Source organism: Gouania willdenowi, chromosome 21 (genome assembly GCF_900634775.1).
Source record: "Gouania willdenowi chromosome 21, fGouWil2.1, whole genome shotgun sequence".
NCBI classification, from domain to species: domain Eukaryota; kingdom Metazoa; phylum Chordata; class Actinopteri; order Blenniiformes; family Gobiesocidae; genus Gouania; species Gouania willdenowi.
In genome coordinates this window covers 11,219,101-11,291,189 of record NC_041064.1, presented here as the reverse complement: position 1 = coordinate 11,291,189, position 72,089 = coordinate 11,219,101, and the positions used below count along the sequence as shown (strand labels likewise).

Here is a 72,089-nt window from a genome sequence, read left to right as displayed (position 1 = left end):
GCGTACCCCTAGGGGTACATGATGGCACTACAGGGGGTACTTGGGGGAAAATTTACAAATTAAGTGTCAGCCTTGGACCCACCCCAGGCGTGAGATGACTGGAAATGTTAAAAACTATAGAAAAAAAATGAATTCAGGCACCACTAAATCATTGTTTTTCAACCTTAGGGGTCGGGACCACATGTGGGGTCGCCTGAAATTTCTGAAAAATTAAAAGAGATTTTTGAAACATTTTAATTTTAATTTTTAAAAACACACAATCTGAAACGACTGTATTTCTATACTTTCACTTTGTGAAATATAAATCTAGTTCAACTAAATTGCAGTAAAAATAAATATCTGAGCTCAAAACTAATTCTAAAAAAAAACCTATTTTGGGGTCACCAGAAATTATTTACAAAATGAGATTATATTAATGTTATCACTCATTCATTCCATCATTGTGCTCTATTGATAGTTTTAAATAGTTTTCTAAGCAAAATGTTGTAGTCAGACAAAGGGGGTACGTGGATTCAGAAATAAGAGAATGGGGGTACTTGAACCAAAAAAGTTTGAAAACCACTACTCAAAGGGACAGCACGTGTGAGTGAGTTCTGTTGTGTGGCTTTTTAGGGCAAGGTTTGGGTTAGGACGCACTCAGTGATCATCTATCTGTGCTTTTTATGCTGTTCTGAGAAGTAAAACAATCATTTTAAAACAAAATAAGCCAAAAAATATATATACATATAGATATTGGCCGTATTGTCATTTTCCATATCGCCAAAAAAGAAAACTCGATATATCTCAAATCTTGATATATCGCTCAGCCCTATAGACAGGAGGTGGAAGAAAGACTGGGTTAATAAAGATGACCTCAGATTTGACAGAAAAATGTAAAAAAAAGAAAGAAAAAGAGAGGTTTACTAAACATTTTCTATTTTTTTTTAATCTTTAAGGCCCTCCTCTCACATTATTAAAGTAGAACATTTTCTTCAAGAACACATTCCAATCTTTAAAAAACATCAGAAGGTGGTCATGTGTTGAGATCCTCAAATCTTGGTTATTCCTGAAATGTTTCAGAATACCATCTTTTACCCTTAACTGCTTTATTCCTGCAAAGCCAGGCCTATGCATGACATTTAAAAGGTAAGTAAGGCCATTTGGAGAACGCTAATTCTGTCTTATGTTCCTACTTACAAGATCTGAAGCAGCTCTCTGCACCATAAAATGCTTATAAAATATTAAAAGCCCCTGCATTAGATGTGCCGTGACTATGTGCAAAATAGCACTGAGTAAGAGGTACTGGGAGGACTCCTGTTGTGAGGGTTGGAGAGAGTGTGGCATGATGGAAGGAAGCAGATTTTGTTGGATTTACCTGTGATCACATCCCTGCAGTGCTCTCCGCAGACCCTCTTTCTCCCCCGTCTGAGGGGTCTGCCCTCTGCAGTAGGTGCACCACTTCAGTGTAATTGGCTATGGCAGCCACATACCTGGCAGCAGTGAGGGCGATGGCGAGGTTCATTCGAGCATCGTCGTGTTGTCCTGCAGCAGGGGGACAGGACCAGAGCAGGGGGATGTGAGTCACCCCGAGCCTGTGACTGGTGGTATGGAAGTGTGTCGGAACCGATATGTCACATCTGTCCCTGTCACTTTGCATCAGTGCGATGGCTGCTCTGGCCACACAAGGAGCACACTTAAAGCCACAGTGGCCCTTTGGCCTGAGTGTGGGGGGCCCGACCGCCCCCCTCCTCTCTCCTTTCCTGCACCGGGAAGGGTAAGCGCTCATCAGGAATAGGAAGAAAAGATGGGACTAAAAGCTCAGACTCATCAAAAGCATTTAACATTCCAGGAAAGGAGGAATGGTAAACTCAATGTATTTATGCACAGAACATTATGCGTTATACATTTTTCCGCAAAAATTCACCTTAGGGATTAACAAAGTATAATCAATCAATCAAATACTTATCATAAACTTAAAAAGGAAGAGACCAAATCTTGCACAATTGGATCTAAAATAAAAGGTTTGTCAAAATGTACAATTGTTTTTTGTTTTTTTTGTTTTTTTTTTAAAAAATAAAATAACACCAATAAAAATATATTATGATCTAAGTATAGCTACATTTATTAACTCTAAAACTAAGAAAATAACCTCCATTAAATACTGTTTGGGTGTCGTGCATCACGTTTAATCTGATTGGTCGACTAAGATGTGATGCATCTGATTGATGTCTGCTCATTTCATTTTTTGTAGTTCCACAATGTCTGTTGATCATTTTAAAACCAAAAAAACATAATTGACTCAGTAACAATTAGGTGTAAAAATGTAACAAATTACTCTACTTCTTTTAAAACGCATTTAGGTACAAACAAAAATGCTGATTTAGAAAAATACTCAAATACACATAAAAGCAACTCAATTTCAGTAATGTATGTACTTGTAAACACCTCTGCAAAAATTAACCCCAAATCATTTCCAGCGCCTTAATGTCATTGTGAACAAACCCCGACAGCTACTGATCTTCTTTTCTCGTTGAAGATCTCGTGACAGAATCCTTTAACGAAGAGAGAAATCTAGTATCAAGATTTATGGATTAATCCCTCTTCAGCTCTAAAATACCAGAGATCTATATTCAGAGTCACAAGGTCACAAGTTTTGTAATTTAAATGAAAGGGGTCTAAAAGGTGACAAATGAACAAAGCCCGGTTTCATTAGGAAGTGATTCTTATGTACATCTTTGAAGATTTATTGCCGGACAATCCCTCGGCTCAAAAGTAAAGAGAGAATTGAGATGATTAATCACTTTTAATGTTGGGTGTCTCGAGTGACTTTCTTTCTATTTGTTATTGCCCATGAAAGTTTCCCGTCCTCGTCGTTGGCCGGGGAAAATGTTGCTACTTTGCAGGAATGAGCCGGGGTCTTTTGTGCCCTGATTTATTTTACGTTTGAGCGACTTGAGGCTAGCGAGCTGGTGGGCTCTCCTTAATGCTACGGCATGCTTGAAGACATTCGTTCACTCTGGAAAAGAAATAAATAAACAGAGGGGGAAAGAAGTATAAACTCACACACACACACACACACACACACACACACACACACACACACAGACGCGCACACACAATAAGAAAACAACAGATTTAAAGGCCACTTTTTAAAATGAATTACATACAAGACTATGCACCCTGCCATGATGTATTAGGAAGACCATGAAATCCACTTTTTCATCTCTGTAGGGTGAATGTGACCATTACAGTATGTGGTTAGCTAACTTATGCCACCGCTGGACACAAATACCCACACACACGGACACACACACATAGGCAGGGTCCGATTCCTAATGATTGCTGAGCCTCGTAATGACCTTTGAACCCGTGATTCACAGATCTCTGTTGTGAGCCTGTCACATATTGGCACCGGGCAAAGAAACACAAGAATTAATACTACATTAAATGTCAGGAATTCAGGGATTAGTCAGATTGAGGTACGGGGGGGGGGGGTTAGGAATGAACTGTAAAACAAGGCGACTCTGAAAACCTGACACGCCGATGATGATAACAATAACGATGATGATAATTATCATTAGCAATTAAAAAGCAAAATGGCCGAATGACATGGCAGAGCTAAATGAGCATCAAAGCTCCCCGAGGACAGAAGCTAACCCTCCCCTCTCCTCCCTCGCATCCCGCCCCTCACACCAGCACTCGTTCCAGCCTCCCGGAGGTACAAAACTCAGTGGAGTGAGAGGAACTGTGAGGCTGGACAAAATGCTGCAAAATGACAGGGACAATAATGACAATGAATTTCATGTCTTCCAGTCATAGTGCCAGAGATGCTCGGCTGGGCTGACTTGTCCAATTAAATTGCTACAGGTACAGCAGGAGATAGAGTTATTATCCATGATTCTTTTGTCATTTACTCCTCAAGCACAAAGAAGAAGGGCACAGCAGAACTGCATATAAACACATACAAAGATCAAGAGTCTAGATTATATTATAAAACTTAAAATTAAGCATGTAATTGAAAAAGTATTGTTATTTTGGAGTTGTTATTATTTGAAATGAATTCATCAGGTCAGTTTTCATTTAATGTTTGCAGCCTGAAAACCACGTTCCGTGATGAATATGTTGACAAATATTACATTTGCCAAGGCTAAAAGAACGTCAGCCGTAAAGCCATGAAGGCTTGGAAAAATCCCGAGGAGATGAACCCGAGCAGTCAAAGCCCGATCCCCAGTAAAGAAGGTCAGGACAGAAAATGTCACTGCCATAATGTACCCAGTTATGTGTGGGTAAAATGGTGGAAAAGACTGCTTGAGGAGAAACTAAACACATGTAAATGGTTCCAATGTTTAGCATTGTTCCGTTTTGCTACTATTGACATTATGATGCTGTTTTTCATCATGTCGCAGCTACTGACGTGCTTTAATTTCCAATTTTGACTTCGCTTTTTAAGTTAAAACAACAAATCCTATTGGTATGATGGTGAACAATTATAAATAGCTCTTATAAATACCCCCATCTCCTACTTACTTCTGCTAAATGAATAAGGTTGACAGATCACTGCTCAGATAGTGGCCGTATCCCTCAGTAGTGCATTGCCTTTTTGCAGTACATGGGAATCCGCATATTCTCAAATGCTAAATGAAGTCTGACAGATAGCCTAGAGAAATAAAGTTGGGAGTTTGAAGCTACAAGGAAGACCTTGAGTGAATGGGACATGCTATGTACACCCTGGCTAACAATCAACATATGCTTTGTTTTTTTTTCCAATGCCAACACGAGGCACAAATAGCCTGGAGAAAGATGGATTCTGGGACCGGTTGGAACGCAATGCCTACCAGCTATTTTGTGTTTTAAAGAAAAGCTTCGGTTTTGTTCACGCTTACATAAACAGCAATTATTACACAGCTGTGTAGATAAAAAAAAAAAACAACACACAACATATCTTGTTTTTCAGAATCCAGGATTAACAAGCAGATGAATAAAGTATTTGATGACTATGATCATTTTATCCAAGCGTGTGTCGCCACTCTACCCATTACATTAAAAAGTTAGTTATGACACAGTAGCGTTGCTTCGATTACACATTTTGTCATTTGCTACACAAGCAATACCACGTCCTCTCAAAGTTTTGATTAAAACCCTGCATTTGTCAGACTTGATGTTCATATCGAGCAAAGAAAAGTTTATCAACCACACGGAGGAGACCACCAAAGACATTTGCTGTTCTACAATTGCCACTCAGATTGCTGCTATCTGAGTCTCAAGCTGTGATAAGTGCAATCATTTTTTAACATTGCTCAAAGTGATGCGTACACCTTTGAGGTGCATAGTAATATGTGATGTTTACAGGGAAAATTTCATGATTTTGAAGCTCTTAGTGTCATTAAGAGAAACTGCTCATAATTTGTCTTTCACAATGGTGGAAGTGAGGAGAGTCACACACACACACACACACACGCACGTGCACACACACACACACACACACACACACACACACACACACACACACACACACAGTGTACTTGAAGGTTTGGGAGCTGTGGATGACTTGTTGCCACACTCGTTCATTTCCTGTGTTACTGTCAGCAGCTTTTCCTTTGTTGCAGTAAAAAGGTCTCCTTTCTTGAAAGTCTTGAACTCTGATTTGACTGATGTTAGCTGGGATACCTACGGCTTTGTGTGAGCGAAGGAGGGGTTCCGGCACAATGACAGGCAGCGTGATGAGTTAAGGCGCTGCCATGGCCTGGCAAGGAGGGAGAAATCAGAAAATCTCCTATCCCCCCCCCCCCCTCTCAGTAATGAACCACACCTGTACACTGCTTTAAATACCAGAGAGAAGCTTTAAATGTCAGGTGCAATTAAAGCTTATGATTCAAGGCTGCACCAATCAAATCAAGGCCTCCGAGTTCACCCAAGACTTGGGAGAGCAAAGGCAAGGATGGTGCAGAGATAACATGGGCCACTCTTCCTATACCTTCCACTTCAATGAGCTTCCAAGCCCAAAGGTGATTGTAAAGTTTACTACCAGCCAGCTGAACTTCTCTCTCTTTCCAACTTCACAAATTTTATCAAGGGAAAACTTTATGGCTTTTTCTTTTCCTGGTATATGGAGTGAGAAATGATCACAGAATGAAGGAGAAGAAAAAATAAATCTCAGTTTTATTTTCTCACCTGAAGGAAAATGGTGAAAATATGCAATAACTCTACCAATTCAAGTGAATTTGGAATATATACGATATGGCCAACAAATAATTTGTATTGTGATGCAAAAGATTTTGGCTGTATTTTCAATATTCACATCATTTACACTGATGTCCACCCCATATAGCATTACGTGCGACCAGTACAAGTCAAAACCTTGTCTGTAGTGGTAGCATTTCAGAGCATGGAGGAGGCCGCAAGACGTTTAATGTTAACCTAACCACCATGTTTTTACTGCAGTCTGTGCCTTCTCCTCGCTCTCTTTTCTGTTTCAGGTGTCTTGATGCTGGAGCTGGAGGTTCCTGATCGATGGTTTGCGGCTCAACTAGTCTGGGACACTTGGATGGACTATCCTTCTATCCTATTCTGTTTGCTCCTCTGTTCACTAACCCCATCCAGTGGAAGCAGATGTCTGTCTGCCACCTCTGAACCTGGTTCTGCTGGAGATTTCTTCCTATAAAAAAAAGGGAGTTTTTTTCTTCCCACTGTCGCTAAATGCTTGTTCATGTGGATCTTGTTTGGTTAAGCGCTTTGAGATAACTTTGTTGTAATATGCGTTATATAAACAAAGTTAAATTGAATTGAATGTAAAAAAAACAAAATATGAGTTTGTTTTCCAGAAATAAGGTCCAAAATAATGTGTCTCACCATTCACAGGTTTGATTTACCTCATTTAAAATCAACATTGGTTTTTTAAAGCTATACCCTTGATAATGTTTTTATTCAATAAAATCATAGCGTGGGCCTCATGGATCAATTAGTCAAACATTATTTACTCCAAAAAGAAAGGAAAAAGGTCCAAATTGCCACTTGAAAGTTTATTTTTATCTCCATCGTAAACACTCCATTGCATTGTGGGATGTGAAGTCCCGTAAACAATTAATAGAAGTCTTTTTACTTCATTCTTTCTGTGATTTCTTGATTTTTTTCCCCCCCGCCAGGACAGTGATTCACTTGATGCCATTTTTGTTCTAGTTTGTTCCTAGTATACCTTATGATATCAAAATGAAGTAGTTTCCATGACTCCACATCCCATAATGGAATATGAGAAAATTTCAACAAAGAATATTTAGGGTGGAGATGAAAACAGACATTTCAAAGGCAATTTCGACCTTTATCCTTTGTTTTTGGAGTAAAAGATGTTCGATTCATTGATCTATGATGCATACACTATGGTTTTATCTAATAAAAAAATATCAGGGTGAGCAGCTTTAAGTGAATTTGATTTGTTGCTTTTTTATTCAATAAAGAAACCAAATGTTGAATATCCCACAACAAGTTTAAAGTTCTCAAACACTGTTGCTTTGGTGCATGTTTCACTGAGTTTGCAGCTTGTGTGTCCTACAACCGCACTAATTGGTCTCCTCCGCAGCTCACCTCCCGCGTCCTCATATGTTCGTGGACAGGAAAATAAGGCTCCCAAGGAAAAACACAAGCTGAGAATAATGAGATATCTTAAAAATATGGGAAATGTAACAAATGCTGGTGACATTTCAGCTTGAACCCAGTGACTCTTCTTTTAACGACTGAGAACAAAGGAGGACACTGAAGCTTCATTCAACCGATTACCGAGAAATAATTCCATGAATTAATTTATGGTATAGAAACATGGCGAGGTCGGAAAAGTAGTAGGAATTCTACAAAACTACTTCAGAAAATTCCAGGCAGGCAGTCATTCAAGGCAAACATGTCACGGCTTTCCGTGAATGAAAAATGAACACATGGGGTAAATAAAGCAATATGACCAGAGGGACCAGGAATTCTGCAGATAAGTGTCAGCTGCAGAGAAAAAATGAAGCATTTACCTGTTTGTAATCCAATTTCATGATGGCTTTCTGTAGATATCGGACTCCTCTGTGAATGAGCTCGGTGCTCCGGCTGCTGGTGCCTGATGAGAAATTGTCTTTCTGCATGGGGGCAGTTTTGAGATCTTACAAGAGGAGCCAAGGAAACACATCAACATTGGGATACTTATTGTCCCAAATCTTTAGAAGCTATTCACATATGCACAACTTTCTACTGTAATATTCATGACGAGCACAATATTGCTAGGCCATACATATTCCATTGGTTAAAGACAACAATCATTTCTGCCAGGCTGACAGCAGGAAAGAGAGCAGAATGTTTTGAAACCACCTTTGAATGAACTAAACTTAGGAGGAAAAGAGTGAAGAAAACATCCCTTCTCTCCTGGAGATTATTAGAAAATTACATTTTGAGTAATTATTACTTTAAACAGAGAAATCGCTCATTATTTCCCGATTTGAAGCCTGTTTATGGTCTCAAATGGTGTGTAATCATCCTGTTCCCAATGAAAAATGGCAAATAACTAAAGATTAGAAGAAATGGTTTAAGAATGCTGTGACACAACCAGTGGACAATCAAAAGAGAAAATAATTGGAATATTCTATTTGGTTTGTATTTTAAGAACACGTGGATGCGTTTCTGACTGGATGGGAACAAATCATGTCTCCTTCACTTTTTAGGGACCGGCATAAAGACAAAGGGGCTGGTCAAGAGGGAAGTCCTTCCTGTTCAAACAAAGTGCTGCTCATAAAGTCAGCAAAATGATGGTCCATTGTTCTACGAATCTGTGATAACCACATTTATTTATTTATATGAATAATATCCATCGTTATTCAGGAAGTTTATCATTATTTGGGCCATAGTATATAGTCATCTAAAAGATGTAAATCTTTTTTTTTTTTTTTTTTTTTAAATCAGAAAAAAAAAATGGGTTAAAAGTGACCAAAATGGTGGAAAACTTGGTGAAATGGGATTTTAAAAACCACAGAAATTGGTTAAAAGCTGCAAATTACAGTAAAAAACAGACAGACAAAGCAGTAAAAATGGTCTAAAGTCAGTGACAATTAGTAGGAGCAATTAGTTTAAACTGGAAAATAATGGGCATGACAAATCATGAATGTGGTTAAATTGGCAAAAATGAGCATGAAATAAGGTGAAAAGAGGTTAAAAGTGACAATTATTGGTCAACGTATGTGACATTAGGTGTGAAAAGGGGTTATAAGAGCCGAAAATGTCTTGAAAGTGGAAAGAATTTGATGGAGAAGTAGCAGAAATGTGAGTGAAGTAGCAAAAATGCATTAAAAGGAGCAAAAATATGGCAAGAAAAACTGATGAAAATAGGTTACAACATGGCTTGTAGTTTGGTAAAGGTGCAGAAAAAGTGTAAAAATGCAAAAATGGGCTGAAATTGTTCAAAAAATATTCTCAGTTTCTTGAAGGCATCTGGCGACCCCCTCCCAGTGTCCCGCGACCCCAAATGGGGTGTTGACCCCAAGGTTGAGAACCCATGTTGTATAATATCGATGACATTGAATCATCTTATATTAAAGCCCTTAAAACAGATTCAACCAAAACTGATGAGGAGGTTATATGCTACAGCAGGATGACAACAACCCACTGTGGTTGCCAATGGAAACTGAAAGCAAGACTTTTTCATCAAAACTGCCCCAAAATGTGATGCCACTGGTTATAAAAGTTCATTAATTGAAGCTGCTCAACTCAAACTAAAAGACTAATAGGAGTGAAGAAGGCAGTGAATGTTCCAACCTACAATCATTTAGCAGTAGGTAGAAAAGCACACCTGCAGAAAAGTTATTCTGGTCCAGCGACTGATCATAAATCTTCTCTAAATGATGCTCATACATGACAAAGTTTTGGTGGGGATCCATATTTTAAAAGTAACAATGTGACACAATTTTGATAACATGTTTATCACCCAGTGCCACCGTGTGACTTGTTGATGTGTTTTTAACTCAGACAAATGAACTTGATCAAGTGTTTTCCACACGTACCTGAGACCTTTACTCATGGATTCCCACTGCCAGGTGAAATCCTTGTGGCTGCTTTCCATTTACAGCAGGAAGTCAAAGGATTCTGGGACGCTTTAGTCAACGTTCATGACTCGTGGTGGTACATGGACGGAAGGATATCCTGTTGCTTGAGTCCCAGTTAAGTCTCTTGAAGAAATATCCACCCATCCATTCTCAGACCCGTTTGTCCCTTGAAGAAATTTAATAAAGTTAATTAATAGCATAAACTAGAGCCTAGGTTTCCAAAGTGGGGTACAAAAATTGTCATGGGGCTATGTGAAGACATTGGAAACTAAAATATAAATAGAGCAGCAGTCAGGAGCCTCCACGCATTGCCACAAATGACGCATTGGCCTTTAAGACTGGCCTCTAGTGGTGACAGAGAAACAATCTCCTTAAAAAAAGCCCAAATATGGCGAGAACTACATTGCTTTGAGCTAGCAAAACGTGATTGATGCCCTTTGCCACCATGTATGAAATGTGTGAAAGTGGATTTTCAGCTTTGACAAACAAGGAAGCAAAATTCAAAAAATAAAAAATGCACGGAGAACGATTAAAGACTCAGACTCTCTCAAATTCATTCAAAACATTGCAGTTATGTGCATCATCTGAATCTCAAGATCCGTGTATCATTCGTTCAATCGTTTTTCATTATGTAACAAAAACATGAAAAACGAAAAAAAAAAAAAAAAAAAACTCATTATTTGGTATTTGTTTCCAAAACCAAAATGAAAAAACAGAAAACGCCTTGTTTTTCAAATTCAAGCTCTTTGCGCCCCCCATTTTTCTCACTGAAAATGCCAGTAGGCTAATTATTTAAATAAATCAGATAATTCTGAATAAGATGTTTTCTTGTGTGCTTACATATTATTATTTATTTTATTTTTTTTAATTATATGTTATTCCTCAACAAAATATTGTTCGTCATTCTCATTATTCTCTTTGCACGTTGCACGTTCTTACACTAAAGCTGGACTCATCGTCAATGTGTCGATAAATGACCTGGCTTGAACAGCTCTGACTTTTAAGAAAATAAAATGTTTTGTTTTTCATCCAAAAATGATCAATTGTGGATTATTTGTTTGGACATGTGACTGAGTTCTTCTTACCCGATTGGCAGCCATTTATTCAAGATCATTTTAAATCAATTGTTTTCTCATAACAAGTCAAATCTGTTGCATCTTGGTTAGACTGCACTGAAAACTCCATCTTTAACCTGGCGTTGACTCCTGTATGACCTTCATAAAGATATCTGACCTTCAATAACTCACACCTATGGATACCATTTTCACCTGTTTACCAACTTTTCACATGCAATATTCCATCCTGTGTAAACCAGTCGTTCATTTCACTGTCAAATGACTCCAGGGGACAGTAGACATTAATAAATGTGTTTCATTATTATGCATATGTATTTCTATTTCTCATGATGGATTCATGGGAAAAAAAAAAAAAAAAAAAAAAACAAGTCATGTTTGTTTTTGTTTTTTTCTATCTGAAACCATCAAGCAATAAAAAAATAATAATACATCACACGCTTATTTATATTCCACTGTGCAAATAATAATTCAAAATCCTGTCTTTCCTGATTAATCACAAAATCTGCATGTGGCATACCGTCAGGATCTACTGACACATGTTAACAAGCAAACTGACTAATTACAAAGCTTGTCTAAATAAAGATAACAATGGTTCAAAGTAAGACAAATGACTCATAACTGACTTTCACTGTGGGAAAGTTTTCTAGATTCACTTTTAATTGGCCTTGAAAAAAAAATTGCAATTGATCTTAGATTCTGTATTTATGGATAAAAAAAAAAACTGTTTTTCTTCACATGTCCACAATATATTCATTTTTTTAAATTTTTTTTTTAATGTGGACTGATACTGTTCAGTGAATCTGACATTTATATATTCTTTCAATTTCAATATCTGCTCCTCCATCACGTTACTCTCGCTGTGAGTAGTGTTGTCAAATTAAGAATAAAAAACCTGTAAAAGTTGTGGTTTCACTTTGCTAATACATATTATTTAAGAGTCACATAATAATCCTAGAAAATACAAATGTGTCAATGTGGAAAAAATATGTTCCTTGTTCAAACTGACTTATGCTATAAATTTTACTACGTTACATTACCCATTAATCATCTCAAGTGATCAGAATCAATAAAAAATGAGTTGTTTAAAGAGTCAAAGAATTTAATAAAGACTGATAAAAACCTCTTTGCACAGGGGTTTGATTTTACGCAATAAGCAGTTTTACCTGAGGGGGAGCACTGGTGATTTTACCCCTACCAACAGTGCTTTACGTGGGCCGCTATGCAACGGTACGCAGAACTAACAGTATGTTGGGAGTTTTTTCCAGCATACGCTGCATACCGGGACTTTTTCTTGCCCACATTCCTCAAACTTCCTTATTATTCAAGTAAGTGAGTAAATGTTATTTATAAAGTGCTTTTCACAGATAAAGTCACAAAGTGCTGTACAAGCAAAGGTGAAACTAAAACAACAGCAGCAACATCACAAAGGGATAATAAAACACAAGAGAATTTAAAGTAGGAACATCATAAAAAAGATAATACAAATTAAAATCAATTTAATCAAAAGCCTTTCTGAAGCTTTTTAAAGGGCCAATGTTAAGGTAAATGAACTTTTCTGTGTTTTAAACATGATAAAAGTGTTATTTGGGTTTCATACACATGCCCAAAGTGTCTTTTTCATTGATTCCCTCAATCGTTACTGCAGGGTGAGCCCAAACACCTCGCTCCAATTTGATGACGTGTTCCCACTTTGATGACAAATTTCACGCGGCACTGAGCTGGCGAAGCCACGCCTCCAGGAAGCTCTCTGCCGTGATTGACATGTAAACAGACACACCCACAAAGGTGAGCATTTTAGCGTCCTTCGCGCAGTGCAATGTATGTATTTTCTACAGTCTATGTATGTACCGGTGAACGCCCCGCCCCCACGCCCTGTCTCGTGTTTATAAAGCAGCAGATGTGGATTGCGCATTTCATCGCAATTTTCTTCAAAAGTGGGGGTGCCCATACATTTTAATCAACTGTATGTTCATAGAAGCCTTTAAAGTGTGAATGATCATTATACCATGATCAGGTTCAATGATCTAGATAACTGCCAATATCTGGCAAAGAGGGGATTTGGCTCTTAGCAGAGGTTTGCGCTCTTTGATCTTATTTTTTCATGTGCAGACTTTGTAAACGATTGTGAAAAGCACTTTTGCTTCATCAGGTCTGCATCCTCTCAGAAGAGTTTGGATGTTTCAGTTCAAATTGAGCCAATGAGAAGAAAAATCCTCCTCTTCAGCTGCTTAGAGGAGAAAGCCTCACAGCTTAGGCAAAGCTTTATCCAATTCCCCCTTTATCCGTTCTCGGACACTTTTGTAGGGCCGAAATGGATACGCAGTAAATTCCAATACAAAAAGAAATGTGTGACAGTGTGCAGGCAGGCAGTGTGAACCCACACTGAAACCAAGACTTTGTGCGTACAAACTGTAAAAAAAAAAAAAAACAGCTTGGTTGGAAAAGAAATTGAGTGAGACAATAAACACAAGATCAACCAACAAAGCAAAAACAGTTCAGCTTTTAAAATGACCATGATTTCTAATATAAAATAAATCTACAGACATTTTGAAAGCAATTTTGAGCATTTGTTTTAAGAAACAGTCATTTTTCTACAAAAAAAGAGCAGTTTTTTCTTATGTAGATATAAAAAAAAAAAAAAAAAACAATTTATGTCTAAACAGCTCATGCTTTTAGAAGATTATACCCGTGCCTATTCCTGCTGGATCAGGGGTGTCAAACTCATTTTAGTTCAGGGGTCAAATACGCAGCAGTTTGATCTCAAGAGGGCCACAGATCTTATGTGGGAAAACAAGTAATTTCAACATTCATATAGGTCATAGATTACGCTTCTACGTCTACATAAAATACAAAATATGTAAGAAACCATCAATATCCAAACAATAAGTGACAGATGTCAGTCCCAACAGGGTCTTCACTTTAAATTTCTATTTAAGTAAGTGAAATATTATGTCATAATTTGAGGAAAGATGAAGGATTTTGTAAGAATTTTTCATTTTTTTCAACTGTCAACATTAGAAATGACTGAAAACGTGAGATATAAGCACCGGGAAAAATTTAAGCACCTGCAAAATAGTCATTTATAATAATAATCCATCCTTCCATCTTCATACCCGCTTATTCCCGTTTATCAGGGTCGCGGGGGTCTGCCGGTGCCAATATCTGGCTCTCATAGGGCGCTGGGAGGGGTACACCCTGGACAGGGCGCCAGTCCATCACAGGGCGTAATTTATAATAATAATAATTTACACAATTATTCATGTTTTCTCAGTTATTTTAACTTTCTTCGGCGGGCCAAATTGGATGCTCCGATAGGCCGAATTTTGCCCCTGGGCCATGAGTTTAACACTTGCTATATAATGACACAGAGTAGTATTTTTTTTACTTAGTATAGGAATGTTTAAGTTCAAAATAATCAAAGTCCTCAAGCCACATGAGTCTAACAGGACAGAGGTTAGAGTAAAAACCAAAAGTACTCTAAGTGTGTCATCGTAATGGTGATAAGCTTTAAATATTTTCTAATACATTGAACTCCTGTAGACATTGCTCTCCATGTTAAGGAATAATAATCATTCACTAAATAATGCTAAAACCTCTTTAAAATCACTGCCTGGGCCAAAGTAATAATTGCTTTTTTAGAAGCTTAAATGCTAATGGTACTGACACAGTTACCAGGAGCACATAAGGTCCACATTTATAACTATTACAAGGAGATTCACTTTCCGCTGCTTCCACCGAGTCCGCTCAACCTCTTACAATTCAGATATATTATTAATCAAAGAAATTGACAAAGAAACTAATGGTTTGTCTGATTTTCACTGGGGCACAATCCAACCAGCAATTGATTGTAAAACCAGGGACACCTGCAGCTTCGGAATACATTTCCACTTTCAGGAAGATGGAAAGAAAAAAAACAGCACCACAAGGAAATATTGCCCCACCACATGAATATGCAGAGACTTGATACCAGCAGTGTCATTACTAATGTTGCTGCCAATTACAGAGCATGTCATGACACTGTGATTCATGAATATTCATCGCTGACTGATATAGACAGCCGCAGTATGCAGAGGCCTCTATTCCCATTTCACTGTCTCATTGTGAATGGTGAACGGATACCTTCATCATGCCATGGAGGCGCCTTCCAGCTGCAAGACAAGCTGTTCCATAAGGCATTGCTAGTTAACAGTGTGTTATATAAAGGTGTATAAAAGTGATGAAGTGCTCCCTGGCTCTAAAGAGCAGGCATTAAAGCATATTAAGTAGACATTTAAGCTTGTGAGGAAAGGATCTAGGAATGGAAAGAAGACACAGAGCCTTCAGAAGCCAAAGGGATGCCTTCAGGGTCGGGCTGTTCAATTTCCAGAAAGTTTGATGATACCTGTCGATGCTCAGACATGAGGAAGTTTGTGAAAGTCGACCCTTTTCTGCGTTCAAGATCAGAGCCTGTGAAAAAGAGGAACTTTGTTTTGGAATTGAATGTAATTTAAGTTTTAATTGAAGCTTGTGTATGAGTAACGTTCTGAAACTGTAATGAATGTTGATCATCAGTCCTGCACAAGCTTCACTGCTCTTTGGTTTTTTTTTTTAAATGCTAACTCAATGCATGGCATAAATCCTTAAGAGAAATTAGCCAATATTTGACCAAAGCACCATTATTTATGTTTAACTTTTTACTATCTCCTATAAATGATCTATTAATGTAAGTAGAGATACAGTAAGTCACATTTACTGTATAGTTTAAAAGGGGGAAACATTTCTGATCATAAGTCTTCACCTATTGTAACCAAACTGCTAAATATAAATCAATATTTGTGTATTGTGTATTTTTATGATAAGATTTAATTCACGAAAGCAACTTTTCAGCACTTCATTTCTGGTATTTTGTGAATTATTTGTGCAAAATACATTATTTCTAATAGTTTCTTAAATAAACACAATTACAATAATAATCATTGAGTTTTGACAGCTGACATTCTCTGTGAAATCCATGAGGTTTTGTATTTAGAATTATTTTGTATTAATTTAGCAAAAGACACAATAGCGTGTTGCAATATGTCAACATAATTTAGGTTGTGAAGTTAGTTTAATTCAATTTAAGAAAAGATAACAAAGAACGATTCAGATGTAAATGTGTCCCTTCATCTACTTCATCCCTGGAGGCGCTACTGTAGTTATGATTGTGTGTGCAACCTCCCGTCAAAGTGCAAATTGTTACTAATGTACTTTCTTTTGAAGATCATTTAGTCACATACAGCATTTTGCTCTAGATAATTTAACTCTGTTTCTCTTTGAAGATGAATTTACATGATCATTTATTTATTTATTTATTTTTGCAATAGGAGATGTCATATTAAGCTCTGTTGAAGGAGGAAACTTCTACTTTTCTCAGTATCTGAGGCATGCAGAACCCTGTGAACATGAAGAGTAACTTCTTATTCACCTACAATGAGCAAATGAAAAACATTTTCAGCACAACAATATATCATTTTGCTCCGTCACTGCATGAAGATTGGCCTCAGTCTATCAGTGTAGAGCAGTGGTTCCCAACCAGGGGTGCGTGTACTTAAACACATCTCAGGGGAGACACAAACACATTTGTCAATTCAATTTGTAAAATTATAGGACGTAAATTGTGGCTCAACTCTTTAAAATACATCAAAAGGTGAAAGTCAACGTTTAAAATGGCAAAAACACTAGAAATAAATGAGGAAAAGCCGTTACATCTGTGGTTAGTGCTGAGCCAGACGAGTCAGTTTACACAAATAAACAATACATGAGTTAAGGCAGGAAAGGTAAGGAGTAGATTGGACAAAAAAGGTTGGGAAACACAAAGAATGTAACAACATTTGGTGACATTAAATTTCACAAAATAAAAACAAAAATGGCAGTATAAAATTCAAAGTTTCATGAAAAAAAAAAAAAAACAAGTAAAAAAGTTGTAAAAAGCTGCAGTGGAGCGATGATATTTGACCCTCCTGCTTCCCGTAGTTGATCAGACGCTGCAGTGTTCACAAGATACCAGACAACGTAAATGCTCCGTCGACTCATAAGTTGGTTGTTTGTATTTATTGATGCACTGAATAGTTTACATGGTCTCCATGATCATACATGGGTTTACATGAGAAACTCCTGCTGTGTTGCAACTTTCCAAAACCTGGAAATTCTTTTTTTCCCTTCTTCTTCACTTTGTCTGCACATGCTGTCAAAGATCAACACTACAAGAAGTGCAATCGATGGAATTCCTAAATCGACATTAGATTGATCAGCTGACTCTGCTAGAAGAGTCACCAGGATCCCCACAAACCCTCTACAACAGGGGCTCCCACTCCAGAGCCCTTATCCTGCATGTTTTAGATCAGCGGTTCTTAAACTTAACCCTTTTCTCCCATTTCTGAAATCCAAGTTTTGTCTGACAAGATTTTGCTCAGAATACTTGGAAAAACCACGACAGAACATAATGATGAATGAGTGAGTGATAACACACATTTTAACAAAACTAAGTTTGTAAACAAGTGGAATTAAACAGTAATTTTTTGTGCCTCCTGAGTCCTGAATAGACTGATTTCTATCATTTTGTATCATTTACGGTCATCTCCCGCCTGGTGTGGGACCAAGATTGACCTTTGTTCTAATTAAGATCATTTCCATCATCTTTATTATTATTATCATTTTAAACTAAAAATAAACATGACAAAACCCCATTTTTTATATTTCTCTCTCTCTCTCTCTCTCTCTCTCTCTCTCTCAAGTACCCCCTGTAGTGCCATTATGTGCCCCTAGGGGTACACGTACCCCCATTTGAGAAACTCTGTTTTAGATGATGATCAAACACCTGATTCTATTGACTATAATCACGCTAACATGCACAAACTGGTGTGGTGAACCAGGATCTGAAACATGCAGGACAGGGACTCTCCGGGACCAGACTTTACAGGATAAACTGGAATTAATACAATGCATAGACATCTGGTTGATTGATCAATTGATTGATTGATTCCACCCCCCTGCCATTCAGACACAAGCATATACATATCTATCGATGGATCATCACTCTACAAAAATGCCATTAGCAGCGTTTTTCCTCCAATGTTTTAAAGAAATGTCTCAGCAAACAACTTCTGAATAATTTTATACCAATCTCCTTACATTCTAATGACTGTCAATTAATTGTGCATAGAAATGGGAAGTTAATTATTCCTCGCTGAAATGGCCAATTAAACTGCTAATCGTGTTTTCATTCTCTTCCTAAATGGTAACTGGATTGCAGTACAAAGATGACCTGTCATTGTGGGGTTTTTTTGTCAACAAGTGGGACTCGGTTGTTATGCAAGGGGGTAAAAATAAACAAACCTACCTGGAATTCTGCATAAAATCAGTTATATTATTGTGCAGAAGCTAACAGAGTAAATAGTGTGTTCCATCATCTTTAAATTGAGGATAAATGCTATAGGACAGACATGGGCAACCGGCGGCCAGAGGGCCACATGGTCTAATTGTATGCAACCCTCAAAGTAAACGTACAAAATGACAGAAAAATACACAAAACAAAAGTAAGAATACATTAAAAAATACAAAAAATTACAACACTGCAGGAAAATACAGTAAAAAACACCCAAAATACTCCCAAAACACACAAAACTACAACAAAAATTAACGACACGACAACAGTAATACAAAAAATTACTCCAAATAACATGGTACGGCGACAAAAATACAGAAAATGTCTCAAAAAATAGACAAAATTACAAAAAATAACAACAAAAGTACACAGAAAGACAAGGAAAACACAAAAATGATTCTGCAAACCCACAATATACTAACAAACAAGCAAAACAACAGAAACACACAAAAATTACTCCAAAAAATGCTAAATGACAACATAAGTACACAATACCACTCCAAACATACATTTTACAGGAAAAATACACAAAAGAATAACAGAATTTCACAAAATGGAATCATTACAAGCACAACAACAAACATATAGAAAGACAGAGAAACACGCAAAATTACGATAAAAACTCTTTCTTCTTTCCTGTCTTAATGCTCAGAGTGGTTATCTATCCATCTATCTATCCATCTATCTATCCATCTATCTATCCATCTATCTATCCATCTATCCATCTATGAAATCTCTGTCTGTGGCTTAAATATATCTTAAGTTTAGGGACAGACAGAGCTGAGACTTTCAACATGGCTGCTGCTTGGTTCAAGGGTGTGCAACGTCAGATTTGTTTGGACTGCAATGATACCGTTAATTATTTCTTAAATGCCGCTTTGCAGAACAGCTGAATGTTAAGAAAGGGTTGATAATACCACAGGTTCTCTTGAATAAAGCAAGTTTCTTTGCTGCTGCTGATGTCATAGGTTCTCTCAGAGTCCCAAGCCTGGATAAAGGAGGAGGGTTGGATGTTTTAGCTAGCAATTCCACCCAAAATAACAGTCTTTTAATTAAATTTGAAATTCCAATATTTAACAAAAGAATATACACGCATACCTGGAAATCACCATCAAATAAGTTGTTATTGTGCAGAAGCTTACAGAATAAAAAGTGTCTTCTAGCAACATTAAATCGAGGATGAACGCTATAGAACAGACACGGGCAACTGGCGGCCCGGGGACCATGTGCGGCCCCCAAAGAAAACATACAAAATACATTGAATATACAAAGAATTACAACATTGCATGAAAATACAGTAAACGGCACAAAAAACACAGAAGATACTTCAAAAACACACAAAACTACAAAAAAAAAAATAACAAAACGAACAGTGACTCACAAAATGACTCCAAATAACACAAAACGATGACAAAAAAAGACAAAATTACAGAAAATGACAATAAAAGAACAAAAAAGACAAGGGAAACACAAAAAATGACTCTGCAAACACACAGTACTAACCAACAAGCAAAATAACAACAGAAATACACAGTATGACTCCAAAACACATACATTTTAGAGGAAAAATACACAAATTTACTGTAAAACTCTTTGTCATTTCCTGTGTTAACGCTCAGAGAGGTCATTATTCTAAATGCTGACATGAATGTTGATAATGTGGCCCTTCCATCAAACAAAAACACATTTTTGAGGGCCCCGCTGTGAGAGAAGTTGCACCTCTGCTATAGAAGGTGAGAACATTTTGCTTTTTGTTTCAGCCCATCCACAGTGCAGTGCTGGGAATATGAAAATGACTGGGTTTGATCCCACAGCCTTAATGGGGTTAGGTTATTTAGGAGGTTAATTAAAAGAGAAACAGGGCCTGGGTGATGTATTTGGCTGGTGAACAATAGCGTCCTCTAGAGGTGATGATGATGATGATGATGAGGGTGAGGGTGCAAACACAGCTTATATGGACTGATGGCTGCTGCTGCTGCTGCTGTATGTTTCCAATAATAAAGCATCAGTCCATCAGCCTCTAACATATGATGAGGTGTGTGTGTGTGTATGTGTTTCCCATGCACACACACACGTACACACGCGCCTTCTCCTCGCCCTCTCTGCCCAAGGCGCTGTGCACGAGGAGTGATTCAGGCCCGAGTCGATTGGCTAGTGCTACAAGGTGTTAGTGTAAGATTACACTCAGATCAGTTATTCTATCGCTGCACAACAATAAAGCCACCAGATTATTTTGGCCACTGCGTCAGGTTGAGGGTTTTTCTGCGTCACTCTCCATTCTGTGCGTTCCTATCACGTTTTCCTCCCTCGGGACTAAAGAGGGTCCCCTGTGACCAGGGTCCACTAATTACACACACACACACACACACACACACACACACACACACACACACGCACACACACACACACACACACACACACACACACACACACACACACACACACACACACACACAACTATGAATAGTTCAGCCCACCCGGCATGGTCCCACCCCCATCTGAGGTCTAAATCGGGACCACCATTGAAACCCTGAGTGAAGATAACAAAGAATAATATTGACCCTCGCTTCATTAGGTCCATTAAATACACGTGCAGTGATTATGTCATAACTGTGCCAGAAAAAAATAAAAAAAATAAAAAATAAAAATAAAAATCCAACAACCCATTTTTGTGTAGAGAAATCACAAGACCACACGAAAAGTCCAACCTTTACACCAGTGTTTCCCAAATGGGGGTACGTGTACACCTAGGGGTACCCGATGGCACTACATGGGGTACTTGAAAGAGCCAAAGTGGAAAATTAACAAAATATTGTGATTTATAATGTTTTTTTTTTTTTTTTGTAGTTAAAATGATCATCATAATAATGATGATGGAAATGATCTTGATTAAGAAAATGAACAAGGTTCAGTATAGAAATAATTTCATTCAGTAAGGCACTAAATACTGTCTCATTCACTTATTCACAAAATGAGATTATTTAAAATTTGTGTTATCACTCATTCTTTCTATTTTTTTTTTGCTTTATAATTGTTGTTTTCCATAAAATTCTGAGCAAAATGTTGAAGTCAGACAATTGGTGGATACTTGGATTCAGAAATAAGAGTCAAAAAAGTTTGAGAATCACTGCTTTACACAACCTAAAGTAACTTTTTGATTCAGATATTTGTAACCATGCATCGTATGGCCAAAAAAAAATATATATATATATATTTTTTTTTTTTAAAAATCAGCTTGCATAAATGACGTCACGTATATTTGCAAATCACAAAATGTGCCCGAATTTTAAGCTATATACTCTCCAGAACATCACTGTGTGAAGTACACACACACACACACACACACACACACACACACACGCACACACACACACACACACCAAAAGAAGAATCTGGGCTTGAGAAAGCACCCGGAGCTGATTGGCCGACGTCTGTGACGCGGCTGATGACGTAGCAAGGAGAAACACGTGGGCCACGGTACCCAGCGCTCACATAAACAAAGCCACATTGGACAGAGTGGATAGTCGGAGTCTGTGACAGTGCGCGGAGTCACACAGTGCGTCTGTCTGTCTGTCTGTCTGTCTATCTGCCACCACACCGCCGTTCATATGCTTTGGAGCTTTTACTACATTTGATGATTAACACCTACATGCTTATCGGATGGAGTGAAACACACCAGCCTGATGTGAAAGAGGTAAGATTTGCACATTTTTGCAGTTTTTCCCCCAGTATTTATTCTCTGACCCTTGCACTGACTTATTATCATTTAACCACAGGATACCTACTTAATGATAATTATTCTATCCTGGCATTAGAAAAAACAAAACAAATCCTGACTATTATGATCAGTGGATATGATTTCTAATGTAAAGGCAATTTCAATCTATTTTTTTTTTTTTTTTATTAATGTTTGCTTCTGATGTGATCGCATGCTGCACTTAAAAAAATAAATAAATAAATAAAAATCAGTAAAACTGCAGTATCTGCATTAATAAATTACAATACAGCTTGGAGACCTTGTTTTATAACCCAAGCATGAAAAATGACAGTTTGTGCGCTTTTGTGCAAATTTGTGCTGACTCAAATAAGGTGATGTTCTGCAATTGTTGTTCATCGTCTATCCTACTGTTAAGAAAAAAACAAAACATATTTTTCTGTTATTATATTAGGGTAAAATCCAGAAAAGAGTCGCTTTCTTCAACCCTGACACCTGCAGATCTCCTTAAAATTACCCATTTCAAGTGTCCTCGGACAGCTGTCAGAAGACTTGAGGTATCGAAAATCATCTAAAAGATTCTGTAAATGAAAAGTGTACAATGATGATTTCTGGTTTATACTAATATGTGTTAACTTTATTGTTTTCCTGCAGCCATGCCCTGCGTCCAGGCTCAATATGGATCATCACCTCAAGGAGCCAGTCCTGCGTCCCAGAGCTACAGCTACCACACCGCAGGAGAATACAGCTGCGACTTCCTAACACCCGAGTTCGTTAAGTTTAGCATGGACTTGACCAACACTGAAATCACAGCAACTACTTCCCTCCCGAGTTTCAGCACATTCATGGACAACTATAGCACCAGTTACGAGGTCAAACCGCCCTGTCTCTACCAGTTGCCCCACAGTGGAGAGCAGTCTTCTATCAAAGTGGAGGACGTGCAGATGCACAGCTACCACCAGCAGGGTCACCTGCCTCCTCAGTCGGATGAAATGATGGCTCACTCAGGGCCTATGTACTTCAAACCCTCGTCCCCACACGCTCCCAGCACTCCCAACTTCCAGGTGCAGCCTAACCACATGTGGGAGGACCCGGGTTCGCTCCACAGCTTCCACCAGAACTATGTCGCGGCCACTTCTCACATGATGGACCAGCGTAAAAACCCAGTGTCGAGGCTGTCGCTGTTCTCCTTCAAGCAGTCCCCGCCCGGGACGCCCGTGTCCAGCTGTCAGATGCGCTTCGACGGGCCGCTGCACGTCTCCATGAACCACGACAGCCGCGGCCTGGACGCGCAGAGCTTCGCGGTGCCGAGCGCCATCAGGAAGCAGGCCGGCCTGGCCTTCCCTCACTCCCTGCAGCTGAGCCACGGACACCAGCTGGTGGACAGCCAAATGCCATCGCCCCCGTCCCGAGGATCCCCGTCAAACGAAGGCTTGTGTGCAGTGTGTGGGGACAACGCAGCCTGCCAGCACTACGGAGTGAGGACCTGCGAGGGCTGCAAAGGATTCTTCAAGGTGGGGTGATTTTTTGACAGCAAACCCTGAACGACTTTTTATTTATTTATTTTTCTCCTGTTCTTTTTAACAGAATTCCATGACTTGTTGAGGGTTAAAATATGCACTAAACATGTATTCCCTCACAAAGCATGTCTTCACTTAAAAGCAACATGGATAAACTTTTTTACGAGCAGTTAATGAACTCAAATAAACTCTTAAAATACATGCATTGTGCAACATTTTAAATTAGAAATACATTTGTATCAATATTAATTAGCTTTTATATGTTTTTAATACACACATACATATACACACACATTGTGTTATTTATTTTGGCTAGATAAATTATAGGGCTGTCTTTTGGGGGGGTTTTTGTGTTGCCTTGTGTTTATCTTTTTTATTGCACTTTTTGTATTGAGTTGTCATGACACTACATTTCCCCACTAAGGGATGAATAAAGATACTCTACTTTATCATTTTTTTATTTTTATTTTTTTTGCTCTTTTCCACCAGCGCACCGTTCAGAAAAATGCAAAATACGTGTGTTTAGCAAATAAAAACTGCCCTGTCGACAAACGCCGGAGAAATCGTTGCCAGTTTTGCCGTTTCCAGAAGTGCATTGTGGTCGGAATGGTGAGAGAAGGTATATACACATATATATGTTTTAATATTCACTCTTGATTCTGCAAACACACGCACCATATCCAGTCTGCATGCGTGCGCACTGCTAAACTTTTCCTTTTTTTGCTTTCTCCATCACAGTGGTCCGAACAGATAACCTAAAGGGTCGAAGAGGACGCCTTCCATCCAAACCCAAAAGTCCCCAGGAGCCCTCCCCCCCTTCGCCCCCTGTGAGCCTGATCAGCGCACTGGTCAGGGCCCATGTGGACTCCAACCCCTCCATGTCTGCTTTGGACTATTCTAGAGTAAGTTCAAATATATTGGAACAGTTATATTTAAAAAAGATTTAGAGGTGGAAATCTAATAAATCTTCATTTCACTCAACAATTCAATGACAAACTTCCTTTTATTGTGACACCTTTTAAGTCATTTGTGTAGATTTTAATAAAATAAAAACTAGATGTGAATTTAATAGTTAAAACCTCTCCATCTTTCTCTCCGGGCTTTTTGCAATTTCACGGATTATATATTTTAAAGGAGCTCATTATAAAAGGCGCTGTTTAAATTAAATTCCAGTTCCAGGCGAACCCTGACTACCAGATGACTGGAGACAACACGCAGCACATCCAGCAGTTCTACGACCTCCTGACGGGCTCCATGGAGATCATCCGCGGCTGGGCGGAGAAGATCCCCGGCTTCCCTGATCTACCCAAACACGACCAGGATCTGCTCTTTGAATCCGCCTTCCTGGAGCTTTTTGTTCTGCGGCTGGCTTACAGGTGACCATTCAGTCCCTCCTTCATGCGCCACTGCTTTGGGCTTTAATAGCTGCTGCTGCTCAATAATGACAAAGCTATTATTTCCCGCTTTTATTGTCCAGCCACGTAATTAATTCCATAATTATTTTTTTGTGTGTGTGTTATTAATTGCAGGTCCAACCCAGTGGAAGGAAAGCTTATTTTTTGTAACGGAGTGGTGCTGCACAGATTACAGTGTGTGCGTGGTTTTGGAGAGTGGGTGGACGCGATCGTGGACTTTTCATCTAACTTACAAAGCATGAACATCGACATTTCAGCTTTCTCATGCATCGCAGCCCTGGCAATGGTGACAGGTGCGTGAACGCAAATAACGTGAATGTGATTAAAAGCGGATTTATTAAAGGTGATTTTTTTTCTTCTTCTTTCATATATTTCAGAGCGACACGGACTCAAGGAGCCCAAAAGAGTGGAAGATCTCCAGAATAAGATAGTGAACTCCCTGAAAGATCAAGTCACGTTCAATGGAGGCGGTTTGAATCGTCCAAACTACCTGTCGAAACTTTTGGGAAAGCTCCCCGAACTGCGCACACTGTGCACCCAAGGTCTGCAGCGCATCTTTTACCTAAAGCTAGAAGACCTAGTGCCCCCTCCTGCAATAATTGACAAACTTTTCCTCGACACCCTTCCATTCTGAGTCGGACTTAATATTGTTTGATCGAACCCGCAAAAGAACTTCCAAAAGACTGTTTTGACGGCATTATTTCTGAAACAAAGTGCGAGCTCCGTATGGTGTCAAATAATGAAAGAATATTCAGAAAAAAAAGTGGGGGAAAAAACTGCTTTTTTCTCTTTTTTTTTTTTCTAATCATTTTTGAATTATTATTATTTTTAGTGCCAAACAAGTGAAATATTGAGTTTCTCTCCAAAACTTTCAATTAATCTCATCCTTGCAACTCTCTTGCTGTTTATTTGACGTCGGCTCTACTGAATCAGATGTAATATATTCCATTTATATATACAAATATCTATGAACACTTACACACTGTACATTATTAAAGCCTATCCGATGCCCGCATTGCGTCGGTTTATAAGGTGTATATAAAGTTTGTTATAAATAATGAAAGGGGCTCGTTCTTTTTTTTTTCTTCTTCTTCTTTTGCTTATTTTGGACTCGTGCCTATGTGTTTCTGAATGATGCAGAAAAGACAAAGCATGTTATTTTTATTTTTCCCCCAATCCTCCCCCTTTTTATTTCCTTTATAGGCACTTGCTGAGGTGATGTCTATATATAATATATACCGGACACTATGTAGTCTGCTAGATTTGATACAGATTCGTAGTTCATGGCACTTCTTTTATGTATGACGAATATGTGTGGAAAAATATTGCATCTGTATAGAGAAATTTGAGGGACTCATGGTGTTTGTTGAACTGTCAGACATTCCTTCTTGTTTGTATGTGCTGTAAGTATTGTTGCTGTTGAATATAAACGTTTCTATATATTTATTATTTCCATTGCCAAGAGCTACACACTAAAAGCATGGTGCAATTTAAAAAAAAAAAAAAAAAAAAAAAAAAAACATGATTTCAAACATCCAAGTTCTTGTTGAGCTCATTGTCTATGTTTTTATGACTTCTTATAAGCGTCTATAGGTAGTTATTATGATTTAAACACGTTTGGAAATAATGAATAACTCCATATCTGCAGAGATTCACGAGTGTGTGTGTGTGTGTGTGTGTGTGTGTGTGTGTGTGTGTGTGTGTGTGTGTGTGTGTGTCGCACTTTGGACATGACGGTGTGTGCAACTTATATGTAACGCGTTCCCGGTGCCGACTTTAAAAATCTTTAGAGAGAAAGATGAAATATTTAATGTTTACAAATAAAACTTTGAAATAAGTTATTTGCAAAAAAAAAAAAAAAAAAAAATACATATATATATAGTTTCTTGCAGTTCTTCTGTTTTCCTGTTTTCATTAACTAAATTGAACCAAAACTACTGAAATTCTGTGTTATTACACGCGCATTTTTATTCTAAGTTCACGAACCATTTAACAGCCCTCATCAACATTTACGCAGTAACGAAGTGAAATAGAATATAAAGAAACATTCTCACAATGGTTTACAAAAGCGAAGATTTAGGATCCAGACACACAAAAAACCGCTTTGGAAAAATAAAATAAAAATATTTTCCTGTACGTGAATTTTCAATTAATAGATCAGTTGTTAGAATTTGATTCAAGTTTGGGAAACTTTCAACCAGTGCGCACCCGGACGCGCGCCTACTCCTAATAAAATAAGGGATTTTCTTTATATATCTTTACCAAAGAAACAATTAATGTAATTAACAGCTCTTTCTTGGGTTGATTTCTATTTTGTTGTTGTGTGTATGTGGTTATTTATTTTTTATTTAAAGGTATTTATTTGACGTTGCTTCCACCATCTTCTGTTTGGTTTCCTGTTGCTGGGAATAAAAGTAAAGCTTTTTGGGTGAAACCCTGCGATTTTCGGCTTCTAAGATATTATTCTAAACACACACTTTGTAGCACAAAACAAAAAAGAAGAAAAGAGAGTTTTGTGCCTTATAATATTCACCAAAAATAGAAATATAAAAAGAATTCTAATGCGCAAAGGCGAGCCCAAACTCTTTTCTTCAACTTTTCTTTAGATTTCAGGATATAAAGTCTTTCTAAAAATTGCTTTAAAAAAAAACAAAAAAAAAAAACAGCATCTTCTAACTTTGCGCCGTGACGCGCAGGTGAAATGCGCAAAACACACACTTTTAAAGCAACATTTCACTTCTGCACCCACGGATCAAACCAGATGTCGTTGCTTTATCACACATCTGCAAGAATAATAGCCATGTGTACAGTATGAACGTCAATGATTGGCCCCAAACAGTGGAAACAGGGCCGCTGTCAAAACGCCTTTTCTTTAAAACGTCGGAGGAGAGAAATGACTGAAGGCTCTGAGGCATGTCTGGGACTTATCCACACTCATTCCACATTTACCACATGATCAAGATGAAGGGAACAGCTTATTTTGAGAGATATTAGCAGCAGGCAATAAACTGTCTAAATAATTAGATCGTCAGTGTAAAGTGCTAATTCCAAGGCAAATTGGGATTACATTCAGAACCAGTTTGCTGACATTTAGCAGATCTGTTGAAAGGGTGCATTACAATGTCACAAGTTTCATCTATTGACTCCAAGTACAGTTAAGGCTTTAAAACATGTCGATCTCACTACAATAAAACGTGACACATGCTAATGTGACTGTTTGTGCTTGATTATATACGCTGCAGGACTATGGAGTCAAAATTTATTAAGACCCACTTAGAAGATTAGACAAGAATGTGCCGGATGAGAAAAATTATTTTACTACTTTATAGCTTCTTTCACCATCCACGCGCACAGACTTTAACATCCACACTCAACATAGGAGAACACTGTTTATATACACTTCAAAACAAAGTAACACATATGTTACTTTGCTTGGAATTCTCTTAAACTTTGGGAATGTGTGAAGCAATGTGAAAAGTTCAGCAGGTGCAGTGTCTCTAAAGGGTCTCAGCTAAGAATCTCAGCTATTAGGGTGAGTGTCTGTATACACTTCTCAGATCAAGAGCCACAAGTGAATTGTTGTGATTTCCTGGAACCCAAATTCTATATCATTACATTTATAAATAAGTGCTAAAGAACACAACTCATTTGCAAGAGGCTTTTGCATCCAGAGCCCAGCACCGTCATTAAAATCTCTCACACTGGGTGTTGTTGTTTTTCCCTTGGACAATGAATTTATGTAATATTTTGGATTTTTATTTATTTACACTAAAAATTGGCAAAAATGCAGCAGATTAACAGTTTGGTTATTTACAGGGTTTTTTTTTCTAAGTCGTAGACTCCAACTTAGTGCTCAGCAGATTTCAATGCAAAGTAATTGTTGCATTTGGAACAAATCGTGAGGAGAATTCAAATCAAAAAGTGTTTTCTATTAAGAGCATGGACAGAGATCCAAACGTCTTTCCTTTGAGACAGGACCTGCCCAAATGTACACGTCGTAATATATGACATATTTACTTTATTTTCTTTTCACATGCAATAAAGTGTGCTGTACTTTTAGAGTACAGATTTTTCAAACAGATTTTCCTGTGGACTTGTCAGTAATCCTAAAAGTAGCATTTTATATGGAACAACTGTTTACAAGTAGTCTAGCCCAGTGGTTCTCAAACTGGGGTTGGAGGATCCTCAGAGGTTGTTAAGATGTAGCTTGGGGTTCGTGAAATGATAAATTAAAAAAAAATAAATAAATCACATATAAGTGTATAACTACATACTGTATGGGGTCCAATGCACCAATAAAACAAACATACTTTAAATGTACAGTATATGATACTGGACACGACACACACCTGTATCCTTGTGAAGACTATCAAAAAAATACTTTGGTCAAATAAAGGTACACACATTTGGTTTAATTTGGAATACATTAAACACAATTAATGTTCCGACAAAACTAGTACTAGTTTATTTCTACAACAAAGTTGAAACATTCAAAGAATAGATCATTGCTTTGACATTTAGGGCTACAAAAGGCAGTAAATTGTGTTTATTTGACATGAGGATTATGAGGGGGGCTTTGAAAAAAAAAAAAACCTCCACTTTATAGGTTCCTGGATCCAAAAAGTAAACTATTCACATTCTTTTTAAACTACTTTCTTAAACAAATGCTCAACTTTTTGGGGATTGTGGTTGTTTTAACAACTGTAACTTTTTAGCCACTCAATAGAAGGAGTCTCAGTAAATCTCAGCATCCCACTTTTTCCCGTTTCCTCTCACTCCGTTCAGGCAGAGAAGAAGCACTTTAGGATGTAAAGCGCAGGTAAAACACGTTGATTACACATCTTATGAGTCGCATGCGCCGAGTCGACTATGGCTCTAAACAGAATGAATGAATAATGAGTTGAGTGATGGCCCTTTGGATCAGAGTGTCTATAGTTATAACACTGTGACTATTTGATTTACCATATTGAAATGCTGATGATTGTCCAATAAATAATGCAGAAAGCTACTTTCTGAGTGGCCAAGCAGGGGAAGGAAAAAAAAAAAAAAAAAGTCAAATCCACCTTGCATATAGATGGGGGTGAGCCGTGTCTGTCCCTCTCAGCCGGTGGCCCAGAGCAGCTTTATCATTCATAGGACTAAACAGACAATCAATTCAGCAGCCATGTATGAAGGATGAAGGGATGCGACAAGCTGTGAATGATGAGAAGCCAAAAATCAAAGGGCTCACTCCTTCTTGGCTCTAATGGCCATTACCAGACCAGGCAGCACCAGTAAAATGAGGTTAATCATTTGCACGGATCCTTTCAAAGAAGATTGACTGAACTTGATGTCTGGTCCGATCACTCATAAATATTTACTTTATATTAAGTAGCTGTGTATGCTCCTGTTATTGCACATTGATTTCTGACAAATGCTATTAAATGATTGTTTCAAGTGTGGTCAGTAAATTCCATCAATGTAATGCTGGCACCAAGACTCAATTATTCCCATCGCAAGAAATTAATAATGAATTGAAAGGGACGGAGTAAACACTTGGCAGCCTGGCAGGTATTTGTCATGTTTCTGCTTGAAAAGGTACATCATGGTTGAATAGAGGAAATCATATTGAGAGACAATGCCACCACAGGATCTAATACTGCTAATATTGTATATTCAACCGTCCAATTTAGATTGCTGTACAGTTTAGTGCATGCAACAGTATTGAGCACATGGACTCAGTCCTTTGACCTTATTGACAAAATGAAATCGGAAATTTCCTTTATGGAAAGAGTTAATGTTTTCCAGGCCAGACGTGTTTCCGATTCAATTAGTTTTAATGAAGCTGGTGCTCAGTGGTTACTGAAGTAGAAAAAATAGGCATAAATGCCTGATGGTAATGGAGGACATATTAGGGAGGAAGGGATCGGACACACAGCGCCTGTTTCTAAGTGGTGAAATATCCTTCCATCGGGCTGGTGTAGGAGCCACTGGCTTTTGGACGCAGTGAATTGTATGAGCCTCAAATGATGCATTCGGTCTCTGGGGCAGGTCTGGAGGCGACCGAGGGCCAGACTGTAAAAGCAAGACGAGAAGAAAAAGCTGCTTTTAGTGACGCAAGGGGGTATCATCAAGTGTGCCTTGTTGCTCATCAAAAAAAAAAAAAAAAAAAAAAAAAAAAATTGCATAAATTTAGCACAGGATGTAAAAAATCTGCAATGAATACAACAAAATTACATTTGTTTATTTCCAAAACACACGTGACCATCGACTCTCCATGTTTAGCTTCTACTGGTAATATTGCTCCTGAACGCATGGATGCAAACTGCCCCCTCTATCTGACGTATGATTGTAAAATGTCAACATGGTCTGATGCTCTGGCTCCGTTCCCATAAGGATATGCCCTTATCCCGTGCTATGGTCAGAGCTGCTGCTGCTCCAAGGTAAACGTCAAATCATGTGCATGGTCTAACATCTTCTCAACGTTCCCATTCCTGAGGCTGCTGTCCTGTTTATTTGCATTTAGCTTTGCTTCACAAAAGCAATCTGGATTAAAAAGGCAGTCGACCTGAAAATCCGGAGCTTTAAGTTGCTGATCATTCGTCTCGTTTCCCTTACACCAGTGGTTCCCAAATTTTTCACAATCCTGTACCCCTTCAGACATTGAACCTGAAGCCATGTACCCCCTACTCCTGCACACTTATAAATAAACATAATAATGTAATGTCATATACAATGTAGCCCTACAGTGAAGTTGGTTCCTTAATTGTACCTATCATGCTGAGTAATAATATATAAGTAAAACAATAATGATAATCTGTAAGCACATAAAAAAACATCTTATTCAGAAATATCACTTGATTTATTTAATTAATTAGCCTGATGGTATTTTCAGTGAGAACATTTTTATTTTATTTTGGAAAAATAAATCTACCAAACGTTTGTTGATTGAACATAGACCAGTTGTACAACACATTTATAACCCTGAAACTGTGAAATACAACTCGCTACAACTTTAATGTGAAGGGTGAGGCTGAGAGGATGCACATAACTGCAATGTTTGCCTGAATTTGACAGAGTCTGAGTCTTAAATCGTTCTCCACGCAAAGTCTTTTTTTGTATTTTGTTTTCTTGTTTGTCAAAGCTGAAAATCCACTTTCACACAAGTACGTGACATATAGCAAACGGCATCAAGCACGTGTCTGAGTTCATTAAGCTTTGTATAAGCAATTTAAGCACATCACTGCATAGAAAACTGACACACAAAGTTGAAGAAATCTTCACTGTATGTAATTACAACTTTGAAGTCCAAGCTTTTACATGGAGGCAGAATCTCACCTGAGGTTAAATGATACATAAAAAAGAAAATGAAAGACCTTGAGTACCTGCAAATTGCACATTTGTCATAGCCCTAATCTTAGTTGTCGCTGCACTAAACAGCAGGAGGTAAAAGAGCCTGAAATTCACTCTCCTTTGGTGTATCTAAAGAGGCTTCAACCGCTAACAGCACACACTGACGCATTGTGATGGTTTTACTAATCTCCCACCGCACATATGAGTACACATCTATGGTGAGAAAGTGTTGGTAGATAGCAGGCGGGGGGGATTCTCCAAGGGTCAAGAGGGGACTGTTACGTGTGTTGGACAGAAGGGAGAGGGGGTGGCTGGGGTTGTGGTGTGTGTTTATTTGTGTGCCACAGCAGACAGAGGAGATTCAGCCCGAGCTCCCACACAGCTTTGTCATATCACTGGGAGATTAGGAAACACACACATGTCAAGCTAGGCAGAGCCCGCTGCAATAATGCACCTGTCAGCTCTCAAGATCCACTCAAACCTTGTTCAACCGCTTGTCCTTACATGGTGAGACCAATGCACACACACAAGAAATGCCACTTCAAAAACAGTGAGCCGTTTCATTTGCAGACAGGCAGAAGAAGATCATTTAAGATCAAGACGATATAGAAAATAACCCATCCTCAAAATATCAAAATAATCATAAAGTTTTCCCAAATTCATTTGAGAAAAGTACAATTCTTAATATAATGTGCATAATATGCAAATATTATCATAAACAGTGACTGTAAAAAGTTGGTTAGTTCTGCCTCAGGTGTGTAGTACAAGTTTTCAGTGAAACAGTCCCAAACGTTTGAGACTTTAGGTTGGTTCTTCTTCTGTTGCGCAATTCTTCTACACAATGTAAATGGTGAAGTGACACTGCGCCCAGCAGTTCATGTATGGTACTGCATCGACGCAATTTTTTGTAGTCAACATTATCACTTGTTACTTATCATTTTTGCATTATTGTATATGTCACACACAACTCGAGACGGTCTATATATTCAATTCTATTTTTTCTTTTGCCCCCCAGGCAAGAATCTCAATCTCCGCCTATGAAAATAACACAATATTAAAGTTAAAGAAATGTGAAGTTCAACACACACGCAGGAAAAATAACCAAAAATATTCATCAAAGGTGGTAAAGTAGAAATTTTACATTAAAACCCTGATGAAAAAATATGTTCTTCTCCCCATAATAGAAGAATGAAGACTTTCAAAGAGATTCATCTCCACCAGCATCCAAGGTCAGTGAGCCCAGTCATCAATAGAAGCACTTGGAAAATATAGACTGAGGACTAGAAATGTCCCCCCCCCTCCCACCCCCACAAACCCTCCTCCACCCACACACCCAAAAAAAGGGGGTGTAGAGGGAAGATTCTGACTGAAGAGAATCACTGACCTTCAAACAAGCTCTCTATCCATATAGAGTAGGAGAAGACATGCACAATCCATCAAAAATGCACACGAACTTTCCCTCTTCAAATAGTTCCTGCATGAATAGCAGTCAATGGATCAACTATGAATATTGCATGTACTGATTTGCAGGGGATCAGATTGAATTTGTGGTGCAGAAAACTTCAAAATTTGAGCTTTCATTTGAAAAAATATATGTATTGTTTGAGGAATGAATATAATAATTGATGCAAAGAGACTGCTGATGATAAAGTCAGTATTTACAAAAGAAAGAAGAATTCAAGAAGATTCAAGTGATACCAAAACATTCCAAGCTCCTGGACATGAAATTGCCCTTTTTTTTTTTTTTTGCAACGTTCTCTCTTCAGGAATGGAAAGATCAGTGTTAATTTTCAGCCGGTCTTTGATTGAAAGAACTTTGGCTTCCTCTGGCGCGACATGGATGCCACAGGTCAGTGGTTGGTGCAGTGTTGCATGAAGCAAACAAATAGAAAAAGGCACCTTGTGGCACTTGACTCTCGCCAGAATGCGACCGACGGCAAGCCCGCCAGCATCCTATAGTAATGACCAGCAAGCACCTTATAACCACGGAAAGGGAGGGAGAGCGTGAGAGAAAGAGAGGGAGGGGCGGGATGGGTGGGTTTATTGTGGCGGGGAGGGAGAAATTAGAGAAAGAAAAAAAAACAAAGACAAATGGAGGATTTAAAATAGAAAACATGGCTGAAGAAGTAAGTCAGAATTAAATCAGAAAAATAAAAAAAAAAAACAGATAAAAACTACACCATGAGTGAGAGAGAATGGGAGAAAATGAGTAAACAAAGGGTTTCAGGATGAACTGGATGTCTGTAATATAACCTTAACCCTAACCAGTGCTTACCCTAACACCAACAGCTATTGTATTTCATCCACTAAAGCAGGGGTGTCAAACTCATTTTAGTTCAGGGACCAAATGCGGACCAGTTTTAATCTCGTGTGGGCCAGAGATGATTGGGAGTAAAATGAGGAATTTGATCATTCTTATGCCCTAGTTTCCACTTCCACATATACTGTAGTATTATTTAAAGTATGTACGGCACCAACAAGATCCAAGCAATAAGCAACAGATATAAGTGCCTGAAGAATCTTAAATTTCCTTGATTTTGTGATCAATTTTTAATTAATTTGGGGAAATTTTGGGGAATAATTTGAGTTAAATTGTATAATTTTGGAGTACTTGCAACAATTGTGTTATTGGTTATTTACACAATGACTCATGTTTTCTCTGTCACTTTTACTTTCTCCTTTGGGCCGAATTGGGGGCTTTAAAGGGCCGGATTTGGCCTCCAGGGGTTGAGTTTGACACATAGGCGCTAAAGGGTCAATGACTTGTAAGGATTTCACCGAATAATATCTTATAAAATGGGCATCACTGGACAAGGTTTGCATGAATATTAGAAATAATAAAAATAGTTAGAAATCTTATACACGACTATAATATAACTAATTAAAGATTAGTCACCACATGATATCTTGACACTTTGAATAACAGAATAAATTCTGAGTTACTATATTTGGTATCTTTTAGTGCATTTAAACCTTTTTTAAATGAAAACAATGCAGATGGATAGAATAGTTAGGCATTACGTCATTGACCCAAATAAACGATTACAACCTAGAGCACATGTCAAACTTAAGGCACGGGGACCAAGTTGGGGACGCCAGGGCCGGCCCGCAGAAAGTATTTGTTGAAAGTAAAAGTTACAGCAAAAACAGTAAATTATTTTGTAAATGATCATATAAATTGTAGCTGGGGGTTGCAATACTACATTATTTACATTATATATAATACAAAATGGAAAATTCGCAAATTTGGAGATAATTGCTTAATATTCAGGATTTTGCTTTAATTTCTGCTATTGTCCTGGTCCAGCCCACTTCAGGTCAAACTAGGTCATATGTGGCCCTTAAGCTAAAAGGAGTTTGACACCCCTGACCTAGAGGAGCATGATATATTTACTAAGGATTTTAAACATTTACAGATATTGTTAACATGGAGGTTTATAAACAGGTTTAGCAAAAAAAAAAAAAAAAAATAAACAAACAAAAAACACAATTCAATTCATCTGAAATGAGTTATGCTAAAAGATTGAATAGATGATATCAAGTGGGAGACCACTGAGAATTCCAGGTGCCACAGTGGGGTACAGTCGCTCCAGGGGTATCTGTCATTGTGTCCTTGGGCAAGGCACTTCACCCACATTGCCTCGTATGAATGTAGTGTGTGAGTGAGTGTTGGTCGGAGGGCACACTATGGCAGCTTCCGCTTCCGTCAGACTGCCCCAGGGCAGCTGTGGCTACAATAGAAGCTTTCCACCATAAGTGTGGAGTGAAAGAATAATGCCTTAATTCTGTAAAGCGCTTTGAGAGTCTATGAAAAAGCACTATATAAAATCCAATGCATTATTATTATCATTATTATATAATTATTTACAATTAATCTCTGCATAACTGCTAAACTCCCAAATCTCCCACTAAACACAGTTGGTGATCAATTTGCATCATGGGTTATGTAAAGAAAAGTAACTAATTGATGAAACTAAAGTATAATTTTGCAGCATTAATCTACAGTATATAGTAAATGACTGGATGTTTGAAGGACCTGAACAAACTTAGTTCTGTTGATGGGATAAAGGAGAGAAAAAGCTAAGGGCGTTAATGCTGCTGCTGCTGCTGCTGCAGGAGGGAGAAGAGAGTCGAACATCCTGTGATAAAACAAGGAAAATAATTCTGATTATCACAGAGGCCTGCAGCATTAGACAGACAGTTGGGACTCATCTCAAAACTCAGGAGACAAGAGGCAAGGCAAGAGGTCACAATTATGCCCCGCTCGCTGCACTCCCCTCCTCATGAAGTCCTCTAATATATTCGGTTAGTTCCTGTATGGCACGGAGGGAAAATTCTAATTAAAGGGAGGAGGGAATTTTGACACATGAGGTAGAGATCAATATTTAGCACCATAATCAGCTATTCTTGATGGCTTGACAGTGTCACAGTGAGCAGACTGAGACTCTCCATTAGAGGCTTTTCCATTCAGGCAGGAACAGACAGGCAATCAGCCAAACAGGCAGGTTACAGAGAAGTGCCAAACTCCCAGCCATCATGAATCAAAGCAAGCGAGGCCTCTCGTGCTTCTTTTTGCTTTGCTTTTTATCTTCATTCATCCTCTTAAGGGGGAAAAGTGAACTCTGTCAGGCTGCTTTGTGAAAAACATGCGGAGGGGAAGGAAAAGAAAGGAAGAAAAACGCGATGGAGCTGATACAGTAGATCAGGATGAAGTGCAGCTGTCACGACTTTGGTCTCTAAGATGATTGTAAAGTACACAGATGGTTCTGTCCATGTGTTGAGTGATTTCTCTTTTCAGTTTGACAAATATTTCCTTCTTTTTATCTCCTGAAACTGATGATCTGTGTAAATTCATAAAATAGAATAAATATAAAATAAATCATAGGATTCAAATAATGACCTTTCCTTATTAAACGTGTATGCATGGATTTATATTGTGTTGATGAAGTTATGTATAAAGAAACATTTTGTAAAAAATATATATACATTGTGTGAGAAAGATTAACATATTATTGAATTGATGTATTTATTTAACTAAGCTACAACATTTACTGGGGTCACCTGGAATTAAAATGGGGTCGCCTAACATGTCTAGTAATTGGTTAAAAAAAAAAAAAAAAAAACACAGGTAAAAACAGATTGAAATTCTATTTTTAACATTTTTGAATTGTTATTTTTCAAATACACAACACACCCCATAAATATCAAATAACTGTATCCTACGCCTAACCTTTCCCAAATATATAACTAGTTCAATATTCATTATTTATCTTTAATAAACATGGTCAGAAACTAATTCGAGAAAAAAATGGAGTTACCACCTGTAAAAGGTTTTTAGATACTCTTACTTATGTGGTAATTTGATTCTTGCAAGTAATAAAACAAAGAGATGCAATTTCCTTTAAGTAAATACAACAATTATTAGCGCAAACTTGGGATTTACAATTTAGCTAATTTTTCCACAACCGCCATCAATGTTATTGTTCATCAAATGGTTAAACACACTAAAACAAGAGCACACACATGAGATCATAGGCGGCCGATCCTCTGACATGGATAGTGAGCACTGACTTGGTATTAGAAACATACTGCTGTTTCCAGAGGGCGAGACAGAGGGCTACGGTGTGTCAATTTAAAAGGTGTGTGTATATGTGTCTGTGTGCGTGCATGTAGGTGGGGAGAGGGGAGAGGGGGGGGGAGGGGGGTGAATGTTGCAGCCCAGCCCAGGTTGTCCCCTGTCTCCATGTGTCAGCCCATCTTCTTGTTCTTGCATGTCACTGACACACACGTGGGCACTTATCAACCCAAGTTGCTCCAATTAATGGCTGTCCCACTGCGCTGTCCGATGTGTGGCGCCGGCCAAGGTGACAAGATATGGTCCGGGATCTGTCTCACCAGTGACATAAAGGGAAGGAAATTTAAAAGGGAAACGGGATGCAAACACACATCGGCTCACGCTGAGCCCAGATAGGTAGATAACAAAGAGTAGTGTCAATGAGTGGTAGCGAGGATTCTCTAATTACTCACTGCAATCTATCTAAGTCACTGGCCTTCTAATTTGATTTATCAGAATGCATAAAACCTCTAGGAATAATGCCCTTATTAGAAGGACAGAACTGACGTGGGGGGGACAAGAGGTCTGCAGAAAGGAGGGGGCGAGCAGAGATTTAGGCATCCATTACAGTCAAAAGGAGAATTAATAGTTATTAATCCACAAACATCGCTTCCATTCTGCCTGATAATGCCGTGCTATACTTGAAGACAATCTACTTTGCACTTGCGTCACCAAAAATACATGGTGGCCTATAACTATAAACTATAATGTCATTAGGTAAACATAGATCTGATCTACATCTACGTCTCAGAAAACCAGCAGTGGAAAAAGCCAGATGACGCAAAACAAGTCTGCAGAGCTGGAAAAAAAAAAAAAAACACTTGACACAACAATAAATAAATCAAATGGCCCCTGATGGCTTTATCGTTTTCCTTGTGGCCAGTTCAAAGGTCTTTAACTCCTTAACTAAATTCTTGACTGACAAATTCAATTGCTGTCAGTACAGCAGGGCCTTCAATGGTGATATGTGCATTTTGATTCAATTTCCTCCCCCCACAAATACCTACATATACATATTGTTTATCTGGTTATGGGCACAAAAGATCAATACTTGGATCTGTGCTTTGTCATTTTATAAGTGCATCATGAAATAGCAAGATATTCATCTAATTTAATTCAACAAAAGCCACAAAGATTGTTAATTTTGAGCTATTAAGCTTCGGCAATATTTACAATGTCTTTTTTTTTTTGACTGTTGATGACTCGTGTTTGTCCCTTCGTAGAGGAAAATAACATTTTATATGTTTTCAAATTGAATCTAGAAAGGTCAATTTTTTAACAAAATGTAGTCGGCTAAATCGAGGATGAGGAATGTGATACTCATAATGAATCGTATTCTGAAAGAAAGTAAAAGCTTGTACTAAAATATAAATCGGAATGAAAAAAAAAAATAGAAAATTAGCAAAAATACACTTTTAAACCACATTTGTGGAAACACAATAAAGGAAATCTATTGATTATCGACACTAATAGGATAAATCAAGGATGAGGAATGTGATCATGATAATTAATCAAGTTTAAGCTCATAATAAAAAAATAAACCTGTGTGGGAAAATAAAAATAGAAAATTAGCAGAAATACGCTTTTAAATCACATTTGTGGAAACACAATAAAGCAAATCTGTTGATCATCGACACATCTATAAACAGCTTGTGAGTTTAATGGTGAGTCCCGTGTTGTGTGGTGAAGTGTTGCTGAGTGGATTGCATGTGTGCTGCTGCTGCGGCTGCTGCTGCTGCTGCTGCTGCTGCTGCGCTGTCAGTCACACAGAGGCAGTATTTAGACAGAGAGCTGAGAGGTCTGCTACGCCGCCAGCTCCTGCCTTTTAAACAGCCCTTTCCTCAGAGAGACAGCTTAGCACTGAGTGCCAGTCAACCTCGCCCGCCCGGCCGTGCACCCTCATACATGCACAGTACACACATGCACACGCTTGCACATGGGAACCCTTCCTATGAGGAGAAATGATCATTTATGGTCGGATCTAAAAGTAAATTGTGATGGTCTATCATGCTGTTACGACAACGTGATACAACAAAAGCATCTGGACAGCAAATTCATCAGTATTACTTGAATGGAGGAACAAGCTCATACAGCATTACATGGCTGACAGGTAAGATGAATCTAGGCATCCCGGCGCATCCAGGGTCTTCATAGACCTTCAGTCATGGGCTGTAGTAAAGACTGAAGGATGGCCACGAGTCGGTGGAGATAACCCATCACGGCCTGTCTGCGTTCCCATATTATGCCGCTGTCCTGTAGAGCGCCTGCCTGGGACAACGCTGCGCTGCCTGCTGTCCACCTTATTGACAAACCTGCACGGTGTCAGCCAGTCACTCACACTTCAACCGAGTGTCTGTCATCCCACTCAAACAGTTAGACGCTGACGCCTTTTCACGTGAATGAAGATTCTTCAGTGACGGATAAAGGAAGAGAGAAAAAAAAAAAAGAAAGAGTGGATGGCCTTTAAGGAGAGGGGGGAAGAAGAAGAAGAAGAAGAAGAAGAAAAACACAGCAAGATTAGCACCTCTCTTCAAAAGGAGAGACTTATAATTTGCAATAATGGCACACCAATAGCACCTGGAGAGAAAATTACAGGAAAAAGCCGATCTGAAATATCCTTTTAACTGGCAGAAACACATTCATTGTAGACAGAAGTCTTGTTTACTTGGTAAAATGGCATCAATTAGGAGCGGATGGCAAAATTAGCATATTCTCTTAATGGACTGGCCTTTCTTGCGCTGCGCTCTCGCACTGATTGTATGGAAGGGACATGTTAAGGGAGACTAAGAAAAGGTCAGGTGTCTGCACCGTTCAGGTGATCATATTTTTCACCAAACAGTTATGCATTCTCCACGGCTATTGTCATGTTATCCTGCAGCAGAGAGCAAGCAACATTCCTGCATGCAAATAATTCTCTTTGTTTTTTAAAAATACAGTCGAAAACACGTCGCTCAATCTCACACCTGCAGGATTCCAAAGGCATGCATCACTTAGAAATGTATAGACTGAGAAAACCTCATGTTATTCCAGTGTGTGTGCATAAAGTAATGTAGGTATAAGGGACGTCGTTTAACAAAGTAACATTACAAGTACTCACGTTACTGTAATTGAGTTGCTTTTATGGGTGCATGTACTTTTTTTAAGTATATTTCTAAATCAGTAATTTTACTTGTGCTTAAGTACATTTTAAAAGGACTAAAGTAATTTGTTACATTTCTACGACAAAATTATAGCAATGCAAAGGTAACATATTTTACCTTTAAATTTAATTACAATACACTCGCATAATTAGAAATAAATTGATTCCATTTTACTTGTACTTAAGTACGTTTTAAAAGAAGTAAAGTCATTCATTGCATTTCTACATCCAACAATTACTGAGTAAATTATTATTTTTTTGTTTTAAAATTGAAAACAGAAATTTTGAAACTACAAAAAAATGAAATGACCAGACGACAACCAAATGCATCGCATCATATCCGACCAATCAGATTAAACGTAATGCACGGCACCAAAACAGCATTGAATGCCAGTTTTAGAGTTCATAAATTTAGATATACTACATTCAGCCTGATCATTATTTTTATTCTGAGATGAATGCATTGGTTTATTTGAAAAAGATTTCTACATTTTGACCAAATTTTATTTTATTCAGATAAATTAAGTTCCAATTGTGCAAGATTTGATCTCTTCTTTTTTAAGTTTATACATGAGATGTTTACTGTATGCAAAGGAACCGTGGCAAAATGCATTTCCAAAAGTAAACGTAAGGGGTGAAAATAACTAGTAACTTTTACTTTGAGTACTATTTAATTGAGCTACTTTTGACTTTTACTTGAGTATTTCATGTATGACTTACTTGTACTTGAGTAGCATATACCAGTACTCTTTACACCTAAACAAATCCATTTTATTGATGACATTTTGCAACTTTGTTGGCTGATAAATTATAAAATATAAGTATTTTTCTTATTAATGTCACATTACAGTATATAGCTTAAGGAATGATCAGGTTTTTTTTTTTTTTAACCAGATAATAGTTGCAGACCGCCATTCTCTCTTAGCCCTCCCCCCACTGCTCCCACCACCCCAAATTGACTGGTCTTGCACAGTTGCAGCTGAACAAGAAAGGAATTGCTAGTGTCAAGACACAGTTTACAAATATGACATCTCCTCTGGTAAGGCTGGAAATATGAAATATTGATTTATGTGCAGTAAAAGGTCTTATAAAAATGATCACATACACATGAGGGATTAATGCGCGCAAGATCAATAGAAATTTCATTCTTGACACTGGACTGTCACCTATGGTGAAATGCTAAAATAAAGAAATCAATATTATCTATGAAATGTCAAATTTATTATAATTATGTGGATGAAAGCTGGCCAAGTGGTTCCCGGGGGGCTGAGAGGGATAGGTTACCACTTTCAAGCATCCCTCATGTCCCTCCTTCTCGTGCTGCCAATTTTTGAGAGCAATATTGGTGTAAAGGGGTTTCACCCGTTACGTACGGCCTTGTTGAAACAAATTCCTCCAGGAATATTTAACTGTGGGAAGACTGACAATGGACAGAGCTGCAGTTCATAGCCCAAAGGTTGTGTAGTTAACAGCTGTTAGCTTCGGCACAAATTGTATGACTTTGCCCTCTCGATTGAAACCTATTTGGCAGCTGCTGCTGACATGGATAAGTCACAGGCCACTAAAGTCTGACACCTGAGCATGTGTCCTGGTTTAAAGATGACAGATACAGTCATGTTGCATATTGATCCAGAGACCACACTGTAGCATTAATAACATTGTTTTCTATTTTTTTACCTCAAAAAGGTGACAGAAATAAACAAAGCTGAAGATAAATTGTTGAATTACTTATTGAAGTTATATATATATATATATATATATATATATATAAATTTCTTCAGCTTTAGGTTTTTATGCGTTATTGCAGTGGTTCCCAATGTTTTTTGTCCCGTGTACCCACTTTGCATTTTTGTCAAATCATGTGTACCCCTTTTCATATCAGAAGTATCGTCTCCATATTTTCATACGCTCTCCTAAACCCTTACGCTTGTCTCGAACATTGGTTTCCAAAAGCTTAACCTACAAATTGAGTGGAAATCAAAGTGAAAATTATTTTTAAAATATTGTGCAACTTTTATATGATTGCTTCAATAGCAAATAAATACGGACTCCTTTGTAAAATGTAGCCAATTATTGTCTCCTATTGTCAGAAGTATAATAGTGGTTCTCAAACTATTTTTGCTCAAGTACCCCATTTCTCTTATTTCTGAATCCAAGTACCCCCTTTGTCTAACTATAAAGCATAATAATAGAATTAATGAGTGATAATACACATTTGAAAAAAATCACATTTTGTAAATAAGTGGAATTAAACTGTATTTCGTGCCTCCTGAATAGGTTTATTTCTCTAGTTTTTATCATTGTTGGTCATCATGTCTTGTGTGAGACTCACTTGTATTTTCAGTTCATGTTCTAATCAAGATCATTTCCATTATGATTATTATGAATATCATCTTAAACTAAAAATAAAAATGATAAGCCCCAATATTTAATTTTCCACTCTATCTCAAGTACCCCCTGTAGTGCCATCGCTTCCCCCTAGGGGTACACGTACCCCCATTTGAGGAAAATCTGCTCTACAGCATAAAATAATCATCTTTCAATACATTACAAGAACATATGGTATTTTATTGAGCAATAATACTGTTAGCTTGTGGTAAATTTGTCCAAAAAAGGAACTAGGAACATTTCCAATTATTATTTAAATGAATGTAATGCAATGTGCTCATGTACCTCTGTTTGGGAACCACTGAGTTATTGAGTGTTTCTCAAACTTCACTCTGGGTTGTTTTTCTGGCATTGCGTTCAAACTGAAAAAGAAGGTACTTTTGTTCCTCCACATGTTTCCCCAAGTCTAATTAATATCTTTTGAATGTATGGCAATCAATTTATTTAATCAATGGTGGGAAACGCCTCTGGCCTTCTAAAGGTCACTGTGATATGGAACGGGAAATCACCGCAGAGCCAGCTCACACAGGGGCAAACAGGTAATATACATGTGGCATGGAAACTTTGCATGTCTGATCATAGCGTTGCATGAAACAGCTGGGAATTTCAGTCCCAGATCTAGAATTGTAGGGAAAAAGTCCTTTTTTTTTTTCCTCCACCAAGTGGCCCAGTGTGTGTGTGTATACACTCCAGAGCGTGGCAGCTGTGTAATCCCTTTAACAACCGACTGGGCTATTAAATGAACCGATGGTGCAGCTGCAAATAGCCAATAAAGCCTGCACAATATCATCCCTATTAAACAGTAATCTCAGTAGGCTTAAGAAGTCCTCTGAAAAAACAGGGAGGAAAACCATAACAAAATGTAATCAAGCAAAAACATGGGGATTTTCCTCCTCCAAATCAGCAAAACTGTTTTTTTTTTTTTTTTTTTTTTACTGTGGCTTACATGAAAGGTGTTCAGTGGTCCTCCTCCGCTTCAGGTGACGACCACCGTGTGCCGCCTTATCACAAATACAGACGCACACAACAAATAAAAGCAGCCTGTCAATCGAACCAATTTATCACCACGGATATTAACAGAGGAAAGGGGAAACGGGCAGAAAAAAAAGAACAAATTGTGCAGTTACATTTTAAAAGTGGCCAAATCGAATTCATGGGATCACAATTTGAGAGATAGATGCCGGTTGATTTTTCTTCTCTTTTACCAGCTTATGTGCTCTGTCACATGAAAGCGGCGCTGAGAGCTGCTGTTGATGGAGCCTTTGAGCCTGGGAGAGGAGGCCAACGCAGCCTCTTGAAGGGGGGGGCCGGGGACAGCGATAACCGGAGGAGGCTGCGGGAGCTCCCTCCGCCGCTGAGGGAAGGTGTTCCAACTTATCAGAGTCTGCACACGGGGAATGATTACCCCCTCTGCCGGACCGATTACTGCTGGCTGTCTGGGTCAAAAGCAGGCCAGGATGAAAGAGAGAACTGAAGCCTCCTATCCTGCCTCCAATCATCCATTAGCACTCAGAGCGAGAAGCTCGTCTAACCCCCCCACACACCCCTTTTTACACCTTTATTCAACATTGGCTTGTCAGTACGGTGCATAAGAAGCAAGAGCGACATAATCACATGCAGGCGGGACTCTCACTCACACCCGTGTGTCATCAAGAGGCTACAAATGTCATTTATGGATTTCACTATAGAAACTTCCTCAACATATTATTTATTCATCTGAGTTTGTTTAAGAACAACCTCCATCATCTGCGAGGTGAAGCAACGTGTTTACACTCTTGATGCAGCGCGTACACGCTGATCCGCTAACTTGAACGAGGATATGAAAAAGGCCAGATTGCTTAAAAACAACAGACACACCAAACACAAGTCAGAACATCCTCTGCTTCTTGTTTGCTGTATTCAAATAATGCAGACTAAGTTATGAATAATGTACCCAGGATTGTCTGCATGGACATCGATTCTGTTTATTTCTCCACTGAAAACAAGCATTGATTCTATACAATGCAGCTGAACAAGAAGCCCCATCACCCTGAAACTGGTCCCCATGCTCCGAAGTGGCAGAGAAGCTCCACTCAGACCATCTACATTTAATGCTTCACTCTGTATGCATTTCATCATGTTATGGATGGACAACGGACTGGCACAGCACAGCTGACCAGACTCACCTCTGCTTCTAACAGCACAACCATTCAGATTAAGGTCAGTGCTTCTGGTATAGCTATTTCACTCTCCAAGCCAATAGTTGCTACAATCTCAGATGAATAGAGTGTAAAAATCCGTTTTTTCCCCCCAATACATGAGCACAGGTCAGTACGTGGGTCCTTGTAAGAATACAGCAGAGAAATACACCTCAAATGAGTATTTCCATTGACAAATTTGTTTGGTTGTATAGAGGCCTGAGTCTCAAAGGAGTGGTTCTATAGCTGTGGGAATTTGGGACATTTGAGCAGTATTGCTGCTCCCATGAGTGTGTGATTCCATGTGACTACCGTTGTTTACCGACTGCATCTCAACTACCAGAACGGCAAAACACAGATTTTTGGAATTTAAAGTAATATACAGACTTTTTTTTTTTTCTTGCAAACTACAGACTACAATTGACAAGTGTTTTTAGCACGAGCAAGTTCATCATATATTACAACTGATTCTAAAGTTTTAGATTGGCGAGGATTCATCTTGTTTTTGTTTGTCAGTTTTCCAGCATTTCAGATCCAAAACATGAAAAAGAAACTGTGAATACACATGATTATGAAGCAAAAGACTGTTCCAAAGTGTAAAGTTTATTATTATTAATATTATTATTATTAATAACAATATATATTATTTAGTGGCACCTTTTATGGTAGGTCACAGTACAGGCTTCAACTTTAAAAAAAAAAAAACATTAAATGCATAACATTTAGAGGTGGAAAAGATAGCGCAGTTGTTCAAAGGCAGTAGGCATGTTAAAACCCTGATAAACAGCTATTCTACTAATAAAATTGTTGAATGTAAAGTTTGCGTTTTGCTCAAAATATACGCAGGTGCCTTGAATATTTGTTACATCTCTGTATCAGTAGTAAGTAAGTAAACTTTATTTGTATAGTGCTTCTCACAGACAGTACTCACAAAGTGCTTTACAGTAGTAAAAAAATATAATAAAATGTAATAAAAAAAAAGTAGTATAAAGTAGGGTGTGTATTGCATGGCATCTGGCGATACGATTCGTAACCCGATACATAGGTCAAGATACGATATATCCCGATATTAAAGTATAAGGTGATTATTGCGATTTTTTAAAAATATACGACTTAAGAAACGTGTACACCTTCACGAGAACATTATGTATGAAATATATATTTTTTGGCATATTTTACACTCAAAACATTGGCTTTAACATGCCATGTGTCAACAACTTCAAATAAAAACAACAACATACAATCTGCCTGTGGCTTTTAAACCAACTAAATGCCTAGAACAACAAATAAATGCAGAAAGTTAGTACTTTCTTTATAGATTTTATTGAAAAAACACAAGCTGGTCAACATGCCCAGGTTTCAGTGCACTTATTTGTGCAGTTAATGTCTCCTGCAGTGGAAAAGACTTTCCTGGGTAAATAAAGGTATAAAAAATAAATAAATAAAAAATCGATATGGATGCCTTTTGAATCGATCCGAGAATCGCGCGACGTAATATCGCCAACACCCCTAGTATAAAGTTTAACAAAACAACGGTAGGTCAGGTTGAACAAGAATGCTCGCCGAAACAAGTAGTAGGTTATGTTTTTAGTTAGCACAAAAGGTTGAAATGGGGTAAAGTCAATTTCTTTTTTAAGCACAGGGAGTGCTATGGCTCACAAAAATGGAATTATTGTAATAATATATGGCTTTTGGATCATCTGTGAAAAAAAAAAGAAAGTATGCACCTGCCCCAATGTGTGAAAGTTTTCCTGTACGTGAAAAAGCAAGTTTAGATCTGACAAAAAAGCAAAGGGCATTGTTTTTGTACTGATCATGTAAATATACATAGAAGTTGATTTATTGATTTATCTCATCATTTCATGGATGTTTATTAATTTGTGGCAACTTTTAATGATCAAAACTGAAAATGTTGCGACATGAATGAAATGCAGGAAATCCCACTCCTCCTTCAGTGTCTGAATTCATGGGAGTCCCAAATCAGCAAAGGTGACACATTTCTGAGGCCACCCCCCAAAATAAAGCAGGAAATCTAACTACATAGCAAGCACTTCCTGTGGAAATGCTGTTTTCAATGATCCAAAGCATCTCGTCTTGTCCTTTTCACATGCTTCCAATGAATTATGTATCTGTGGTGATTTATGGTACGCCAACCTTCCACTTCTTCTTCTTTCTCAACGTGATGTCTGACATGGATTTTTCCCAGGAAGCCAACTGGGAAAACCAAAATTGCTCAATTTAAGGAAGTAATTAAAACTGTCTGCAATCAATATTTATCTTTAGGAGGACCCTGGTGGGGGCTTAGTGATTCACCATCCCCCCCTCCACCACCACCACCGTGCCTATGTCTGACCCTCGTCCCTTCGCTATTCAGCTTCTTCAAATAAGCAACAAACAGAAACAAGCTGTTCCTACTCAAGGCCAAAACTGACCTGTGACATGAAGAACCAAAGGATCCTAATATGATAATGAGCACAATGTGTGTTAAACAGGTTTAAACAGGTATGACACAACAGGGACTCGTTTTTTTAAAAGAAAACAAGATATACGCACTAAATGCAACATCAGAAAAACATGTTTAACTGCTAGTATTTGCATCATTTCCTCACAGACCAAAAGTATTACTAAGCTTCCAAGCTCATGAATAATCAAATGCTGAGTACTCACCTATTTGGATACTGTTGACTGAGATAATTAATTTGACATTATCGGCTCACCTGTGCACAAGTGGGAAAAAAAGTGTTGCTACTCATATTATGATGATGATGTTCAAAATTTATTTATTTTTGTTTAAATGAAAGGTTTTGATATGTTTCAAAATTGGGAAAGGGGGGGGGGGTGTTACACTTGTGCAAAGATGCTTTATGAATTTCATTCATTTAAAGCATCATATACAGTATTTAGGTTCATCCAAGTTCACCAAAACATGATCCATCGCTGGTATGGAGTTTAAGTCTGAGGAAGATAAGCATGAATTTACCTTCATTCATGCAACAACTTTCAGAGGTCAGCAAAAATCTTTAAGTTTTATTATTTAACACCCAAGCCACCATAAAAATTAGTTTAATAAATATAAAACAGCCACAGCACAGAATTAATAAATGAATTTTAAAAAATTCAGGGAAGTTGGAAGGAGACGTTTTTCGGTTTAAAAAAAAAAAAAATAATGTATTCAAATTTTTATCTTCACACTTCATGTCTATGTCAAATGTACCTTAATGGATTATTTATTTATCTATTATTTCTTTTTATTTTATTTATACATTGTGCTTTTTGTATCTTTGACAGAAATAAACACATTCTTTATCTCGTCTGCAAAGTATAAGGAAAGCAGCGGTAGCGATTAATGTTTTAAGGAAATACATGTTATTAATTAACTAATGCATTATTTTTCACTCGTTATATGAAAGTGTATTGACCTTTTTTCTGCAAAAAAAAAAAAATATTGATAAAAACAAAATCGGGACGAAAAAAAAAAAAAATAAAAACATTTTCACTGACTATCAGCCATAAAAGTTCAAAACAAATGGTTATTGTTTATCAGATAATTAAACATTTATTATATTTTTATTGACATTATTTTTTAGATTGCTAAAAAACAAAACAAAAACAAAAATATATATATATATATATATATATATATATATACATATATTTATCGATACATCATTTATATAACCAGGTAAGGCAGTTGAGAACCACTTCCATTAACTGGACCAGGACCACTAAGGCAGTAGTTCTCGACTGGTTCTCAGGACCTCAAACCACTTCTTTTCTATCGTAAACTTGAGAACTCCATTTAACCTAACACGTGTTTTTGGATTGTGGTGAAATATCTTCCTTCCCGGAGAATCTCACCTGTTAAGAACCTGGAAATTCCACTCATAGGTGGGTATGGATTTAATCTCTTGTACCTAGGAGGCAGCTTTGTTCTCCTCTGCTTTACTAAATGGGCCCTGGTGGACCCGGAGTAGTATGAAACCTTCACATGAACTCAGCCATTATTGAGGTTGGTGAGCAGACATGTTCTATAAGAGAGACTAACCTGCAGTCGTCCAACTGTTAATCACACTTTAATTCTCCTTGTAGAGTATTTACATGTTATCATTCATTAGGGTGAAACGGTCATGTTAAACAGAACAGTGGTGCCATGATGGTTTGGTTAGACGCTCGTGTGTGAGAGCTCTCTAGCTGCAGGCGGAAATCGTGTCTCTGTCATTCTATATCATCAATTTTAATTATCTTCACAAGTGCTCATTCGACTTCTGGCACCAGTGGGAGAGGAGGAATCTTGGAGAAATTTCTCTAATCTATTTGGGATGTGAAGTGTGAGGTGACACCCCTTTCTGTCACACCCACACCCACACCCCCAAACCCAATACTGTCACATCAGTTTCCACAAAAATTCACACACTAACACTGTAATTCTATGCTTGAACGTACACATGCTTTAAAGGAATCTCCTTCTGTTTTTACAAATATGGCATCAAATCTTTGAAATGTACTTATGAGAAGATATATGCCCAACGAAACGCATCATTTTGCACCATATTCATTTCATTAACTTTTAAAACTGGGACTATATTTTACCGTTCTAGAACCCGTGTTCCGCCATCTTGAAATCATGTGATTGATGACGTCCCCAGCGCCACTGTCTGTAAACATAAACATCCCATTGTTTTCTATTAGAGTGAAACATTCAGTTTGCTTTTTAGATTATTTAGCCAGCTGTTTTGGTCAACATGCCAATGCTTTTGGTTGCTCAAAAACAGCTCTCAATTTTTTTTTTGGTTCGAGTACCCCCCTTTCTTTTATTTCTGAATCCAAGTACCCCTTTGTCCAACTACATTATGCTCACAATACTGTATTTTGTAAATAAGTGGAAGGAAACAGTATTTAATGCCTCCTAAATAGAATTATCCCTACAGTTTTCATCAGTTCCGGTTCACCCCTTGTATTTTCAGTTCATGTTGTAATTAAGATCATTTTTAATTAAAAAATAAACAACATAAAACATGTTTTTAATGCTTTTATTCATTCATTTTCTCTCAAGCACCCCCTGTAGTACCATCGCCAACCCGTAGGAGTACACATATCTTTATTTGAGAAAAACTGCTGTCAATAACCAGGAAAAGTTAAAGATGTCAATGTAAACATCTTGTTTACTGAGAGAGGATCAAAACAGTTGTGACTCAAAAAGATCTGTGACCGCAGGGGGCGACAGTTCCAACTCTGCGGTTTTGTAGTAGACAGTGAAGCCGAGAAGAAGTGTACATTTCAAAGGTTTTAAACCACATTTGTATAAACAGTGGAGGATCCCTTTAAGTACAGTACAATACCTAATCATATGCACACATTTGCACTGATATTACTGTTTGTTTAGTCTCCTTTATGTGTAGTTTTCTCCATCACGTCTTGGAAGTTGCTATCAGGGTTGTTGCAACACCTCGCTAGGAGTCCGTCAGTAGGTCAATAATACAGCAAAGGTCATGCACATCCTTACCAGCCACATAATATTTAGTGGTCATTATGACAGCCACAGGTCCCACTGTTCTCATTAGCTTAGCAGGGGTCTTAGAGCCAATGCTCTCCTGCTGAGTAGGACCACCTCCATCCACCAACAAATCACACACACACAAACATGTTTGTGTGTATATGGGTTTTATAATTGGGTGGCATAACCTACAAACACACACACATTATAAAGTTTGGAAGAAATGCTTTCAGGCTAAATAAATCCAATTTAAGATGAAGATTGAAGGTATTTTTTTTGTGTTAAATCACTTTGTCCTGCATGCAGGATCAATTCCTTCACTCAATTTCTACATCTTTGTTATCCAAAGACAGAAGCCTGAAGCTAAAGGCAAAGCTACACTGTAAATGTGTTGCCTGTTCATCACAGTGCTAACACATACATTGATAATCATCCACACTTATATTCACACCTAGGGTCAATTTAGATCAACCATTTATTTTGACATGAATGTTTAAGGACAGTGTCTAAGGAAAAACCTGCAGGCTCTGGGAGAGTCTGAAAAGCGTCACGTGTCCAGTGGGAATCAGATTATAAGTGTCACCGCCACCCTTGATCTTTTTTTATGTCAAAACCTTGATCCAAACTACTGACGAGGATTCTCGAGAAGAGGTTTCAACTTCAACATTAAACCTACAATAGTGTAAGAACTCACATCGTCTCTTAGCTTCCCTTTCATCTTTGTATTTCTACATACCAAAATAAATTAAAAAAAATCTTACTATATGCCCGTGCGTGTCCATAAACACAAATATAGAAATTAAAAGCCTTTTTTACCAGCACTAAATGGGGCTCAGAACAAATAACAAAACCACTACGAGGATTGTTGGGGGTATAAGTGATGCAGAGACTTGGCAAAGCTTAAATATTTCACAGTTTACAATCATTTCAAAGTAATAGTCACTAAACTGGAGATACACAACATACAACTTTAACAGTCTATTGCAGTCTAGAATAGTTTTTTTTCTGCGTCGATTCAAAGAAAAGTCACAATCTATGCCAATAAAAATGAGACGGTGTACGGGACGGTAGAGGCAATATGTCAAAAGAAAGTAGATTTGTCTTCGAGGGCACTTTATTGCAATATTATAAACAAGAGCACACAGAGAGCACAAACCTTCGCCAAGTGCTAAATACTGTTTTCTCTTTGCCAGATATTGGTAATTATCTAAATCAGTGATCCGTATAATGGTACCATGATTATTCACATTTCAAAGATCCCCCGTACGAACAATACAGTAGCTCCAAATGTATGGGCAACCCAATTCTTTTGAAAAATCGTAGTCTAGCTCCGATCCGGATGACACTCAGTCGGGTAATTGAGGAACTAACCCGATATAACATAGAAATGTATGTTTATGTATAATTTTTTTTAAATTTGAAAAATACCTAACTAGTCTTTTACTATGGTCTACTGTAGGTGGTCATTCATATACATCAATGTACATACAACCTGCCTTCGTCCTATAGACCCTTATAAATGGAAACGAGCGCCGAGTTCACCCAGCCAATAGGCTTCGACTTCCTGGAGCGGACTGTGTCAATCAAAGGGAATGCGCCTGTGTAAGCTGTGCACGGAAACGAGGACGCGCGTCACAACAGCAAACAGGTATCACTGAGTAGCATAGCATAGCATAGCATAGCATCGTAGAGGAGCGCTCCGAAGCTCTTACCTTAGAAATGTCCATTGCCATGATGACCCATAGACGTATATCAATGTGTCCCGATGTGACGGTGTGTTCTGCGAAGCGCGTGCACAAACGTAGAGGAGTGGCTTCTCGTAGATTGCTGAGGCAGGGGGAGCAAGTAGAGCTGTTGAGGGCGGGACATTAAGACACTTTAAGGTCGGTCAATTACAAACCAAGATTTGCATTTCGGAAATTTCGTCAATGACGAGAGAAAGGAATTTTTTTTAGTTTTTAAACACTTTAAAAATCAGCATATTGATACAGATCCAATCCAAACTTTTATGGAAATGGTTAAAATTTTGCCAAAGCTGTTAAGTACTTTTGAGGTAAGAAACACAAGAGGATGGACAAGTCATGTTCTTTGTGATTCTTCTTATTTTCCTATGTATGCATTGGGTTCAGTGTACTTAACTTTCTCTGTTTTTCTTGTAAAAGAAAAATCATTGTAGATTTCTTAAAGAAAACATAAACAAATAAAAAAATGTAATTAAAAAAAAAAAAATCTATCACTTTCAGCCCCTGTTGGACAATATGTCATTGGAATACTTAAAAAAAGTGATGGTATTTCTGGGTTTAATAATGCCATTATTTACAATACAAGGACTGATGTTCAATCATACCTTGAATGATTGGAAATCTGTAACACATAAACAATACGCCTAAATCTGATGGAGGTAAATTGCATGCATTTTAGGGATCATTAAGTTATTAGCATCGCGAGAGGGAGCAGAAAAACACTTGAAAGAATCTCGCAGCTAATTGCAATCAATTTCCTTCTTCCAAGGAAACTTTTCATGCCTTCCGGTAATCTGCTCTTTATAGATTTCTGAGGAGCTTTGTGGATTTCATCCGAAAACATCAACAGTGAGGCTGATTTATGAGAGAGGAATCTTTTGGAGCAATTCTGAGCAACAAACACAAAAATATATTGTTGTACAATGCACAGGACTTGTTTAGGTGCAGAAACGTTATATCTAATTGAAAAACAAGACTAATTCCTCCATCGGGAAAAAAAAGGAAAGGTACTACACCCTTCATATTAAGGAAGGATAAAATAAATCACTGTCCAGCTTTAAGATTTCTCTCTGCCAGCTGTGTGTCAGGGATTTACTGTCATAAAGACAGTGGAAGCTCAAGAGCTGGTGCTTACCAGGAATTAATCAGTTTAGGTTTTGGTCCTGAACATAAAATGTCAAACATTGCCTCCCAACACTTGCAGGTGATTTCTTTAAGCCGCACAACACAATAATCCCAGTCTTCACTTCTACTGAAGGTCAAAGTTGGTCAGTGAGCCAAGAAATACCATATCAAAGCTTCCTTCCTCCTCCATTGCTGCTAGTATAAATTACGGAATTAGAGTATTGATTGCTGACTACGGCTTCGGGCGATCACTTTTACAGCCATGACAAGATTATTTTATCCTACTTTTCCTGTATTATTATATGTTGTGTTTGAGTTATTCTACCAGCATGGAAAGTGACAGCCTGAATTTATTCAATAAAGTGAGGCAGTTAGGGAAGCCAGTGAGGCAAAAAACAGACGACATGATATGAAGGAGTGAGACAGCCATGCTGCCTGTGAGCCTGCCATCCTAAATAAAGAAAGATATCTGCCTAAACGCCACCATAATCAATACGCTCATACAAACCCAAGCACATCATTTGTTAACTCTTTGGTGATAACATCCCAGTGTAAGGAGTAAGAAAATAAGACATAATAAATGACGGATAACAGAGTTTGCAAAGATTTTTTTTTTTTCTTTCCTGAAAACGACTGGGTAATGCCCCATTCTGTTTTAGTGTCGATACAAGTCGCAAAAAACAGGGAAGATTTATTCTTTAAAGGAGCATAGGGCAAGATTTATGTAGAAATAAACATTCCTTTTAAGCCTTTTAATGCTAATGAGTGTTGAAGCGTTCAAAAACAATGAGCCCTCACATATCTTACTATTACCTTGAACAGACAGATGCATTTTGTACTGCAATTCCGGGCCCAAAAAAAACGTTTTCCCAATTTTAAGGCGCTGGCATGTCCATCAGATAGGATGTATAGCAGATATTTTTGTATATTCTGAGAAAGTAGGTGGAGGTGTATTACTACACCAAATTTAAGTTTCCCAGATGTAGTTCTTGAGATATTGGAAGCTGAAAATGGAAGAAAATGAAGGATGAGTGAAAATCCACACATACCCCATCACTAAATTGGCTCAATCTCAAAAGGTGTTCATCCGATCTAACAAAAAATTTACAGTGTGCCTATTGAGTAATTCACAGAACAATTGGTAAACATTTCAGAATTGTTTCAGACCGAAGTGCGTGGGCCATTTGCGACATGTAATGGAATGACTTCCTGTCAAAAGTTTGTGCACCTGAATCATTTGTATGAGTGGATTTTATTCCAGTGGACACAAATCATTCCTGACAAAATAGACGGCGGGAGATGCTGAATCATGCTTACATTAGAGTCGCCCATTGTTAAACACACTACATACAGAAACTCAGTGTTCTTCTTGGCATGAACATTGTGGAAACACATCCAGCGTTCACAAATAAATGATTACTTGTAATAAAAAACACTTTTTGGATCCCATAAAACTACTAACCTAACTAACTGCAGATTTATGCTCAGTGGAGTGAAAAAGCGATATTAAATGTGTGCTATGATTGATGTACCTCTCCATTTATTATTCAGTTTGTATTGGTTTTTTCCTAATTCCCACAGCTTCACAAAGCTCTAGCAGGTAAGGTGCAGGACAGCCATCGTAAAATAAACCATTGATACTGCACAGGGGAAGTAGGCCTACACATAAACTCAACACCAATGTATTCACTTTTCTATACTTTTACACACATTTAGGCTATTTTAAAATTCAAACAATAAACAAAGGCTCAAGTTACCTGTTTTTTTAGTGGAAAGACTGAAGTGGACATGTTTTGTGTTAATCTTGTGTGAATTGGAGAAAAGGGAATTGAGTCTTCTCACTAAACTAAACCCAATAGGCTCAAACATACTCGGGAGGACCCGACGGACTGTCCGGTCTCCTTAGAGCTTACATACTTGGGCGAACCACAGAGTAGTAGTTTGTATTAAAATCCTACATGTCCCATGATTCTTAGCGCTTCTCTGTAGTCCTTGTACTCCTGGGACGTGTTTTAAAGGTGTCGTCTGCCAGTTTCTCCTCTGAGTTCATCTTTCCTGCTCTGTTTCACCAGGCGGTGAAATACAGGTCGGTTACATTTAATGTGGGTCGATTCAATGCTGAGCAGTGTTTTGTGTGACACCAACTACGCAGAGAAGCGCTGCATTTAATTGGCCTGGTGGACTCCGCTTTGTGGGTGTCCGCCTGTGTATGTTTGAGCCATAACCCACTTGTTGCCAAACCTTTTCTGCTGCATCCCCCTTTGAAAAATGAAAAACTATCAGGGCCCCCATTCGTGACAAAATTTGACAATTTTCTTATTTTTTTAAAATATGTAAAAAAGAAAGAAAGTGTGACCTTTTGACTATTCTTCTACAAATCTCATAAAAATAACAACATTTGCAATCACATATTTTAGAACAGTAATAAAGCTCTTTTTAATGAAGTGCAAGGAAAAAAAAAACAGTTTTTCATTCTCACGGTTTAGCAAAGCCATTCTAGCACCCCCCCATCCCACCCCCCTGGAGCACACCATCCAGTGTGGAAACCACTGCCCGAACCCAACAGTTTTCCTTAAAGCTGCTATCAGGAGTTTCTGAGAGGACGTCCCTATGTCCCGCCCTCAACAGCTCCACTTCCCCCCCTTTGCCTCTGCCAATCTACCAGAAGCCACGCCTCTACTTTTCTGCACTCGCATCGTAGAACATAACAAGGTTGCATCGAGTTACATTGATATATGTAGGTTTATGGGTCAGGTAAGAGCCAAAATCACATTTACCTGTTTGCTGTGGTGACGCGCGGCCTTGTTTCCGTGCACAGTTCTGCATTCACTTTGATTGACAGTCTCAAAAACAGGAAGTTAAAGCCTATTGGCTGGGCACACTCTGCCATTGTTTCCATTTGTATAGGGGTCTATAGGACAAAGGAGGAACTTAAATACATTAATGTATATGAATGACCACCAGCTGTAGACCATAGTAAAAGACTAGTTACATACTGTATTTTGATGAGTTTCAAAAGAATCACACACAAACAGACTTCTCAAAAACTCCAGATATCAGCTTTAACCACCAGGCTGCAATGAACAATTTTAGAAAATGACTGCGTTTTTATATCATGATTGTTCCAGGTCTTTTATTTTGAAAAACTGTCACTACAGCTTTTGCGTCCACCACTCCGTGAATTTACAGTCACACGATATTGTTATTCTTTTATTTGTATTTCATATAGTGCTTTAAAGTAGGAGGCGGGTGTAAAACCAGGTGCCTATTTTTTAACTTTCATTGAACAGGAAGTAGCACAAACGTAATCCGTAAGAAGCCACCCCAGAACTAACATATATAGCACAATACTTTTCATCATATAGTCCAACAATAAACATTTTCAGACTTTCTAAAATTATTTTGAATTTCATGTACAATATAACTGTTATTTCAACATTCAAAAGTAAGTCTTCTACGTTAGCCTCTTGTAGCCTTTGAGCAAAATCTGGGCCCAAATCTGTGAAACATTTAAAAATAAGACGATGCCTCAGTCTGCACATGGCCGACAAATATCTGCCGTCTGCATTGCATCAAAATGACAGGACCCAACACAAGTAATCTGACACATCTTGATCACAGCACAGTTCTGATCTTTCTGTCACGCTGGGGATTAAAACAGAAGCACAGGGCTAACAAGGGTCAGATATGAAATTTCAAGGAAGTGACACATGACAGGACAAACAATTAAGTGTCAGTGCGTTGACCTCGGGGCAACAGTTTTACACCATGACCCTGTATGCATTAGTCATTCCTCCAGGAGCAAGAAGGGGGAAGAAGAAGAAAAAGAAGAAGAAGAAGAAGAAGAAGCCTCGCTGCTTTTGTTAATCTAAAACTACAAGACCAGTGTTTTTCATTGTTTAGTCATGATGATTAAAAGATGTACAGCAATATGGAAATAGGAGAGCTTGTGATTTGTCTTCGTCGAGCCAGCCTCATAGCATTCCGGGCAAGTTGCGGAGCTTTAGCTCACTATAACTCTAGTCTTTATACAGCACACACAAGCGTGAATAACGCGGAGGGGAAAAACACATTCATCATTTGATTTGAGGAACATATATAAAAAGGTAAATATTGTACCTCTTCAGGAAGTTGTTTTCACAAATGTCTAGTTTAAAAATATACAACATAAACTACTTCTGGGAATGAGTCTATCATTCTGACGATTTTCCCGTGGGTTTTTTTGATTGGTTCAAGTGCACCTCACAAGTCATGGATGTAATTACTCATGCAGGAAGCACGTGAAAGAGAAAAAGCTTGTTCTGCTGAGTATTACTTTTAGAGGAGGCAACCAAACAAACCACAGCAGCACCGCAATCAGTCAAAGCTACGATTCATTCTTCAGGTGAAGACTGCATTTCTAACTCAGAAAAACAAAAAGTGGTTGAACATTTGTAAATACGGCTTCCCCCTTCAAGTATACTGTAGGAATCTAAATTAACCTGAAAGCATTTACATTCATCTGCATCTATGTCGAGGTGTCTTTTATTTAGACAAATTTACTTTGAAATTGATCTCCTGACATGTTTCAACTGCCATCAAAGCATGCTTTGATGTTTTCATTCTTAGAAAAAAACTCGTAGGGGATACATCAAAGCAATCAGTAGATGCCTCTGAGGAAGACTGACAGTTGGCAGGAGATCAAAGCACATTGCCTGAAAAAAAGTTGTCTGAATAAATGAAACCTTAACATATGCATTTCTATAGTTTTTCTATTGAGCTAAAAGTGTGCAGTTATTTTTGTTACATAAGCAATTCCACTTGTTGAGAAAGTTTTATTATTATAATACAATGTGTAACTTTTTTTTCCCCAAACTTGAAAATTCAGATTAGGTGCTGCATATTAATTAGGCTCATATATCAGCTAATTAGTCATTCATTTCTAAAGGTGATTGGTAAATCGTCATAAACATCGGCCATCCTGCTCTCATTTCTCTGTGGCAGCTGGTGACGCTTTCGTGTGATTCACAGTAATCCACTTTTTATTATGACACGAATATCGGTAGTTCTTTGTACAGCAGGGAATGACTAATATGGAATGTGCTGGAGACATATGGTCTTAACAGGAGAGGAATGATGAGCCTTTTTTTCTTTTCTACAAGCAGAAATTAACACTCCTAAAGGTCCATGTTTGAGTTTGATTATTTTCCAATTTAGGATGCAAATTAAAGGTATGTCACTCTCCTACTGCAGACCTATATTACAAATCCAACATGTATATTTTGTCTTTGGATTATTTAAAAACAAAAAAAAAACTGTTATTGCAGTAGCTTTGATGTTATAGCATCAGAAAACAAGACGACTGGTTGCAATAGAATCCCACTCAATCGCAATAGTTGTTAAAATATCAAAACTCTTTACCAGCAATGCCCTGCAAAAACATGAATTTCAGACTAATGTGTGCATTAAATATTCCTTTCCTCCACTACTATGACTTTAGTTGGGATGAATACAGAAATAACGTCCCCCATTTGTTAAAAAACTAAGCCATTATTAATATTACTATCACTGTATGTCTATACTAGTTTGTATTTTAGTGAGTATTTAATACTATTGTAAAAAAAAAAAACAATTCTAAAATGCACAACAGCTCTTGACACTTGCAATGTCACACGAGAGAATACAAAACTGTACGTAGTGGAGAGAAAATACCAATTTAATACACACAAACAATAACTTCTCATGTAATAAGGTCCAATGATGAAGTGTAAGTACTTTTGCCTCATATTGCAGTTAACGTGCCTTGAATAGGAATACTATTATGTTAATGAACCCCACATGACCCAAATCTGCTCGGAGTAAATTAATGTAGTTTACCTTTAAGATAAGTTGCTGCAACTCCACCAAAACATGTGTTAACAAGAAGGCATGGGTGAGATCCAGTGGTTAAAATGTGGCATGAATTGCAATAGAAAGATTAGCACAAAAGCAATTACGACTAATGGCATCTTTGAGATGCTAAACAAATGTCATTAGTCATCCTATGTGTGGTCCGTACACAGCAGCGCCATGAGGCAAACACTTTTACCAGCATGTCCACATTTATCACAGTTTCCTGTTATTTTCAGAGGTGAAAGTAATGGATTACAAGTACTCATGTAACTGCAATTGAGTTTTTTTTTTTGAGTATATTTCTAAATTAGTCATTTTACTTACGCTTAAGTATGTTTAAAAAAAAGTAAAGTAATTCATTACATTTCTACACTCAACCGTTACCGAGTAAATTATTATTTCTGTTTTAAAGTGATCAACGGACATTGTGAAACTACAAAAAAACAAAGAAATAACCACACAACGATCAAATGTATCACATCATAGCCGACCAACCAGATTAAACGTAACAGCATTTAATGTTGGTTATTTTCTTTGCCTTTGTGGAAAATAAACAAACTTCAAGATCTCATCGCTTCCTTTTTAAGTTTATACGTTTAGATGTTTATTTGTTTGTCCATTAGATCCCCATTAGCTTCCACCGTGGTGATTGCAAATCTTCCTGGGATCGTAAAAACAAGATTCTAGTACATATCTGAACAGAAAAAATTACAGACAATTAAAAAAAAACATACAGAAACATTACATAAAAAGGTGCATCAAGACACATTTTCATTATGCCAACAAATACATTAGAAAATACATAATATATACGTTAAGATTTGTAAAAAATATGATTCTAAAGGTTGTTTAAATATGTTTAAAGTTGACATGTCTTTCAGATCTCTAGGCAATTTCTTCCATAAGTTAAAAGCTCTTAAAAAAAGACATTATTAGGACGGTTGGTCACTGTATGGGAACAGTGGAAAGATTTATTACCAAAAATAAACGTGGGGGGTTAAATTAACTAGTAACTTTTACTTTGTGTACTATTTAATTGAGATACTTTTACTTGTACTCGAGTATTTTATGTATGACTTACTTGTACTTGAATAAAATGTCTATTTTTTCAAATATCTGCTCCTGATTTTTTGAGCAAGTACAAGGAAATAATAACATCAATGATGCATGGCTGTTATTGAGTACAAATTCAATCACGTAACTTGAGTAGGATATATCAGTACTAAGAACTTAAAAGTGAAAATGCCACAAAAAAAAGATCATTTTACTTTTTATAGCAACGTGTGATGTCTTTTCCTAATTTGTGGTAAGTCGTTTTTCGGATATAAGTATCATTTTTAGATTTCCTTTTCAGTCCAAAAATCCAAAGTTTTCATGCCAGTCTGGCAAACAAACTTTGTGTTACATCACGGCAAAGTACAAAACTCGTACAACTCGTGTCTAAATAGAGGCGGCGTTCATTTTTAATTACGTAGAGGGCAAATCTCACCGACACCTCATCACGAAGGGACAAGACTTGGAAATCCTGACAAATGTACACCTGATTCAAAACCATACAAAGAAAATTACCAGGCTTTGCAATAGAAAACAAGCAAAACAAATAAACACACACGCACGCACGTTTAAGAGATAAGTGGGTTTACGACCGCTACAATATGAAGCTGGGAGGTTGCCTGTGTGGAAACAGGGGGGGCTGGGGGACACCTTCTCTAAACTACTTCTCCTGCAAACAGCATTATCTTGATTAAAGTTTAATTAAGGATCACATTTGGCTGTGCCTTTCATAGCGATCTACATGAGCAGACTTCCGAGGGCTTAACTCCATCGCTGGGAAAATCCTCTTTTATTACTTTCAACCTGTTGTAAAAGCTGTTGGCGCAGAGGGACGGCTGCCTCATTCACTGGCCTTGTTTGCTGCTGGAAAAATCCCCGAGTCTCGGGAGATCTCTCCCACAGTGGTTCAATTTAATATCTGTCCTATCACTACAAGGCTGGGGCTCATTATTAATGATACTATTCATTAATTTCTTGTTGGGCTGATGTTATTTATTAAAATATTAAAGAAAGCTCCTGAGACAATCTCACGTAATGAGGGATGTGTCCTCCTTCCACAGTCTACAACCCCCCAAACCCCCCCCCACCCTCTCCTTCTCTCTCTCTCTCTCTTCCTCTGGATGGATGGTGGGTGGAATTACCCCACTCGGACGCTGCTAGCCTGCGCACCCTCATTAGTCGTTCTCCAGGGCTGAGTGACACCATAAATCCATTCTGCACGCCGACCAACGGCAGCCATATACAAACACACATGTGCTCGCCTCGCCCCGTTAATGAGCCATTCCCATGCACAGGGAATTGACTAGTGTCCATCCACAATAACTGGACAGTATTTTGTGGATGAGCTACATTGCAGCCATGTTGCAGATTTAGTGTTTTATACCTCTCAATCATAAACAATCATGGTATGGTCTTGGAACCTGAGAAACTGTATTCTTAATGCAATTTGAATACATTTTGTGAATAGATTTTGCAACAAAAAATAAAAGTAAATGCATTTGGCCATTTACCATTGTAGGGGAGACAGTCTGTGACCTCCCAGATACCACAGCACCCCTTAAACTGGTTTGCTATTGAGGAGTAGACAGTTTAACAAGAATTCCCACCCTGAATGACAAGGTATGAATAACTACTTCTAACTCAATCTTAGATGGCACCTTGGCAAATGTTAATGTAATATTACAAATTATTATTATCATTCTTAAAACTCCTTCACCATCAAATTAAAACCATTTCTATAGATAAAAAATGTAGTAAAAAGACAAAAGAATGATCAGGAAAATAAAGCTTTACAGCCCGCATTGTTCTGTCAACCTAAATTTGTGTGTTCCCCATTTAAACACCTCGTAGTAATGGCTACACACTTAAAATCCATGTCTCCATTAATCATAATAATTAATCTGATCCAATTATATTCCAAAGAATATAACAAATTGCATGGAAAAATAATGATCTATCACTGCCATGTCATAGGGATACGAGACCAAAGCAGTAATTAGACAAGAGGGTTTTAAAATAGTACACACCCAGCGAGCAGCTGATGGCTCTACTGTTTAAAATCTGACGATATAATTAAAGACAAAGTTGAACGCAGAGCTTTCATTGGTTGGACTAATAAAGGTCTAGTCTGAGGGTGAGGCAGCTTTTTTTTAGAGTACTTAATGTTTCTGTGAGTGTAAAAACTCATCTGTAGTTGTTTGTTAAATGGGAATTTGAACCACCAGTATGTGTGACTTTAAAACCATAATACTTTATTTCTGTAGTTAATGAATATCCGATGATTTCATAAAAAAAATGACAAGTTGTCCCTCTGAATGGTTCGTTCTTTGGTTATTCCATTTTAAATCCAAATAAATAAATAAAAATAAATAAATAAATAAATAAATGATGTGGAAATTTTGTTTTCTTTGAATGAAGACAGCAAAAAAAATATGGAATTTTGCTTCTACCAGGAAAGTTTAAACAGGAAACCAAAAAATATATAGTTTAGACAGTTTTGCGAGTTGTCCCTGAACACAATACAAGCCTTTATAGTTGGATCCTGTATAGAGGCGCAACATTATTTTATTTATTTGCAGTGTAAAACAACATGTAGCTCTGGTCTAAAAATGGCCCTGAAAATATACAAATATTCCACAAACAAAACAATATTTCACCATTTTCTCATTTTAATTTCTAAAACAGAAAAAAACAACATTTAACTCAGTGTTCTTCAACCTTTAGGTCGCCTGGAATTTAAATAGGGTCACCTTAAAAGTTTAGTAATTGATTTTAAAAAATGTTTAAATAAATATATTATATATACATTTATCTATTTTTATCATTTTTCAAATTAAAACCGCACACAATCTCAAACAACTTTATTCTATACTTTAACTTTCTCAATGTAAATCTATGGTTCAAACAAAATACAGTATAAAAAATATCAGATCTTGTCACTTGATGCACTAATTCTGACTACTGATAACACAATATCACAAACATGATCAAAAACTATTTCTAAACCCATTTCAGGACCCAAAACACATTGGGAACCACTGGTTTAACTGGTTTTTGTTTTTTTCTGTGACTCCGTTTTGGTTTTAAATCAGTAAAAACTAAATAACCACACCATTTATTTGTTTTTTTCTGGTTTTGGCACAAAGACCATTTGGAAGCGTGTATTACACAATGAAACAGATGCTCAACAGCATTTTAACACAAGGCCTCAGTAATTCTCTGAAACATGCAAACATGTAATATTGTTTACAGAGATTCCCACGTTCTCCGCCATGAAACCATCCAGCATACACTAAACCCAGAGCTGCTCGCCTTAATAAAACCTCATCCTTAAACATACAGCACAGTATGTACAGTATGTATAGCATTATCCCGTAATCAAACGTAAGCTATCCTAATAGGGTATACGATAGAAATCGGATTTGGAAGTAAAAAGTAAAAGAAAACACATTTAGAGGCTTGGCACAAAAAAAAAAAAAAATTCTCTTTAGTGTTTCTCATGAGTACAGAATTAATCACCTGCCTGTGTGCAAAGGCCCGAGAAAAGAAAGAGGTAGTAATAAGACGAGACCTTCAGGGACATGCCACAGCGTATAAATATCAGCTGCCGCACATATGTAAATCAGATTTATTTATTTTTATATATTCTTTCTCAAAGGCTCAGACGTGCTAATATCAAATAGCAAGCTTTTAGGGAGTGTTTAATGGCTGTTGGTGGGAGGTAGCACCGGCAGACTCCCGAGCGCTCGCTAGTTCATGAGTAATTAAGGGCTGTTTTGCCCAGTATAAATAATGCTGTTTGTATTGGCTCTGTGCTGGAGTGGAGCACTGGGAGAGTAGAGGAGGAGGAGGAGGAGGAGGAGGAGGAGGAGGAGGAGGAGGGGGTGGGTGAAGGTGAGGTGGGTGGCGGCAGTTGTGCAGGACGGACGACCAACGAGGGTGAGCCCCTGAACGCACCACTCCCCACCTCCTCAACACCAGGTGGATGCGTGGAGAGGCTCGTTTGTTAGCTCTGCGCCGCTCAGCGTTACTTAGAGAAAATAATTGTTCATGAAGATCAGTGTGACATGGAGAGACTGGGTTTCACTCCCTAAGTGTTCTGTGATAAATAGATACAAAACATGTAGGGTAATTATTGTGCAATAAACCACTTAGCAATGTTATTTCACCTAAAGTATTACAATACTGTAAGAAAAGAGATTAAGATCCAAAACAACTAGTATAAATCTTCTTTAGGAACTCCTTTGAAGTAAAATAATCAAACTGGGAAGGCTCTGTGAGGGGGGATTTAGTAAAAGAAAAGGCTAAATTTGAACCAAAATTGTAAAAAAAAAACTGTTTTGAAAAAATTGATTGAGTAGCAATGAATTGTTGACGTTGGCTCTTTTATTTACTCTAATGTCTTAGTGCAGTGTTTTCCAACATTAGGGTCGAGACCCCATGTCGGGTCGCCTGGAATTAAAATGAGGTGGCCTGAAATGTCTAGTAATTGGTAAAAAAAAAAAAAATCTAAATTCTATTTTCAAAATTTGTTGAAGTACACACAATCAATATTAAATAACTATCCTACTTAAAGTTTCTCAAATATAAATCTAGTTCAAATGAAATGCATTATGAAAATATTTGAAGAGGCACATTTGTCACTTTGTGCACGAATCCTGGCTACTCCATATTTGTAACACACTTTAATAAACATCTCTCTCTCATCTTAAAATCTAGTGTCATGCACCACGAGTTGTCTTTTAATTTTGTCGTACATTGCGTGTGTATAATGCCAATTAAAGTGTTCTACTTCATTTTTAATCCAGAATGTGTCACCTGTTGAAAAAAAAGTATAATGTTATCAGTCATGACAGGGATGTGTAAACCAGTTTAGTTTAGTGTATTTTTAGTTTTCGTTTGGGTTTTTATATACTTTCTTTTAGTAAGGAATACATCAGGATGCAAAAACAATAATAATAAAAAAATCACCTAAATCACAGTTTTGTTCTCTTTCAAAACCAAAAAGAAGAAAAGAAACCAACACACCAACTACCTGCAAAACTTCAGTAAATAAAAGTATTGAAAGGAAACCTAAAAAATACTCATTATTTCCCTTGAAAATGCTTTTCTCCCTTAAGTTTGTGCATATAAACTGCCTAACCAAACAACTACACTAAATATACATTTCTATGGCTTTTAAAACAAACTCAGCATCACCTAGAACTGTGTGTACCCCAAGTCATGTCAGAGCAAGTAATTTTCACCATGGTAGGAAATAGAGTTATTTCCTCACACATTAGTAGAGGAGTTGACAGGCCATAGAATGTACTACACTAATGGTCAGTGAGTAACCCTTCCCTCCACAATGCTGCAGACATCAAACGAGTGGGAGCCATTTATAGATGGAGAGTTCAACCTGTAGGAAAACAGCCTTTGTGTAGCTTTTCTGACACAAAAAGGATGCTTTGTTCAAAACAAAAAAATGATAAAACTGCAAGTTTTGAATCAGTAGTTGGTCTTTTAGTGTTCTGGTGAATTCAACACAGTAAACTAAAGCTCTAGAGGAAATAAGTGATTCTAAACGGTGCTCTACTTTATGAAATTGTAATCTAATATTGCCTGGATCGTTGAGGGAATACCTCCCCTACCCACCTCTCTATTCTCAGTTTAGATGCCACAAAGGACTCGGCTCTTGAAGAGAAACAGATTCACAATATAAGCTTACAAGTTCCTCTGGGTACAATTACACAGTATCTCTCTAGTAACTCATGGCTTGGAAAGGAGATACAAGGGGCAACCTCTTGAGTAAAACTATTTAGCTGTCATGACTGTGTGGCAGGACACAGTACTGTCTGGAATCCCCCCCCACACACACACACGCACACACACACCCACCCCCGAGTCGGAAGATAATCATGTCCGGCCCAAAGAACCAATAAATCAATGGAGATCATAGCCCTCCGTTTAGATCTATCAACAAAGGGACTGATAAAGTAGCTGAATAATTTGATAGTTTACTGCTTTTCAACATTTACTATTTAAGTACTGTACTTTTTTGTTTTTTGGTTTATTTTCTTCTGTACTCTGTCTTTACATTACCTGAATGTAATTTCTCATACTTCTTTCATTCACTCCACTACATTTGAAAGACAAGTATTTTTCTCTCCCATCAGGTCAGGTTTTTTCATGGTTTCACATCCAATACTAAAACATTTTCCATTGATCCACATACAGGTTTTCTCAGTTCTAACAAACCTTTAATGCTCGTCAATGCAAGAGCAAATCAGAGAGAAGCAGGTCACGTTGTTGTTTGGACTGAGAAGGATGAAGATTTTAGGCCCACAATTTAGGTTTTTGAAATCACAAGTGATTTGAACCATAAAAGATGCAATTTAATGCTGGCGATATGAAGTCTGGTTCGCTACACGAAAGCTACACCGAACATTGGATTTTAATAGTTCTTTAGTGTTTCTTAAATAAACCTCAAAATGCTCAAATGTCACTACAAGTAACATAAATATGTTCTTTGTTACAAATACAGTAGTGTGTTGGATTTGTTTTTTGTCAAACAAAACAGAATCGAAGAATAGCTGAGTGAGTCAACTGAGACTTGTCTTTATTTGTGTAATGTTGAACAGCTCTGTAAATAATGTTGATTTTGATGTGGTTTTATTAAACACAAACCAAATGTTTTGGTAGTTCATGAGCACTCACAGTGTAATTGGGTTTTACTACATTACTAGAAACATGTAACACATTGTGCTTCATTGTTTTCTTATTTGCAATTATGTTGATGAAAATTCTATTGTAGATTATAGATTATATTGTAGAGTTCAAGTACCTCGGGGTCTTGTTCACGAGTGAGGGAACGATGGAGCGAGAGATCGACAGGTGGATTGGTGCGGCGTCTGCACCGATTCGTTGTGGTGAAGAGGGAGCTGAGTCGAAAGCTCTTGATTTACTGGTCGCTCTACGTTCCTACCCTCACCTGTGGTGATGAACTTTGGGTCATGACCGAAAGAACAAGATCGCGGGTACAAGCAGCTGAAATGAGTTTCCTAGGGTGAGAAGCTCAGTCATCCAGGAGGGGCTCAGAGTAGAGCCACTGCTCCTCCGCATTGAGAAGAGCCAGATGAGGTGGCTTGGGTATATAATTAGGATGCTCCCTGGAGGTGGGGGTGGTTGTCGGCAGCTGGTGAATGTAACTAATAAAGTAATTTGTAATTTAACAAGTAATCAGTAGTGTAACAACCTTACTTGTTAATGGAGTAATCAGTAATCAGATTTATTTTTTAAGGTAACTATGGAAACACTAATATGTATTTATTTATTTATTTGAGTGGGACAGTGTGTATTAATGTACAGCCAAAGTTGTAAACACACCGGATTTAGCTAAAGGCTAATTTCCATCCATAGTCCCATGATGCACGATGAGTAAAAGGTGAGATTAAGTTCAGTACTTGGTCCACCATCATGTTTGTAATTCTGTGGAACATCCAACATACAGTATATAGAGAGATTAAAACAGAAGGTTTATCCCTAAAAAGTCATGATAATTGTTATATCTCCTAGTTAATCTTGGAGCTGTAACTTTCCTGCAGATCTGTTTTCAATGACTGTGGAAGACGCTGTTCGCTCATTAGACTTTTAATAAGGAGCGGTATCAGAGCCGAGACCTGCTGGGATTGTTTATGACTCACCAGGCGGTAGTGTAAGGCTAACAGGGACTGGCAGCACCTGTGCCCCTCTACGCTCCAGCTGCCAGCGTCGTGCAGCAGGGCCTGTGAAAGATACATTAGCCTGGGCTGTGACTGGAGCTCCACCAGCTCCGTCATGCTGTGGAAATGTCAGCCATGAAACCAGCCAGGTCCACTGCAGCGCTGAGCCTGGCTCTGGCGCCCAGCGTGACTCTGACATGATCATGGACGGCGGTTGTGACACATGTAAGCAATGACTCCACACAGCTATCTGATCAGCATTACAGCACTGTCACAAGGCTCTGCCTACAAGAGCGTGATGAGAGCAGTGATAGGGCTCTGCTTCTCAAATGGGTCAAAGATGGAGCTGGACAGGCCCCCTCCCTCAAAACACTGCACCCACAGTCTCTTATGGGCTCACATTTGTGCCACTAGAAACTGAATAGTTGGTATTTAATTTGAAAGTAACATGAAATTGAATTTACTGTTTTGAAACTGAATTAGTAACTTAAAATTGTATTATTTCCTTCTGAAAAGCAGTCATCTAAGTAAATTCCAAAAATGCAATATATTTCTGCTTCTCAATTTGAGATTCAATTAAATTTCACTACATGGAGATGATGAAATTCACTTCTAACTTGTTCAAAAAAAAAAGAACACAAAACAAAACAAAAGGGGGCATTTTTTTTTTTTTTAAATGATTGATATTGTTTAATTATTTAATTTTTTTTTCTGTTTTTTTTCTCTTTAAATATTGAAAAGAAAAAGAAAAAAAAGGGGAAAAAACAACGAGAAAAAGACAAACAAAAGGGGGCACATTAAAGGAAAATAAAAAACAAAATATTGCAAATTAACAAATAAGGTGCATCAGCATTCCCATATTATTATTATTATACATCAATTTTTTATAGCGTTTTTCTGGGGACTCAAAGTTGCTTTACAATGAAGGGAGCAGTGTTGGGGTTCGGTGCCTTGCTCAAGGGCACCTCGGCATATGAGTTGGTCATACACACATATGTATATGAATTGGAGCATAGGCACATCTGGAGGAGATCATGGTAAATATAGCAACAAATGGTCAGTCTGTAAACAAAACTGATAAATCTGGGGCAATAGGACATTTCAATTAAAGTGTCGGAAAGTGAATTATTTATTTTTTTCAACAGGAACAAATACAATTTCAAGTTACAAATTCAGTTTCAAAACAGTAAATTCATTTTCAAGTTCATTACCAACTATTCAAATATAGTTTCTCGTGGCACAAATCTCAGCCCATAGTCTGTTCTCTAACAACACAGAGTGTAGAAATGTGTTATTTTGGTGTTGCTTAACCAAAATATATCTATTCAATTTGGATTTTCTTGATACATTTATATTCTAATGAACAAATGAGCAGAGTTTAAAATACACCAGGAGCAAAACAAGCATGATTGTGTGCATCAACCATCAATCATTGGCATCAGAATAGCCACAGTCTGCTGTCAGTGCCCATTACTGCTGAATTCATTTCCCTCAATTAATTTTAAATCTAACCCCTTGGCAGCCACCAATGTATGTTTTTTTTTAACATCCTTCCACCTACCTATTTGTCACAATGGACTCAGTGACAGTACAGTATTCATTATAAAAATGAGAAACAATAGTCCGCACATATCATTAATTAACTCAGAATTTAAAGACAAATATGCAGTGACAACAATTCTGCAAATCTTACGGAGACGCTAACAAAGGCGCACATAGGCTTCTTTTTTTGGGCTCATTAAAAATGTGTCTTAACACGTAAAATAATCACTGATTTGAATACTTTAAATCAGTCTTTGATTAAACTAATCGTGGCAAATAGGCATAAAGGATACCCTTTGTTAAAACCAAAAGTCAAAAAATGTCATGAGAGGAAATTTATCAGCTCACGTTTCTTATCTACTGCTACACAGAGACACATACAAACCATTATAAACAGCATTTCCAAATAAAATGCGCACATAATTGAACAAAGCAGAGTATGCAAAGGTCTTTATCACATATTCTATGCCTACTACTATACAACAGTCGTGTCTTAAAGAGGAGAGAACATTTTCAAGCTTTAAATGTGGTGCGTAAATTAATTAAGTGTGAACATGATTTAACTTCAGGATATAATTTGAAAGTATAATTGGGATTTAAAATGAACTCGGTGGGCTGTGGCGTCACCCCACTGTGATCCTCATGTTAGGAAATGTCCAGTTTTAAATATTAATTGGCATCTTTGTGAAGAAAGTCTTAATCTTGATCTTGAAAGACATTAGACGAGCGAAGCAAAGGCAACATTCGTGCAATCAGATGCCACTTGACTTAAATAATCACCATGCAGAATTTACCATCCAATATTTCCTGTGTGGTGTGCTACTTGCTTTATGGCTGTGCATGGAGCATTTCACTGTGCATATTAATCACCGTACACACACAGCCATTGTCATATAAGCATCATGGCAGCCTGGTTTGCTAAACTGGGCCATTTGAAATGGAAAGCAACTTTGTGAACCCACTGTACATACCAACGTTTTAGTCAGAAGGTGAACGCTCCAGAGATGGGTCGATAAAGAGGATCTGGTTAAGTAATAAAAATCAATTTCTCTCAGTTCATACAAACAGGCCTCGGAGATAGGATTAAAATACACTTATCAGACTCATTTTAGTTCAAGGGCCAAATACGGATCAGTTGAATCTCAAGTGAGATGCAGATTTTGGGTGGGAAAACGCACAATTTCAACAAAAATATGTTTGCACTTCCACTTATACTGTAAATGAAATCAAGTGTAAGTATATCTCCAGGTTTTTGCAGATCTGTTACTAGGTAGAAATTTTCATTATGGACATTTCTCCTCGAATAGTTAAGACACGCCCAGTCACAGCAGCCCCGCCCCACAGCACTAAACCGTTATGTGTCAATCGATGCTCACTGAGGGCTGAGAGAAGAGGAAACCTAGTCCCTCCTCCAACTTTTTTTAGGAGGGGCGGGGCCAACAGTTACGTTAGTGACATCACTAATCCACTGATCCAATCTCAGCCAATAGCAAAATTTATTTATTTATTTAAGTAGGGACAGTACATATTAATGAACATTCAAAAAAATGTAAATACGCCAGATTGTAGCCAACGGCTATTATAATAGTCAGCGTTCAACCCATAGAGGGCAGTAACTGATAATTTACAACTAAAAATGCTAAATTTAAATACTTAAAGACTAAAATGTGAAGAGTGGGACTAGGATCAATAAATAACAGTGCTTCATACCTAATCATATATGTATTCAGCAGAAAACGTGGTT

General features: G+C 37.8%; 1 protein-coding gene and 1 long non-coding RNA gene across 2 annotated transcripts; both read left to right on the top strand.

Annotated features, from left to right (window-relative positions):
- The first annotated feature begins 22,041 nt into the window (after window positions 1-22,041).
- nr4a2a (nuclear receptor subfamily 4, group A, member 2a) lies at window positions 22,042-25,931 on the top strand. The gene is made up of 8 exons (XM_028435995.1): window positions 22,042-22,212; window positions 22,688-22,790; window positions 22,888-23,747; window positions 24,243-24,372; window positions 24,492-24,655; window positions 24,927-25,129; window positions 25,283-25,461; window positions 25,546-25,931. The coding sequence occupies exons 3-8, from the start codon at window positions 22,890-22,892 to the stop codon at window positions 25,800-25,802; spliced, it is 1,791 nt and encodes a 596-aa protein (XP_028291796.1). The 5' UTR covers window positions 22,042-22,212; window positions 22,688-22,790; window positions 22,888-22,889; the 3' UTR covers window positions 25,803-25,931.
- Window positions 25,932-27,432: 1,501 nt separating this feature from the next.
- LOC114455596 (uncharacterized) lies at window positions 27,433-47,070 on the top strand. Its single transcript, XR_003672743.1, has 3 exons — window positions 27,433-27,446; window positions 30,543-30,546; window positions 46,937-47,070. It is a non-coding gene; the product is annotated as an uncharacterized LOC114455596 (long non-coding RNA).
- Window positions 47,071-72,089: the final 25,019 nt, after the last annotated feature.

Bases quoted from the DNA above. Each gene is read 5' to 3' on its own strand.
- nr4a2a (XM_028435995.1), top strand. From the start codon at position 22,890: ATGCCCTGCGTCCAGGCTCAATATGGATCATCACCTCAAGGAGCCAGT. The intron at 24,373-24,491 runs GTATATACACAT...TCTCCATCACAG, and splicing joins GGTCGGAATGGTGAGAGAAG to TGGTCCGAACAGATAACCTA. The intron at 25,462-25,545 runs GTGCGTGAACGC...CATATATTTCAG, and splicing joins AGCCCTGGCAATGGTGACAG to AGCGACACGGACTCAAGGAG.